The sequence below is a fragment of the Carica papaya genome, chromosome 9 (assembly GCF_054855325.1).
Source record: "Carica papaya isolate Zhongbai chromosome 9, ASM5485532v1, whole genome shotgun sequence".
NCBI lineage: Eukaryota > Viridiplantae > Streptophyta > Magnoliopsida > Brassicales > Caricaceae > Carica > Carica papaya.
Genome location: NC_142317.1, coordinates 20,725,427 through 20,797,515, shown reverse-complemented (window position 1 = coordinate 20,797,515; position 72,089 = coordinate 20,725,427). Strand labels below are relative to the sequence as shown.

At 35.4% G+C, this 72,089-nt stretch overlaps 2 protein-coding genes across 3 annotated transcripts; both read left to right on the top strand.

The window, feature by feature from the left end:
- Positions 1-24,041: 24,041 nt before the first annotated feature.
- Positions 24,042-28,675, top strand: LOC110808011 (kinetochore protein SPC25 homolog). Its single transcript, XM_022033339.2, has 7 exons — positions 24,042-24,304; positions 24,523-24,588; positions 26,175-26,321; positions 27,219-27,332; positions 27,416-27,505; positions 27,593-27,715; positions 28,357-28,675. The coding sequence occupies exons 1-7, from the start codon at positions 24,148-24,150 to the stop codon at positions 28,593-28,595; spliced, it is 936 nt and encodes a 311-aa protein (XP_021889031.1). The 5' UTR covers positions 24,042-24,147; the 3' UTR covers positions 28,596-28,675.
- A 10,651-nt stretch (positions 28,676-39,326) lies between these two features.
- LOC110808028 (kinetochore protein SPC25 homolog) lies at positions 39,327-49,820 on the top strand. 2 transcript variants are annotated; one of them, XM_022033353.2, is made up of 8 exons: positions 39,327-39,872; positions 40,086-40,151; positions 46,902-47,048; positions 47,608-47,721; positions 47,805-47,894; positions 47,982-48,104; positions 48,747-48,979; positions 49,551-49,820. In XM_022033353.2, the coding sequence occupies exons 1-8, from the start codon at positions 39,716-39,718 to the stop codon at positions 49,578-49,580; spliced, it is 960 nt and encodes a 319-aa protein (XP_021889045.2). In that variant the 5' UTR covers positions 39,327-39,715; the 3' UTR covers positions 49,581-49,820. The 2 variants fall into 2 exon arrangements, with proteins under 2 accessions (XP_021889045.2, XP_088067210.1); XM_088211084.1 differs by having other exon boundaries at positions 49,510-49,820.
- Positions 49,821-72,089: the final 22,269 nt, after the last annotated feature.

Genomic DNA, 72,089 nt, shown 5'->3' with positions numbered 1-72,089 from the left:
ATTTTGTCACTTGAAACAAATCTAACAATCCCTATTTTTTATAAATAGGGACCCTAATTTTACCATTTTCATGCCGCCGTCACATCACGTGGTTCATCTATTAGTCACATCCGCCGGTCGTCATATCTCATCATTTCACATTGACTTTCTCTCTCTTCACCAGATTTTGTCACTTAACACAAATCTAACAATCCCTATTTTCTATAAATAGGGACCCTGATTTTACCATTTTCTCACAACTTCCACTTCATTCTTCCATCTACTAAAGGGTTTTAGAGAGAGTGAGTGATTTAAAGAGAGAATGAGAGGAAAGAAAAAAGAAAAGGCGTAGGAAATATCAAGGTTTCGGTAATGAATTTAGTATTACTTTTAAACATCTTAATGAGTATTTCTAAATTAAATTAATGAAATTTTAAATTAAAAGGTTGCATGCTTAATCGTATATGCTCAAATAAAATGAATTTCGTGTTAATGCATGTTTTTATGATTGTATGTAAATCGATTATTTACATGTTTAATTAAAACGATTAAATGCTTGAGATAAACGTTGATGCATGATACGTTGTATGTAGTGAAGTAATAAAACAAGAAATGAATATAAGCATGAAAAATATGTATTAGTATCGGCATGCATGATTCATAAAATATTTCGTTAGGTTTTTTATCTTTGAGAGATTTTTGTTTCTCGCCCATTTAGTTTGAAAAGATGTGAGATGACTGTTCCCTGTGGATAACGTCATATTATCTGACGAGAGTGGTGATGTGATATGATTGTAGAGGTCATCTTTGGTAAAGTACGATAATAACTATAGTTTATATATAAGACCACTATGGTTGGGACAACCGTGGTCATAGATCATGTTATGGTTGACAAGCCGTAGATATATTGTTGGTTTAACAAGCCACAAATTGCTGTTATAACAGGAATTGAAATGGTTATTCCACATTGGTAGTCGAAAATCCGTATTGCCCTCAGTAGATGGAAGTCAGAACGACTTCAAATGAAGAATAGAACGACTTCCTCTCCTATTCTTCCCCACACTTCGATTCTTCTATTTTTCAAGAATTAGAGAGAGAGAAAGAAAGAATGATCTAGAAAAAGAATGCGAGAAAAAAAAAGAATGATATAGAAGAAATTATCAAGATTTCGGTAAGGAATCTAGTATTTCTTTAAATATCTTAAGGGGTATTTTTATATTAAAAAAAATTATTAAATATAATAATTGTGATTTTGCTTGTTTTGCATGTTTTTATGTTTATAGGTCTAATAAGCTAAAATGTTCTTGATTTCAAGCATGTTATGTGATTTATAAACACTTGATGATCTGTATGTAATAAAAATAATATAAAGTTAGTATTGTTACTTAGAAAATAAAAGAAATAAAAGAAACAAAAGAAAAAAGAAAAAGAAATGCGGAATAAAGCATGAATGGTCCGAAGTATGTGTTTGTATTGACATACATAATGCATTAAGTGTTCCTCCATCTAGTCTGGAAAGACGTAACAAGACCACTCTCTATAGATGACGGCGAACCCTCTGACGAGAGTGGTGATGCAAATATCTGTTAAAGGTCACCTTTGACTAAGTATTATCATAACTATAGAGTATCTTATAAGAGCACTGTGGTCGGTATGACCGTAGTCATAGATCGTATCATGGTTTGGCAAGTCAAAAATGTGCTTCAGCAAATTATGTTATCTGTATCTGATTTGGTCATTCTACATGGATAGTTAAAAATTTGTATCTACCATAAGAGATGGAAGTTGTAACGACTTCGCGAAATATGACATGAAAATCTGAGTATTTCATAATTTATTTGATTTTCTTTATTATCTGGTATGATGTGTGTTTGTTTTCCTTCTATTAACGTAATGTTTTCTCTAATAAATAAATTATTTTCATAATATAAGATAGCTCTACAAAGTAGCTAAATGGTAAGTATTTATGTTAGAATAATTCACTTTTAAAACCTTACGATATTATTTAAATACTGTTTTTCTTACTGAGTATATGGAACTCACTCTTTTCATGCCCCCTAGATGAGGAAAAAAATGAGGAATCACCTGCTGACTTATCTATTGAAGTTTATGAGGACCTCGTGGATCCACAAAACTTGAGTGCATGATCGTTCCCGCACTTTGATGAGTCCAATAGCATAGTGAAAGAAGTGACCATCTTTTCTATTTTGACTTTATATTTTGTAGCCACTTCTTGTAATACTTGCGCCTGGAAACTTGGCCCATGATAATTTTTCAATTAATAATAATATTCATAAATAATTTAATCTTATTTTAATTTAATTTTGTGAAATTTTTTAGAAAAATAGTATTAGAAACGAAATTTAAAACAATTATGGAAAAGGAGGCGAAACTGTGAATAAAGGATGGTGTTTTTGAAAGAAAATTTGAAAACAGGGAGTAAAATCGCAAAAAGAGAAAATATAATCACGTAGGACGACCACGTCAGCATACACGATGAATTAGGACATGCCGCGTGGCAGACATAATGACATCGGCTCCACAAAGGCAATCTGTGTGCTTGTGTGATCTGATGGTCAAGATCGCATCCCGTGCGCTTGAACAGCCTGGATGTATTTCCCCTTCAGACGCGATTTGACGAATGAGATTGACCGTGATGGACGGTCCTAATTCGCACACGCATTCGGCCTAAACAAGCAATAATTGAATGGTTCTCCTCGCTCCACGTTGGCTCTAACGGGCGGCCTGGATCAAATGGATATTAGTATTTAAACTCCTCTTTGCAGGGAACCAAAACCCTAGCTGACAGAGGAGTGGCCAAAGAAGAAGAAGAAGGGCGGTCGAGGAAGGAACCAAATGCCGAAGAAGGAGATCGGCCACAGTCGCCACCCCACCCAAGCCACCGCTGATGCTGAAACAAGTATATTTTTCTCCTTCCTGCCTGGAATTTAATCTCGAATCTCCCTATGCCCATATCGGAGCCAAAAAGCCGACAGGTGAGCCAGAAAATACGAGCAAAGCTTGGCCAAGCTGCTGCTGCCGAAACCCAAAACCCTCTCTAATGACCCCCTTCCCATTTCTCATTTCACATGATTTTTTTATCGTTGTGTTCTCCGTTCTTTTTTGGTGCAAGTTAACTAAAGAGAAACCTCGACCGCGAAGGAGAAACGGCGAAGCCACCGCACCCGTATAACCTCCCACTGGTAGGTTTCAGATTTTTGCCTCTTTTGGCCAATAGAGACCACCTAACTTTATTTTTTGTAAGTTTACATACAAAATCAGTCAAAAACTGGGCTAAATTGGTCAAAAATGGCCAGATCGAGGAGAACTGCCACTGTAGGCCATGGAGCTAGCACTGGAGCATGGCGACGCTGCTATGCAAAAAACTTTTAAAATTGGCCGAAAAACTTTTAAAACGCCTATCTTCGCCTTTTGGGATATTTTTATATACGTGACGGGTATTTTTAATTTCTGCAGAAAAAACTCAAGAAACCTGGGGACCGCCAGGAGGCGCAATAAAAGGTACAGTGTTTCAGACACCGATCTGAGGTAAAAATCCCTCACCTTTTTCCCTATTATGGTAAATCGAAGTTAAAAAAATTAATGACACTGTGTTTTGTGAAAACTAAAAAAATCTTAAAATTAATTATAGGTCATTAATGGAGCCAAAAATCGGTCAGTGTATATTTGTCCTAGTTTATGATTTATTTTTTTCTATATTGCCTAAAATGCTTACTATTATATTGTGTGTTTTAATTTACTAGTTATAATTTCTTTCTCGGTTATTTAGTTTACCTAATTGTGTTGCCTTCATTTGTTGATTTATTTGTAATAAATGATCTAATTATGTTTTTTTATTCACATATTGTCTATTTGCATGGCTTACTATTGATTTATAAATTTGAGATGTTGGTATGTAATTGTTGATTGGTAAATGATGTGGAAGATATGTATGAAAGGTTTATCGGATACCCTGGGGAATGGGGTAACTTGGATATTTTCATGCTGGTATGTAATTGATAACTTGAATATTGGGCCCACATTTAGGGGGAACTCCTATGAACCTCCAGAGATACTAGTAAATAAGTAAAAAGGTAACTTACTATCCTTGTTCATTTGGATATGAAATCAATGTTATTCTAGTTATTGTCTTTATAAATCGATTTTAGAAGCTTAAAGCAGTAAGTATAAAATAAATGGTTTTATATTAAATGAATTTATCTAAACTAATGGCTCCATTAGCTGTTTTATAATATTTACCAACTTTTGATTTTTCTTATCAGTAATTAGTGTGATATTCCTACTGCGCTAGTATACATTATCCCCTTATTTAACCATTTCACATCAAGAAGACCAAGATTCGAATCCTGAACAGCAAGAGAATTACGAGTAAAGGTGACCTCCCAGACTCTATCAAAGTTGCCAATGGAGGTTAACCCTATAAGATTTTTATTTCTTTGCTTTTAACCATTTATTCTATTACCATAAACTGCTGTAAAATGTTCCTATAGCTCTATTGGGCATCCTAATTTACTATATAAGGAATGTAAAATTCTAATTATTATTTGCTTCCACCATTATAATATATATTCTTTTCTTTAAGGTTTTGGGTCTTTCCATTTGGTATCATAATCGCGTTCCTCATAACTATTCCTTACACAAAGATTTAAAATACTAAAATACAACTCAACACTCAACCATCTCCTGTGAAATGCAGGTATAAGGATATGAAGAGAGGAAGATTCTTACTAAACTGAGCAGCCTGAGATGGGTTGCTTCGAGAGGACGTCGATCGACTTTTTGAGATGCTAGAGAGATTTATCTCTGCCCAACAGGACCGAAAAGAGAGGAATGAGCTATCTAACCCTCTCCCACTGCCACAGTATAAGCCACCCCTACAACGAGATTTAGTGCCACCCCGATACTGTTCTGCTCCTCCATCATATCATCTAGCATTGCCACAGTACAATTCGGTGCCCCTACTATATAACCAGGTGCTGCCACAGGGCCACCTAGTCCCTCCCCAGTATAATTTAATCCCTCTTCCACAGGACTCAATTCCACCCATGATGGACCCAGGCTACGTTGAGAGATACAAGAGACTAGACTCATCTATTTTTGCAGGAGCATCCTCATTTGAAGAGGTCGAGTATTAGTTAGCAGAGACAGAGAAGGTCTTCATAACTCTTGGAGTGATTCCTGAACAGAAGGTTATACTTGCCACCTACATGCTCGTGGGTGATACAGGTCGTTGGTGGCAGCTAAAGCAAGCCACCGTGCCCATTCCAGTCACTTGGGAATAGTTCTTAGTAGCCTTCAATGCAGAGTACCTCCCAGAGCATCTTTGGCATTTGAAGAAAATAGAGTTTGCACACTTGATCCAGGGTAAGATGACAGTGTCTGAATATGCCTAAAAATTTCTAGAGTTGGGTCGGTATTCTATTGAAAGTATGATGGATGAAGGCAAAAAGGCAAGAAAGTTTGAGTGGGGCCTTTATCCTGAGATTAGGCAATAGCTGTACGTATTCGAGCTCAGCACCTACTCAATAGTTCTAACCAAGACATAGTTAATAGAGAGGAATCTTCGCATTTTTCCTCCAACAGTGGAAAATTTTAGACCCCTGGTTTTATACCGCATGCCAGCACCTTCTGCATTGACTCAACAGAATAAGATATCAAGGCCTATGACTCAAGCTCCTACTCAAGCTTTATCAACAGGGCGCGGTAGGGTTTGCTAGCATTGTGGCAAGAATCATGGGGATCAACTTTGTTATCGCCTCAAAAATACCTGCTGCATATGTGGAAGTTTCCAGCACTACGCGAGAGAGTGCCTGTGAAATCAAAATCAGGCCAGACCTCCCATCCAAGGCAGACCTTACACCCTTATCAAGCAAGATGCTGAAGCCAACTCAGACGTGATATAGGGCAAGCCTAAGAAAAAAATTTACATCCAAGAGATCCATATGGTCCGAGAATTCCATATGTATTTTCTGATGAACTACCCGGATTGCCGATGGAAAAAAAGTTAAGTTTACCATAGATCTTCAGCCTGGCAGCCAATCCATTTCGGTTTCGCCTTATCATACGAGTCGTGTGGAGATAAAGAAACTGAGAAAACATATTGAAGAATTGCAGGATAGTGGATTTATCCAACACTGTATCTTCTTAGGGTGCTGGAGTCACCTTTTCAAGGAAAGAGAATGTGTCCCTGAGGTTGTGTATTAACTACAGAATATTGAACAAAGTCACAATTAAGAACAAGTACGCGCCTCCCAGGATTGATGATATTTTCGATCAATTACAGGGTGTTCAAGTTTTCTTCAAGACAGACTTACGTTCGAGTTACCATCAAGTAAAGATTAGGACAGAAGACATTCCCAATACAGCTTTTAGAACTAGGTACGGATACTATGAGTTCCTAATCATGTTATTAGGGCTAACCAATGTGATAGCCATTTTGATTGACTTGATGAATAAGGTTTTTAGGTAATTTTTGGATTAGTTCGTCATTGTGTTTATTGATGATATACTGGTCTATTCAAAAAGAAAAGAGGAACACGTTCACAACCTAACTCAAGTTTCACAGGCTCTCAGAAAAAAAGAAGTTGTATGCAAAATTAAGCAAGTGTAAGTTCTGACTTGAGCATACTACCTTTATATAGCACATAATATCAAAGGATGAGGTGTCAGTGAATCTTGATAAGGTTGAGGTAGTACTCGATTGGAAAAAATTGACATCAGTTGAGGAGATTTGTAGTTTTTTGGGAATGACAGGATATTACCACATGTTTGTGGAAGAATTTTCTCACCTAGCCACTCCCTTGACCCGATTTACAAAGAAGAACATCAAGTTTGAGTGGAACAAGGATCGTGAAAGGAGATTTACAAAACTCAAGAAGCGGTTGACTACCGCACCCGTTTTGGCTTTACCGAATGGAACAAGTGGATACATAATGTATAGTAATGCCTCATACCTGGGGTTAAGTTGTGTTCTTATGAAACATGAAAAGGTTATAGCCTATGGATCTAGGTAGTTGAAAAGTCATGAAAAGACTTACCCCACCCACAACTTATAACTTACCATCATTATCCACGCCTTGAAGACCTGGTGCCACTAATTGTATGGGGAGACTTTGGATATTTATATAGATCATAAGAGTTTAAAACATATATTAACTCAGAAGGATCTTAACATGCATTAGAAACATTTGATAGAATTCCTCAAGGACTACGATTATAAGATTTTATATCACCCGGTCAAGTGGAATGTGGCAACTGACGCGTTCAGTAGAAAAAGTGCAGGTATGTTGGCTCACTTAATAGTTTCTAAATGCAGAGTGATAGGGGTTGCACAACATATATGGATTCAGGACTTGAAAAGGGTTACATGCCTGACCTATCTAACTGTCCAACCCGAACTGATTCAAAAAATAAAGGAAGTCCAATTGACCGATTCCACCCTTGCAACTCTTAGAAATGATACAGAATAGGGAGTAAATTCAGAATTCTGAGTCTCTGCTAATGGGTTGCTCAGGTTCCAAGATAGGGAGTGTGTCCTAGATGATAGTGAACTAAATAATGACATCACGATAGAGGCTTATAGCTCAAAGTTCATCAGGCATCCCGAAAGCAGTTATATGTATCAATGTATGTGACCCCGATTTTGGTGGAACGGGCTGAAAAGAGAAATCGTTGATTTTATCTCCAAGTGCCTTGTATGTCAATAGGTTAAGGCAGAGCATAAACACCTAAGTGTGCTACTTCAACTATTACCGATCTCAGAGTCGAAATTGAAACATATCACCATAGATTTTGTAACAGGGTTGCCCAAAGCATGCTCGGAACATGATGTTATCTAAGTAATTGTTAGTCGGCGCACCAAGTCCTCTCATTTCTTGGCTATCAAAATGAATGGCCCCTTAGACAAGCTAGTAAAAATTCATATCCGAAAGATAATCAGGTTATATAGAGTTTCGGTGATAGTGGTATTCGACAGAGACCCCAAGTTCACCTATCAGTTTTAGTCCAATTATCAGCAAGCAATGGAAACAAAACTGTCGTTCAGCACAGTATTCTACCCTCAAACTGATGGACAGTCAGAACGAACAATTCACATGAAGAATATGCTCAGAGCTTATGTTTTGGACTTCGGGTGACATTGGGATGATTACCTGCCCCTAATAGAGTTTGCCTATAATAACAGTTATCAAACAAGTATCGGCATGACCCCGTATGAGACATTCTATGACCGACCCTCTAAGTCACCGATCTGTTGGGAAGAGGTGGGTGATAGAAAATTATTTGGTCCACATCTTGTAGAAGAGACCACAGCGAAAACAGTTAAAATCAGGAAGAACATCTAGATAGCTCAAAGTAGGTAGAAGAGTTATGCGGACACTTGGAAGAGAGATTTGGAATTTGAGAATGGTGATCGGCTGTTTCTTAAGGTCAACCCCTTTAAGGGTATCAGCAGGTTTAGTGAGAGAAGAAAATTAAATCTCCAGTTCATTGGACCGTTTGAGATCTTGAACAGGATTGGTACATCCGCCTACAGACTAGCACTACCTCTAAAGCTATCCATAGTCCATAACGTATTTTATGTGTTTATATTATGCAAGTACAACCTAGACCCCTCACATATCTTGTCTCACGAACCACTTTCACTTTAGGATTATATATCCTATGAGAAGGTACCGATAGGCATTTTGAACCGGAAGAGTAGAGTACTTCGCAACAGAAAGATTTCCTTTGTCAATGTCTTACGGCAGAATCACGTAAGGGAAGAGGCCACTTGGGAGTTAGAATCAGACTTTAGAGTCCAGTACCCCCAACTGTTTGGCTAGTGCGATGACGATAAATTTGAAAAACCAAATTTCTTCTTAAAGAGGACAAAGTTGTAACACCCGAACCTAAAAATTTGGTCTAAAATAATTTTTTAATTAATAATAATATATATATAAATAATTTAATTTTGTGGAATTTTTAAGAAAAATAGAATTAGAGATGAAATTGAAAATAATTCTGAAAAAATGGGAGAAACTGTGAATAAGGGAGAGTGTTTTTGAAATAAAATTTAAAAATAGGGGAAAATTAGAAAAAGATAAAATATGGACACGTGGGATGGCTATTCAACAGCCATGGTGAATTAGCACACCTCGCGTGGTAGACACGCTGACATCAGCTCCACGCAGGAGGCCACACAGGCGACCCGGTTGTCTAGGTGATCTGACGGTCAATATCGCATCTTGCGCACATGAACGGTTTGGATCTATTTCTCCTTCAGATGTGATCGAAGGATGAGATTGATCGTGATGGACGACCTTGATTTGCACATGCGGTCGGCCTAAACAAGCAATCATCGGACAATTTCTCTCGCTCCACATCAACTCGAATGGGTGGCCTTGATCAAATGGAGAGGAGTATTTAAACTCATCTTCACAGGGAACCGAAACCCTAACCGACATAGGAGTGACTGGAAAAGAAGAAGAAGGGCGGTTGGGGAAGGAACTTGATGCCGGAGAAGGAGACCAGCCACCGTCGCTATTGCAATAGAGTCACCACCGATGCTGAAAGAAGTATTTTATTCCCATCCTGCTCGAAATTTAATCCCGAATCTCCCTACGCCCATATCGGATCCAAAAGGTTGATGAGTGAATCAAAAAATACGAGTGAAGCTTGGTAAAGTAGCCATGACAAAAAGCCAAAACTATCTCTAATGACCCCCTTCCCGTTTTTCATTTTGCATGATTTTTTAACTGTTGTGTTTTTTGTCCTTTTCTGGTGCAAGTTAACCAACAAGGAACCTCGGTTGCAAAGGAGAAATGACAGAGCTGCCGCACCCGGAGACCCTCCCATCAGTAGGGTTCTGATTTTTTCCTTTTCTGGCCAACAAAGGCCCCTTAACTTGTTTTTTCACCGGTTTACATGCAAAACTGACCAAACCAGCCGAAAATGGCCAGGCAGAGGGGAACCGCCGCCATAGGTGGTGGTGATGTCGTGTCAGAATCCTAAAATTGGCTAAAACAATTTTAAAACACCTATTTTGGTCTTTTGGGGTATTTTTGGATACGTTGTAAAGGCCCAGAATTTAAAAGAAAATAAAGTCATGAATTAAATGCGGAAGCGAAACAATAGAGTTTAGGGTTTACATTCTTTACACAATAATTTAGAATGCCCAATAAAGTTATGGAAATGACCCTTCTTAAAGAACAAACAAAATTAATGAAATAAATAAAAGTCAATATGCTGAGCATTCTAGGATGACCTTCACTATCTTTTGAAGAAAATTCGGGCGGTGAACTATCCACAACTCTCTTGTTGATCATAATCGAGGTCTAACTCCTCTTGATCTGAAATAGTTAATGACATGGTGAGCTACTTTGGCCCAGTAAGAATATCATACTAGTCACCGATACAGAAACTGAGGGTTGATAAAAATCATAAAAACAGCCAATGGAGCTCTTAATTTAAGTAATTTTATTTATTATAAAGAAAATCATTTATTACATATATTTACCGTTGCGATATTTTTAAAATTGACCTATAGAGATAATAACCCAAATAACATTACAATCTCATATTCAAGTGAGTAAAAACAATAATTTTCCCTTTTTATTTGTCTACTGATATCCCTGGTGACCCATAAGGATGTCCCACTATGCGTGAACCAATATTCAACATTGTCAACTAACCGGCCATCCTCATACCTCGTCCGGTATGAGGTTGAATTGGGCTGTCTCCATATCCCGTCCGATATGAGCACCAAAAATACCAATCCTCGATACTCCGTCCGGTATGAGGCAACATTTACGGTAGGGTTCTCTATGTACCCGGTCCGTCCACCATCTCTCAGGCTATCTAGTAAGGCTACCATTCATTAATTCACATGACCAATCAATTTTTCATTTGTATATTAATTACAAATTTCACAAATCAACCGTAAATCATGCAAGGCAATCAAAATATATATATATATATATTAAGGAAACACAATTAAATCAACTAACCATTCAAGTATATCATCATGTATTTAAAGTTGTGAATTCAACAATCAGTTAAATAAGACAACAAATAAATGGCTAACCAGTTTTCGGCTCCATTGATAATTTATAATTATTCTCAAAGTTTTCTAAATTACACAAAATACCATATTACCGATTATTAAGCTTCAATTCCATAACAGGGAATAAGGTGAGCAATTTTTATCCGAATCGATGTCTGAAATACTGAACTTTCTACTGCGCCTACTGGCGGTTCTGAATTTTCTTGCAGAGATTAAAACACACTTCACATACCTAAAAATATCTTAAAAACCCATCATCGGTGTTAAAAATATTTTTCGGCCAATTTTAGAATTCTGGCACGGCGGTACCGCCGCCCCCGAGGTGGCTTCCCTCAGCCTGGCCGTTTATGGCCAATTTTGGTCAGTTTTGACTGGTTTTATACACATCCCTGCGACAAAAGACGTTAGGGCGCATCGGTTAGCCGAAAAAAGTCAAAAAATAAAAACCTACCGACGGCGGAATTTTCCGTTGCAGCGGCTCTACCGGCTCACCTTTGTGGCTGGGCATTTTTATTTGGTCAACCTCTAGAAAATAGAACGGTGAACACAATGGTAGAAAAATCGCACGAAACAGAAATTTGAAAGGGTCTCATCGGAGGCAGTTTCGAGTTTTGCCGCAGCGGCGCCACCGAGCTTTGCCCACAGTTTTTAACTCATCCGCTATTTTTTTTGCTTCAATTACCTTAATTTTTTCAGGATTCACTGATACTCCATTCCTTGATAAGATGTACCTTAGGAAGGTAGTCTGCTCGAGACAGAACCCATACTTACTCAACTTTGCATACAACTTCTTTTCTCTAAGAAACTGTAAAACCTGAGTCAGATTGTAAACGTGTTCTTCTCTGCTTTTTGAATGGATCAAGATATCATCAATAAATATAATGACAAACTAATCCAAAAATTATCTGAAAACCCTGTTCATCAAATCCATAAAATGGTTAGTGCGTTGGTTAGTCCGAATAGCATGACCAGGAACTCATAGTGTCCGTACCTGGTTCAGAAAGCTGTTTTGGGAATGTCTTCTGTCTTGATCTTTACCTGATGGTAACCTGAACGCATGTCAATTCTGGAGAAGACTTGGACACTCTGCAACTGATCAAAAAAGTCATTGATCCTGGGGAGGGGGAACTTGTTTTTGATCGCGACCCTATTCAGTCCCTTGTAGTCAATACATAACCTTAACATCCAATTTTCTTCCTTGAGAATGTGACTCTAGCACCCTAAAGGGATACACTATATCGGATGAACCGACTATCCTACAACTCATTAATCTGTTTTCTTAGTTTTCCCATCTCGACACGACTCTTGCGGTAAGGGGTAACTGAGATAAGCTGGGTGCCCGGCTGAAGATCTATGGTGAATTCAACTTCTCTGTCCACTTGCTGTCCGTGTAGTTGATATGAAAACACATCTGAGAAGTCTCGGACTACTAGAATCTCTCAAATGCAAATTTCCTTATTAGGTTTGCCTAGTTAGAGAAAACAACCGAGTTAAAGCACCTGGTAACAGGAAAATTGCCATGAAGGAATAATGTTTAAAGAATTTTATTAATTTGTAAATGACTCTTCATTAAAAGGGTTGAACACAAGTTTCTTATGAATATAATCTACGGTGGCGTGATACGCTGCTAGCTAGTTCATTCATACGATTACATCAAAGTCCTTCGTATCAATCTCTATTAGGTCCACATTCAATTTTTTATCTGTTATATCTATGATACAGACTCTATATATAATCTCTCATAGTAGTGTCCTACTCCCAAGAGTAGATACAAACAATACAGAATCAAGTCTTTTAAGTAATACATTCAAGTTTAGTGTAAAAGCATGTGGGACAAATGAATGTAAACCACCATTATACATCAAAACATGTGCAAAATGATTACAGATAGTGTACGTACCCTGTATCACATCTGGGTTGGCTTCTGCATCCTACTAAGTGAGGTTGTAAAATCTACCCTAGATGGGAGGTCTGGTCTGGTTTTGATTCCTCAAACATTTTTTCGCGTAATACTAAGCACTCCCACATATACGACAAGTATTGTTGAGGCGATAGTAGGGTCAGTCCCCATGATCCTTTCCACAGTGCTATCAAGTTCTATCGCATCCTATTATCGAAATCTGAGGAGCTTGAGTCACTGGCCTAGGTCTCTTAGTTTGCTGAACAAGTGCAGTGGGTGCTGGTCTGCGATTTGAAACCGATGGTCTGAGGTTCCCTACTGCTAGAGGAAAGATGCGAAGGTTCTTCTTCACTAGTTGTGCCTTAGCCAGAATGGCTGAGTAAGTACTAAGCTGGAACACATACAACTGTTGTCTAATCATAGGATGGAGGCCCCACTTGAACTTTCTTGCCTTTCTGCCTTAATCCATCATACTCTCAGGGGAATACCAGTCCAACTCTAAGAACTTTCGGCCATATTCTGATACAGTCATATCACCATGGACTAGGTGTGCAAACTCTATTTCCTTCAGATGTCGAAGATGCTCTGGGAGGTACTGTTTCCAAGTGACTGGAACAGGTAGGGTGGCCTATTTGAGTTGCCACCAGCGACCTGCCTCTTCCACCAGCATGTAGGTAGCGAGTATAACTCTCTGTTCAGGAACCATTCTAAGAGTCGTGAAAGTCTTCTCTGTCTCAGCTAACCAGTACTCAGCCTCTTCAAAGGAGGATGCCCCTGTAAAAGTAGATGGATTTAGTCTTTTATACCTCTCAATGTAGCCTAGGTCCATCTTGGGTGGAATTGAATCCCGTGGAAGAAAGACTGGATTATGTTGGGGAGGGACTAGATGGCCCTGTGGTGGTACTGGATGGTACGGTGGAGGCACCAGATTGTACTGTGGTGGTGACGGGTCATGCGATTAGGGCATCGGACTATACTATGGTGGTGCCAGATGATGCAGTTGGGGCACCGGACCATACTATGGTGGTGTCAGATGGAACTGTGGAGGAGTAGGGTCATACCGGGGTGGCGCAAGATCCTCCCACTGCAGGGATGGCTCAAACTGTGCCAGCGGAGGACGGTCAGGTAGCTCCCTCCTTTCCTTCTGGGCTTGCTGGGCAGCGATGAGTCTTTCCAGCATTTTAAATAGTCAGTCAACATCCTCTCGAAGCGAACCCTTATGGGCTGCTCGGTTTAGTGGGGGTCTTCCTCTTCTCATCTATTTGTACTTGCATTTCACAAGGAATGTTTGAGTGATAATTCTTTTTTTTTGTGTTTCCTAAGATTTTTGTGTAAGGAATGGTTCTGAGGAACCCAACTCTGATACCAACTATAGAAGCCCAAAACTTAAAAAAAAATAAAGTCATGAATTAAATGTGAAAGCGAAACAATAGAGTTTAGGGTTTACATTCGTTACACAATAATTTAGAATGCCCAAGAGGGCTACGAGAATGACCCTTCTAAAAGAATAAACAAAATTAAGGAAATAAATAAAAGGCAATATACTGAGCATTCTAGAATGATTTTCACTAGCTTTTGAAGAGAATCCGAGTGATGAATTATTCACAACTCTCTTGTTGATCGGGATCTGGGTCTTGATCCTCTTGATCTGAAATAGTTAATGAAAGGGTGAGTTATATTAACCTAGTAAGAATATCACACTACTCACCGATACAGAAATTGAAAGTTGGTAAAAATCATAAAAATAACTAATAGAGCTCTTGATTTAAGTAAATTTATTTATCACAAAGAAAACCATTTATTACATATATTTACCATTGTGAGATTTCCAAAATCGACTTATAGAGACAATAACCTAAATAACATTCCAATCTTATATTCAAGTGAGCAAGAACAATAACTTTTCTTTTTTATTTGTCTACTGGTATCTCTGAGGCCCCATAGGGATGTCCCATTACGTGTGAGCCAATATTCAACATTGTCAACTAACTGGTTATCCCCATGCCCCGTATGGTATGAACGCCAAAAATATCATCCCTCAATACTCCGTCCGATATACGGGTGAATTGGGTCGTCTCCATACTCCATCTGGTATGAGCGCCAAAAATACTAATCTTCGATATCTCGTCCGGTATGAAGTAATATTTACGATAGGGTTCTCTATGTACCCGATCTGTCCACCATCTTCCAAGATATCCAGTTAGGCTACCATTCATTACTTCACATGACCAATCAATTTTTCGTTTGTATATTAATTACCAATTTCATAAATCACCCATAAATCACGCAAGACGAGCAATATATATATTAAGGAAGCACAATTGAATAAATTAACCACTCAAGTATATTATCATGTATTTAAAGATGTGAATTCATCAATCAGTTAAACATGACAACAAATAAATAACTAACCAGTTTTCAACTCCATTGGTAACTTGTAATTATTCTCAAACTTTTATAAATTACACAAAATACCATATTACTGATTATTAAGCTTCAATTTTATAACAGAGAATAAGGTGAGAGATTCTTATCCGAATCTGTATCTGAAACACCGAACTTTTTATTGCGCATACTGGCAGTCCCTATGTTTCTTGAATTTTTCTGCGGAGATTAAAACACGCTTCATGTACCTAAAAATACCCCCAAAAATCTAAAATCAATGTTAAAAACCTTTTATGGCAAATTTTGGAATTTCGACACGGCAGCACCACCGTGCTCTGGCGACGGCACTGCCACCTGCGATGGCGGTTTGCCTCGGCTTAGCCGTTTTCAGACATTTTTGGCCAATTTCAGCCAGTTTTATACCCATCCCAACGAAAAAACACGTTATGAGGTTTAAGTTAGCCGAAAAAAGTCAAAAAATAAAAACTTACCAACGATAAAAATTTTCGGTGTGGCAGCTCCGCCGACTCACCTTCTTGGTTGGCCGTTTTTCTTCAGTCAACCTGTAGAAAATAGAACGGTGAACACAATGGAGAAAAAATCGCACGAAACGAAAAATAGGAAGGGGTTTATCGGAGGTAATTTTGGGATTTGCTATCAATTTTTTTCTCATTCGCCATTTTTTTTACTCTGATTTGGCCATGGGAGTACTCAAAATCAAATTTCGTGTGGATAAGAGAATTTTTGCCTTTTTTGGCGATCGGATGTGGCTCCGGCGCGGCAACAGGTGGCGGTCGACTCCCTTCTTCAGCGACTTGTTCTTCTTCTCCGACGGAAAACTGGCAGCTAGGGTTTGAGTTCGGTGTGATACGAGATATTTATATCCGTCTCGCTTAAATATGTACTGTTCATCGTGTTTGATCTCGATCGTCCGATTATATTTAAAGAGAAAATAAATCTGGACCGTTCATCGCGATTTGATCTCGACCGTCTGATCGTGTTTCAAGAGAAAACAAATCTAGATCATTCACCGCATTTAATTGCGACCATCTGATCGCGCTTAAGGAGGAAATGGATCCAAATCGTCTACGTGCACAGGAACGCTTTTGGGCTGTCCAATGTGGGCACGTGGATTACCAACGTGGCCTCCCGTGTGGTACCTAGTCAGCATGTTTTTCCACGCGGCACGCTCCGGTTTGTCGGGGTTGCTGACTGGGCGATCCTACGTGGCGTAATTTTTTTTAATTGTATTTTAACCCCTGGTTTCTAATTTTTCTTTCAAAAACACCATCTAAATCCAAATTTTCACCCATTTTTCTCAAAATTATTTTCAATTTCATCATTAATCTATTTTTTTCCTAATTTCAAATTAAATAAAAATTTATTAATTTCAAAATTATATTTTTATACATTTTTTAAAATTTAAAATTAATCCTGTGCCAAATTTCAGGCCCGAGTATTACATACGTGACGAGTATTTTTAATTTTTGTAGAAAAAATTTAGAAAATCCGATGACCGCCAGGAAGTGCAGTGAAAGGTACAGTGTTTTGAACACCAATCTAGGTAAGAATCTCTCACCATTTTTCATGTTTTGGTAAATTTAACCTAAAACAATCAATAACGTTATTTTTTGTGAAAACTAGAAATTTCTTAAATTAATTATAAGTGACTAGTGGAGCAAAAAATCAATCAGTGTATGTTTACCCTAGTTTACTGTTTATTTTCTCCTATACTACCTAAAATACTTACTATTATATTGTGTACTTTAATTTACTAGTTTTAATTACTTTCTCGGTTATTTAATTTACCTAACTGTGTTATCTTCATCTGTTGATTCGTTTGCAATAAATAACCTAATTATGTTTTCTTGATTTACGTATTGTCTATTTGTATAACTTACTGTTAATTTATAAATATAAAATGTTGGTACGTAATTGGTGATTGGTAGATAATGTGGAAGATATGTGTGAAAGGTTTATCGAATACCCTAGGGAAGGGTGTACAGACTTGATGCATAGGGAAAATCCTACCATAGGCATCACCTCAGTTGAACGGAGTTGAAAAGTCTCATACTGGAAGGGGTTGGGAGCTATAATTCACCTTCATACCAGACGGGGTATTGAGACGGTGGTATTTTTTTGTGCCCATTACTAGACGGGGTAAGGAGACGGTCAGTTTATCGATAACTTGGATATTGGGCCCATGCGTAAAGGGGATCCCTTTAGACCTCCAAAGGTACTAGTAAATAGGTAAAAAGGTAAGTTATTATCCTTGTTCATTTGGATATGAAATCAATGTTATTCGAGTTATTGTCTTCATAGGTCAATTTTAAAAACTCATAACAGTAAGTATGAAATAAATAATTTTATGTTAAATGAATTTATCTAAACTAATGGCTCCATTAGCTGTTTTATAATTTTTACCAACCTTCAGTTTTCTGTATCAGTGATTAGTGTGATATTCTTACAGGGTTAGTGTAACTCATTCCCTTATTTAACCATTTTAGATCAAGAAAATCAAGATCCGGATCCTAAACAGCAGGAGTGTTGCAAGTAAATGTGACCTCCTAGACCTCATCAAAGTTGTCAGTGGACTTTAATCTCATAGGATTTTCATTTCTTTGTTTTTAATCATTTATTCTATTACCATGAACTGCTATAAAAGGAACATTTCCATAGCGCTATTGGACATTCTAATTTACTGTGTAAGGAATGTAAAACCCTAATTATTATTTGCTTCTACTATTACAAAACATATTCTTTTTCTTAAGCTTTTGGGCCTTTATACTTATAGCCTCAGTTATATGTATGTAATTGGAACTCATATATATATTTGTAAGAGATTTATATTAATTTGTTCCGCTGCATAAGATTTTATCATACACTCATAATTCTATTTCTGTATATGACACTTATTTGCCTTAATTAGTATTTGGAATCTTATAGAATCGATCGTTGATCTACCCCTTGAAGCCTTTGAAGATCCCATGGATCCATAAACAGTTATGAATGCATGGTTGACCCGCACTCTGATAAGTCCATCTTTTGTAGACTTATAATTAATTTTGTTTATGCCTCAGTGTTGTATAGAACTCTATTATTATTTTGTAATAGATTTGTAATTATTTATTATGCTGCATACATTTTATCTCTATGCACTCATAATCTATTTCTATATCTGGCACCCTCATGCTTTAATTAACATTTAAGATGTCACATGTTACCTTAAGCCAACATAACAGATACTGAAAACAAAAGAGAGAAGTTCGAATTTGTTGATAATTCCATTCAAATTAAAAAATATTTTATCTTGAAATTATAGCTTGTGAATTTTTTTAAGCAGTTTTATAGAGTTGCCTACATATGTTTCTCTATTATTATGCGCTTAACCAACTTCCTCAAGTAGCCATCTTTGGGCAGAAAGCCTTTATTTTGTCCTTAGCCTTTGCCTGCTAGTTACAACAGTTAAAGATATTTACAAGGACTGACAGTGTTACCGATAATATAAGACTATTACTTAAATCTTTAAACATTGTTCTTCAAGGATGTAATCTCAAAAATACTACTTAGGCATCTGGGGTTGTTATGTATGTCAGTTGCGAGACAAAATCAATGTCCAATAGCTTGGCCGTACAATCAAAGAGGAGTTAGCTCAAAAATATGATATACTTTCATATTATCATTCTTTCTCTTTTTCTTGCTATTTTATGCCTAGTTGTCTTAGCTTATGCCATAATATGGTTGAGGCACCATAAAGATGAGCTAGATGACATGCCATTTTATAAGAAAAAAATGTTTTGCTTTGCATGAATAACATAGAGATAAATTGTAACAGCCCCGAAAATTTAAAAAGAAATGTATATAAAGAATATGAATGCGGAAGCGAAATAAAAGGTTCTGATTAATATCCCTTACACAATAACTTAAACGTACTAACAATATTGAAAAATAAGTTCTCTAAAGAAAATACTAGAAATGAAAGACTATAAGGAAACTAATAAACATCTAGGCATCTACTCGCCGTCTTCTTGTTGATCGGGCTGGGGAACCAAGTCCTTCTGATCTGAAATGGTTAAGTAAGGAATGAGCTACACTAACCCATTAAAGACATCACACTATATCACTGTCATAGAAGTAAAGGTTAGTAAAAAACCAAAAACAACCAGTGGAGCACAAATCTTGAATAAATTCATTTATCAATAATCAAACCATTTACCATCCACTTACCTCAGTGGGATTTATAAAAATGACCCATGGAAACAACAACATCATAGATATCATGAATTCATACATAATCTGTAATATAGCACATGTCATACTTTTATATTTCAATCATCAAACAGCAGTTGCCCCCTTTTTATCAGCCTACTAGTATCCATGGGGATCCATAGGGGTCCCCGCTACATGTGAACCATTCCCTTAACAAACTTAATTTCCGGGGCCGTCCCCATACCTTGTCTGGTATGGGCATCAAACAATAAATCTCAATATCCTATCTGGTATGAGTGTGAAATGGGTCATCCCCATACCCCGTCCGGTATAAGCGCCAAAACATTTAAAGTCTCCATACCCCGTCCGGTATAAGACAACGTTCCTGGTAGGGTCCCCTATGGACCCGGTCCGTCCACCATCTCCCAGGATATCTAGTGAGGCTGTCAACTTATCCATTTATTAATTCACACCTCTTTCCTATTTTTTTCGTAGTTTTCCGTTTCCAACATAAACATGAATACTAAAGCAATTAACGAGCATCCAACAAGGCAAGTATATCATTAGATTCACAAAATCAAACCGAAATGAAGTAAATAGTGATTTATGCATTCAAAACTATAGAATAAATAAATCAGATATCATACTACATTTAAAATGTAAAATAACTCAAACAGGAACTAACAGAGAAAAATGTTCAGTTCGGGCTCCATTAGCATTCGTCATAGATTATGCATATCTATTTAATTTATACAAATACAGTTTTATCATTTATTAGACTTTGATCCCGTGATAGGAAATAGGGTGAGGAGTTCTTACCTAATTCGACGTCGAAAACTAGATTTTCACTGCGCCTACGGGCAGTCCTTGGATTCCCTGAATTTTTCTCTGAGAACTGAAACGTGTTTACGGTACCTACACATGTCCCAAATAACTCAAAAATCAGACCCAATGCCTATTCGACCAATTTCAGAATTCCAGCACGGCGGCTCCGCCGTGCTCCGGCAACGGCGCTGCCGCTCGCGGCAGCGATCCACCTCAGGTTGGCTGTTTCCGGTTGTTTTCGGCTGAATTCAGCCAAACTTGCATTAGTTTCTGTGAAAAAACACCCTTAGGGCTCTCGGTGGGCCGAAAAAATATCGAAAACCGAAACTTACCGACGGCGGAACTCTCCGGTGCGGCGGCTCCTCTGGCTCGAGTCGCAATTTGGTGTTTTGCTCCGGTCAACCTGTAAAGGAGGGAACGGTGGTCACAATGGTGAAAAAATTACATCGAACAGGAATCAGAAAGGACCTCATCGGAGGTAAAAATTGAGAAAACCTGCGACGGCACCGCTGGGCTTCGGCGTCGTTTTCCGGCCAATTAGCTGGTATTTTTGCTCTGATTTGGCCATAGGTGGGTTCAGCATCGAATTCTGAGCCAAGGAGAGAATTTTTACCTCGTTTGGCGGCCGAAAATTGCTCAGTGCGGCGATGGGTGGCGGCCGGTGGCTCCCCGGCGGCTAGGCTGTCTTCTCCGGCGAGGGGCTCTGACGGCTAGGGTTAGGGTTTGGGTGCAGATGAGATTATTTATAACCATCCGCTTTTAATCTGAGCCGTTCATCGCGATTCAATCTGAGCCATCCGATCACTATTAAATAAGAAATGAACGGGGCCATTCATCGCGGTGCAATCTGGGCCGTTCGTGCGCGATTCAATCTAGGTCGTCCGTGCACGTGCAATCTGGGTCGTCCGTGCGCGTTTTTTATATGGGCCGTCTGTGCGCGCAGGAACGGATTTTAGTCGTTCGATCACGCGCACGCGGATCGCCCACGTGGCTCCCTTCCGCGTGGCCTCCCGCGTCAGCGTCTCTAAGACGCGGCGTGTCCTGGTTGGCCGGAGTTGCTGACCGGGCTGCTGACGTGGCACAATTTTTTTAAATTGCGCTTTAACCCCCAGTTTTTAATTTTCTTTTCAAAAATACCTCCATAACCTAAATTTTCACCCATTTTTGTCAAAATTATTTTTAATTAAATCCTTAAATAATTTTACTCCTTTTTATTATTATTACTATTATTATTTCTATTTAAATAAATTAAATTAAATTAAAACTATATATATTATTACATAATAATTCATTATTTTCATATAATAATTTCAAAAAATTAAAATAAAATAATAATAATAATAAAAGAAAAGAAAAGGGTTGGGGTGTTACATGAATTCTTTACTTTAGAACATACATATGAGATGGTATTTGGAAAGAAGAAGAAAACGAAAAATGGTGCCTGAAGTGTGGAGTGAAAAAGGGTAAAAACGTTTGATGGTATAGCTGTTGGTTTTTTTTCCGATATGTAGGCTTAATGTGGACCTTAGTATGCATATCAGACTATTAATTTAATAGATCCATTTAAAAGTGATCAAATATGATTAAACAATATTGGATCTTAATGCATAGAGTTATGTATGAACTTGTAATACTCAGACACTATTTTTTGTAATATTCTTATTTTATGATGGACGAAATAAAAATTGTAAAAGTTTATCGATATAAAAGGTGATTATGGTTTTCGAATTATAAGATTGTCATTTTATTTTTTTGAAATGCTATCACTAGAAAAAATTACCCTTTTAAGGTATCGTGTTGATTTGGAAGTACCTACCGCAAGATGCAATCAAATCTTTCGCGATGGATTCAGGTACACTTCCGTTTATCTTTTCTCGTTAATTCAGTACGAGATTGCGTATTTACATTTACAGATCTATTGATTTAAAAAATATTTTTATTCTCACAATGACATCTACGTGGGTGTTGTCATGAACGCCACATCACTAAATTTAAATATATTGTGACGTGATTTGTTTATGTCATGTGCTTCGTCAGTGAGATTAGATGCTATTAGAAAAAGTTAATTAACAAAAGGTGATGAATTTTGTCACATTTTTTAAAATTTAGAGAGAACTTTGATAAAAAATATTTTGAAAAAAAAAATCAATATATTTGTATAGTTCATGAGATGTTTTGGTATTTTAGTAGTTGTTCTACTACACTAAAGAATAAGAGAATATTTTTTTATAAAAGATATGATCATGATTTCTACAATTTATTATAAAACATAATTGTAAAAAGAATTTTTTTCATTAATGTTAAAAAAATTTGCTCGTTTATAGAACTCCTATAAGAAGATACAAAACATGTGCACCACTATTGGATAAGGTATAATTTGCATTGAATCTTGAATTGGAAACATTGGGATTAGTCATGTTGTTAATTTGGCATTGAATAGAACAAAAGTATCCATGGGTTTGTAATATAATACATAATGCACATTGCCCATAACAAGAAACACATGTTTTAATCATGTCCTGTTCCATTTATTTTTGGACTTACTTGTTTTCTAAGATAACTTAGAAAAAAAAAATCCTATTTGTTTTTATTTATACTCTCAAATCCCACCATTAACGGCCAATTATTAAAAATATCAATTATTATTGATACCTTTAAGTTGCATCATATTCTTGCATCTTAAGGTTAATTAAGTGTCTAACTTTTACTTAATTATAACAACTCTAAATTAAGGAATAAAATTAAATTGTTAAAATGTTTCTTCCAAAATTATTAAATTTGTAATTAGAAACAATTTAAATTCTTCATTTTTTCTTAAACAATTCAAATTTGAGTTATGGAATCTACCAAGTGTTATATATTAATTGCTCTTATTTAATTCAATAAGAAATAAAACTTTCAAATATTTAAATTTGAGGACAATATTATTTTTTACTTAATCAACATTAAAGAAAGCTAATTAGTTCTAAAACATATATAGTTTTTTTTTTAAAAAAAAAACTTTACTAAAAATGTTATATACTAACTAGTTAATTTATGAATTTTCCATCAGTTAACAATTTTTTTTTTTTTTTGGTAAATTTTTGAAGCACTCATAATTTCTTTTGACTAAAATTAAATTAATTTCAACATCATTTCTAAGTACATAATAAGACAAATTACATTTTGAATGATATCTAACTTATGATTTTTTATATGTATCAAATAGGGCAAATTAGACTTGAATGACACCAGAATTTTTGGTTCCTAATTTGTAATATTTTCATGATTATAAAACTTAAAAATACATATTTACAATAATTTAAAATATATAAAGATTTTGGCCAGCATTCACTTGTCAAGACTTTTTTGGGCCATTCAACTAAGTTGCTTCAAAATAAATTCTCCCAAGATTTTCATAAACAAATATTTTTTAATTTTTTAATAATTTCAGTTGGAACAAATTTGTTTAAAAATAATTTATTTTTTTTGAAATGTTATATTCTTTATTTTTTATTAAAAAATATGATTTAAAACTTTTGCCCGTAAATTTATCCTACCAAAATCTGAGTTTAAGAAAACAAATCTTTAAGAAGAAACTGCCACGTAGCCCCCAAAATCTTCTCAATTAGTGACAGCAAGTAGGTAGCACCAGATTTCTGTACTACCACGTCGGCGGATAATTTTGCTTTCACTGTCATTGACCATGGAAAAGAGAATTGGCGGGCGAAAAGCAATCACTCATTCAAATCAAAACTAAAGCAAAGCAGTCACGCTCCATCTCTCTCTACAATTGTGAGCAAGCAACATGGAGGAGAGTCTAAGGCCGAACATGGAGTCCCTGAGATTGATTTGTGACAAAGAGATCACAACACACCAACAGAAAATGGATTCTTTTACGGCGTCGTTCCGAAGGTCTCTCGAGTCGATCAAGACCCGAGCACAAGCGACTGTTCAAAATCAAGGTTCAATCTGATGTCTCTTGTAATGGAGCCAAAAATCAGATTTAATTATTTTTTGTTTTTTGTTTTCATTCTTTGTCCATCAGTCTGTGAGAAATTAGGGTTTCGGGAATGACATGGTGAAAACAAGGTTGTAACTAGGTTTGTTTACTGTCGAAATCTTAGTAGTTTTGATTAGTATGGTTAAGATCAAGAGGTTGGTTTTTTATTTGTTTTGGCAGCGAAACTAGCTAAGATGAAAGCTGAATTGAGAGAAGCGGAGGATGAATTTGTGAAGATTTTAGCTGGTAGGTTTCTGCAACTCGTTATTTAAGTTGAATTTCTTGTGATGTGACTGTGTGTTTCTCTGGTAAAAATTATGAAGGTGTTTGTTAAATTTTTTGTCCAAGCTTGAACAAGTTAGTTCAGCTGCATTGACATCATTGTCTTATTTGAACTCCTTAGTTCTGCTGTAAAATTACAGCATGCTTAAAGCCTGATAGAATAGTGTAAAAGAGCATTATGACAGCTGTAGGTATACGAATTTCTTGGGTCTGTGCTCTTTAAGAACTCTATGATATCTAAATGCTTTCTCTTGGCATCTTAGGTACATACCAACAAGAGATGCAATTGATGACTTCGAACATGTAAACTTGGTAGTCATGGGCTTAAATTTGGCTTGTTTTTGGATTTTCTTAGTGCTTCGAAGTTTCCTTTTGAGCATCATATCTCATTATTTCAAGATGTAGTATGTTGAAGTGGATTTAACAATTGTTCTGTGATTATTTTTCTGCAATATAAACTTGGTAGTCCTGGGCTTAAATTTGACTTGTATTTGGATTTTCTTTGTGCTTCATAGTTTCCCTTTGAGCACCATATCTCATTATTTCAAGATGTAGTATGTTCAAGTGGATTTAAAAATTGTTCTGTGATTATTCTGCAATATAATGTGGGATAGTATGCTTGAAGAAGTTGCCCAAAACATTCTGGAAAGCCAAATGCTAAGAAAACATGATTTTGCAATGATGCATGAGAAAGCATCTATCTTGGAAGTGTGAATGTGAATGGTTCTGGATTACTCACTAACAGTAGCGTCACATCATATATCTGTTGGTATTTCTGGCTTCTTGTGATAACTAAATTTCATTCACTGTCTGGGGGTCACGATTGAGAAAGACTTTATTCAGGAAGTCATGCTTCCAGAAATATCACATAACATGATGTATCTGTCATTTTCCTAGTTTTTTTGGATTTGCTTTTTGGTGAAAGCAGTCATGCCTCATCTTGAACAAATTAATTATTTTCCAAATGTTTGGGTCACTTGTGAAGTGTATAGGAAATGGGGAATAGTAAAATTTTGCATAGTACCTTCAGTCTATTCTATGTTAGGTAGTGGAAGGCAGACTATTTATTTTCTCTAAAGCTGATAATAGCAGTTGATCAATTGTTTTTCATTCCTTTACCTTTTTTTTTATATGAGACAAAAAGAGTCTATATATCAGCTGACCAATGTGGCATTACATGCACTTAATTGAAGAAAGTGAGGGCTAAGGACTAACTGACTCCTCATGATTTTCCTTCTCGCGATTCTATATATAAAGTTAGTTGTATTTTGTGGAGCTACTCCTCCCAATCAGTTATCTGGTTGAAGAAACAGTATAACATTTACTGTAAGCCTTTGTGTTGTTACTTGTGCAAAACTATTATAATTCAGAAAATCTGTTAGTTATATAACTTACATTGCTTGTCAGAAATGAGTGAGTCTATTTGGCATAGCATATCTTTGCCTTTTGTCAGTCCACTCTGTTATAAGTTTCACAACTTTGCTTCAAAAGCAGAGACGGATCATGCTTTTAATTATTCTAGTATTCTTTTCTTTTCTGTTTATGTATAGTGAAGACCCGTAAAGAGGCCAAGCAGATGGCAGCAAGGGACTCCCTTTCTGCAATAACAGCTAGAATAGAAGAACTTAAAAGAACTTTGCAGTTGCAGAGGGCAAGGAGGGATCACCATGCTGAAATTATATCTCAAGAATCTCTAGGTAAGCTTTTGTTGTGTCAATAAATCTTCATTGGCTTATGCAGTTTACCTTTTTCTTCACTGTAAATTCTTGTAAGATCTGAATAGATTATTTTACCCTGAAGCTTACTTAAAAAGAATAATTTATTTTTAATTTTTTTAAATTAAGAAAATACTTGTTAGTGGATGTGGCAGCAAAACTTAGTCTATTTAATTAGAGGTGATGGATGCCAATTGTGGATGGGCTCAAGGATGTGCCCCTTCAGTCATGATGCTTAAAATTTCGAATTTATTAATAAATGCTGCATCTCAGAAAAAAGAACCACTAATATGTTTTGTTATGTATTTTACTTTCATCATCCTGGCTAACACATTGCCTTTGTTTGCCAAGTCTGCTTCATTATTTTACCCTGAAGCTTACTTAAAAAGAACAATTTATTTTTAATTTTTTTAAATTAAGAAAATACTTGTTAGTGGATATGGCAGCAAAACTTAGTCTATTTAATTAGAGGTGATGGATGCCAATTGTGGATGGGCTCAAAGATGTGCCCCTTCAGTCATGATGCTTAAAATTTCGAATTTATTAATAAATGCTGCATCTCAGAAAAAAGAACCACCAATACGTTTTGTTATGTATTTTACTTTCATCATCCTGGCTAACACATTGCCTTTGTTTGTCAAGTCTGCTTCAATCTAGCTGGCATTTTCTTGAGCACATAATGCCTGTATATTCTTTAATCTTTCTTATGAGACAAATTATTGTCACCAAGTTGCTGAATTTGAAGATATAGATTTGTGATAGACTCAGCTTAATTTTGATTCTTTTTCATTGTTCTGATAAATATTTTTTTATGCTGTTCCACACTCCACCATGCATACAACTAATAATGCTGGTTTTTCTTTGGGTGACATTTCATAGCTTTGGCGGCATTAGAAGAAAAGGCAAGCCAAGACATTGAAAATAAAGCAGACGCTCAGGATTGTATTTTGTGGTACTATCGGGTTCTTGGTCTTCAGATTGAGGGAGGACATGGTAATTAAACTATTTTTGATATTTGATATTTCATTATCATTTTCTTCCGAGAGTCATTTCAGGATTGCTCTCTGTTTATGTAGGAGTCAGATTCAATTTCACTGATATTAATCCACAAAATCCAAAAGAAGAGTATTTTTTCACAGTTCGCCATGCAAATGATACCTATACCTGTAAGTATTATATTTTTGTTAGTATTAATTTTCTCCATTTTAATACACTACTATGTTCTAGTAATAGTTATATCTTCAACTTTTCAGTATTGGATTGTGCTCCCCACGTAAATGATATCAAAGAACTGATTCAAGAATTAAATGGTACCAATGGCTTATTCAGATTTGTAAGGATCATGAGAGAGAAGTTTCAGGAAGTTGCAGAACATGGTAAAAAATCTCATCACTTGCATTTGTTTACTCTTTATTCAGCATGCTTTAAAGATGCCATCCAAGCCTCGGAGGCTGTGACAATATCATTATACAGAAAACCAAAATTATCAGCTCAAAGCTAATGAAAGATAAATTGAAGGAAAGAGAACAATCTTCTCTGGTTGAATGCAAACCAATTCTTCTGGAAGTGAGTATTAAATTTCTAGGGTTTTGACTCTTTTCCGGGAACCATGAAATGTCAATAATTTGTATTTCTCTTAAGAAAAAAGACAAACGAACCAGACTTCCAGGAACTGGGTACTTTTATTGCAACAATCTCAAAGCAATTACTAATATAAAGCCCCAAAAGAAAATGATAATACTGCATTCATTTTCCATAAGAAAAGCATTCATTTCCCTGTGTCCCTTGTAGTTGACAGTTGGTATTATGGATATCTGGTTCATCTCAAAGGAGTTTGAAATTTGTTCCTTTACCTACTCAAGTAATTTCTGATAGTACCTGCCAGATAGACTGGTAGTTCGAGACATGACTGGCATGTAACAGTGTCTTGTAACTTTGTGCAGCCATGAATTTACTTATGTTAATTTACTTGTGATAAGATTTATGTTTTGTTTAACTCATATTTTATACTCATCAGGTATACAACCCCAAACAAGAACTACTCAGCAAGACGTTTCAACAATCTCTCTTTCTGCTCCAGTGTTGTCAGTTTCTTCTGACAAAAGTACATCTCCAGCTGAAAGAAGTGAGTGTCAGATTCCATGTGAACCAAATAAGCAACTTAAAATAGTCAACCGTGGAAGAGGAGCAACATCGGCAATTTTATCTCCTGGATCTATATCATCTATTGATACATACTGGAGTGATAAAACTTAACAACTTTCAAATAAATATTAATTGAAAATAGAGAGAAGGTTTATCTTTGAAAAAGAAAATATAACTTTCATTCTTTTCTACTTTAATTCTTAACAATGAAATTCTCTTATATAATTTTAAATAGTTTATAAGAATAATACATAATTAAAATAAGTAAATTCTAAAAATAACATATAAATTAATATTTTTTTATTTTTTAATAAATTAATTAAAATTATATATTTATTTTTAAATTTTAGTTAAAAATGAAAAAGAATAAAAATTAAAGTAATAATAATAATAATAAAATATCATCATTGAACATTACTCTCTTTTTTTTTAAAGGGATCCAAATCCTGTTGGATTTTAAAATTTGAGATTGAGAAATGTAGATTTTCTTATTTTTTTAGCGAACCATTTTGATGTTTTAGGTTTTTGTCATTTTTTTTAATACAAAATGTTTTTCTTGTTTCTTTATGGGTTTTTGTAACTTTCTTTTCAAGGATAATATTTTCTAATAATGGGGTCTGGTTGTTAGTATGCAAATCTTTTATTGAAAGCATAACTTCTTCAAGTTCATTATCTAACATTAATGGTTTGAAAGTTTTTAAATTTTCGACATTGACTACAGAGTATATTTCTATGTAGCTAGGTAATTTTAGTTAGCATGCGTTATTACCAATCTTTTTTAAGAATTTTAAAAAGATCATAACGAATAAGCTTCAATTTCTTGCCTTCTCCTTCTAACCTTCTCCTTCTGACCTCTCATTTCCTAAGTGTAATCATATTAGATTTCCCACTTGGAATTTGCCTTTTAGTCTATATCGATCATGTCTACTTTTTTATTTTTGTTGAGCTTTCTGCAATTATTTTTATACTTTATCATGGACCCGTCAAATGCATTCTAAGAACTTTTGAACCTTTTCGGGGCTATTCTTGTCTTGCATTTCCTTTAATGATGGCTCAAGTGTAAACTTAATATCAAATGGATTTGTGGTAAGTAGCCAAGACAAACTTCAAATAGTGACTTATTAGTGGAGTTATGAATAGCTCTGTTAAATGCAAAATGCAGATATGTTAAACTCTCATCCCAACTGTTAGGGTGTCGAGTTTTATACCCCCGTAGAAGATGTATAATAGTCCGATTGATAATTTTAGTTTGACCATCAGTTTGAGGATGAAAATCTGTACTTCTATTCAACTTTGTATCCATCATAGACCACATTGATCTCTAGAATCTTTTCAAGAAAACGACTATCACGATATGAAACAATAGAGTTTGGTAACCCAAATGTGTCCAAATATTCTTGAAGAAAAGTTTTGTTGTTTCTTCTCTCATGATGGTTTTCTTGCATGGTATAAGTACTATCATCTTGGAAAATCTATCTACTATTACATATATATAGTTATATCCTCGTTTAGTAGTTGGTAGATCTCCCATGAAATCCATAGAGATACTTTTCTATAATCTATTCAGAATTGGTAATGGTGTATAAAACCCAATCTTTTTATTTGATGGCTTTGAAGTGCTATATAGCACACACACTTTAACAAAATGTGCTACATCTTATTGTATTTGAGGCTAGTAGACATAGTGTTGAAGATTTTGTACAGTTTTATTTACTTCAAAGTGTTCTGCTACTTTTGTAGTATGTGCTTCTCGCATCCATTGTATACGATTTGTTTTTTTTAGAACACAAAATTATGATCCTTTGTAGAGTAATCCATCTCACAATGTAAACTCCGATGATTTCTCCATTTTTACTATAATCATTATATCACTAAAATTTGGATCATATTCATACATGTTGACATATTCTTCATGTATACTTGGCTGAATCTCCATTACAACAAACAAGTAAAGTGTTGTTATTGTCGACTGAGATAGCATATCGGCCAGTTTATTTTTAGCTCATTTTTTATATTTGATGACCAAGTTAAATTATTGAAAATAGGTCATCCATTTCATGTGATAAACGTGTTGTAATTTAGACTATGTTTGAAGGTATTGAAGGCAAAATTGTGCTCAATTTCATATGTGGTAATTCCGCCAAGATCTCTTCGTTAGTTGGGGGAAGAATCCGCACGAATTGGATTTTTTTAGGAACATATCGAGAGAGAATTGGATTTGATTAGATAATATGTGGCTGGTAAACAAGGATCGATTTTTTAGCAAGGTATCATAATTTCAATGAATCATTTCTTCGAATAGGAGAAGATTATGTAAGATGATCAGTATAAACTACCGTTTCTTTATCCAAAAGACACACACGTCAATGTTTTACGGCTTGGTGTGGGGCAACAACTCTTTATCATAAGTTGGGTAGTTCTTTTGAGACCCGTGAAATAATTCGGAGTAGTTAGCAATAATTCTTCCTCCTTGCATTAGAACAAAACCATCGCATATCCAGATGCATCAGCCTTAAGTTCAAAAAGGTTTTGTAGATTTGGTAGAAGTAAAACAGACGTCTCGCATATCTTCTTTTTTAGAAGCTGAAGCGTTGCCTCACATTTCTGAGTTTAGTCAAACCATCGATTTGCCTTGTTAATTCATGTAAGGAAGCGACTATCATAGAGAAATTCTGAATAAATTTTCTAACATACTGACAAGCTCCCATAAAACTTTGAACTTCAGTGACATTTGTTGGTCAGGGTCACTCTTTAATAGTCTTTACTTTTCTTGGGTCGATTTACAATTCACCATTACCCACAACAAATCCAAGGTATAAAAATGATCTCTGTCGAAATTTACACTTCTTTTTATTAAGACGGAATTCATATTTTTTTAGCAATTCAAATACCTTTCTCAAATGATCTAAGTGTTCCTCTTAAGTACGGTTGTAGATGAGAATGTCATCAAGATAAACACACTGACAAATTGATCAATGAAAGATCGCTAGACATCATTCATCAATTGCATAAATGTAGCAAAAGCATTACAAAGTTCAAATGACATGACTAGCCACTCAAACAAACCTTGTCTTGTCTTAAAAGTTATCTTCTAAGTATCTTCTTCTTGGATTCACACTTGATGGTAACCAAATTTTCAATCCAACTTTATAAAATAATAGACATGCTTTAATTAATATAGAAGATCATCTATTCTAGGAAGAGGGTATTGGTTCTTCACTGTGATTTTGTTCAAGGTGCAGTAATCAATACACATATGCCAACTACCATCTTTTTTAGAAACAAGAACCACTGGTGATCCACAAGGTGAATTGCTTGGGTTTATAACACCACTCTTAAGCAAGTCAGACACTTGCTTCTTTATTTCTCCATTCTTTACTATAGAATATTGATACATGCTTAAATTCGAAAGCAAAGAATCTGAGATGAGTTGAATCTCGCATTCCACTTTTCTGCTTTGATGATAGACCTTATTCTTCAGAAAATAGATCAAGAAATTCTCTGCACAACTTTGTTATCTCTTTTTTTTATTATTTTGAGATAGCTTAGTGATAGTCACGTGAGTTGGATTAACAATATTGATTGCTTTTGTGCATTCTTCATCTTTAGAAAATCATATAAATAGTAATACAAACTTCTCTGATGAGTTAATCATCCGTTTGGCTTGACATGTCACTAATATATGTCATCTTTTCATCAGAAAAAAGATATTTCCTTCCTTCTTTAGTAAACTGAATTCTTTGAGCTTGCCAATAATAAATATCATCTTGGTCCTATAAATAAGGACTTTCAAGTATTACCTGACATATATCAAGGGGGACTATATCACATGTCACTTCATCGATAAACTGATTGGTAACAACAAATTAAAAAATACATTGTTGATTGAATTAAAGCCCTACATTTTTGTGAATCTAACCTAACGGGTACGGTTTAGGGTGAGGGATTGTGGACAATCCTAACTTTTGCACCCATTGCTCATAGATGAGATTTCTTTAACTTCCATTATCCACCACGATAGTAATCACCTCTTGCTTTACTTGAATTTTTAGGACAAACAACTCCTCTCGTTTGTCATGCTTGGTAAGTGACTTTGAGTCCATAATTTTTTGGCATTGCCATTAGAGATAAGTTTGGATATGCTCTTTGAATCTGATTAACTACTATAGGTTCATTATCATAGGTTGTTGTTGCCATAGTTTTACCCTTTGGTTTTTTCTTTAGGTTTAACTCTGGGTGCAACTTCCAACATTTCTCTTTTGTATGACCATCAATCTTACAGTGGTCGCGATACCTTCTAAAACTTGATGTTGAAGATGAAGGCAATAAGGTTGAAGTAGCCTTCTTAAACTTTTTTTTTGTTTTGAAGAGCCTGATTTTAAGCCTTTAAAGGATTGCTCGTTACAACTATTTTTCTTTTCAATGGTCATAGCTATCGTACTTAAGCTAGACACATCGTTTGGTTTATAAAATGAGATTTCGGTACTTATATGTGGCATTAGTCCTGAGGTATATTTCATGAACGTCTTAGATGAATCCATCAAAACTCCTAATGCTACAATTAGGCATCTAAACTCAGTGGTATATTCTTGTATTGATTGGTCTCGCTTTTGGCATAGGTTGTGCCATCGCCTCCATTAATCTTCTTGGTAACCCATTGGATAAAATTCTTTTCAGATGAGATCTAGAAAGTTATCCCAAGTAATTTCTTCACCCTTGTGGGTTTGTATATGTGAATTTCACTATGCTAAGGCATGACTTGTCATTTTTAGTCTTGTCAATGAGATCTTGTCTTCACTGCTATACCTATATAAGATAAAGTAAGTCTCTAACTGATTAATCCGAGAATCTAATTTCTCAGCATCAATTGAACTATCATACGATGGAATATCGATTTTTGCCTCCACCTTAAAAGGTCTTGGCAGCCTCTCTTCTTCCTCTTCTTGAGGAGATTAATCTTTTTTTCTTTTTTCCTAAACTCGGACCGGAACTTTTAATATCCCCCTAGAGTTTTTATCAAAATCATCACGAGATTGATCCTCTATCTAAAACATAATTTTTGCCATCTATTCAGATAGACTAGCAATTTGTTTGGTCAAGTCGACTACAATAGAGTCGTGTGCCATTATAACAGACTCAAAACATGTTTTTCTTTTTGAGGATCTTCAGTGAACATTGAGAATAGAAATCGATTCTCCTATCTTCTTATAACCACTTCTAGTATTAACTATATACAGGTGAGATCATAATGCTCTGATACCAATATGATCCGTATGAGAGTGATAAAACTTTACAACTCTCAAACAGATATTAATTGAAAATAGAGAGAAAATTTATCTTTGAAGAAGATAAGATAATTTTCATTCTTTTCTACTTTAATTCTTATAATAAAATCTTCTTATATAGTTTTGAGGAGCTTATAAAAATAACACATATACTAAAATAAGTAAATCATAAAAATAACATATAAATTAATATTCTCTCATTTTTTTTAGTAAATTAATTAAAATTATTAATATATTTTTAAACTTTAGCTAAAAATAGAAAAAAGATAATAATAATAATAATAATAATAATAAAAGATCATCCTTAATCATCTTTTCGACCATCCCCTCGTTTTAAGGTATGGTCTTATGGACAACATGCTTCATAGTGACATTTGACTTTGTGCAAACGTATTGAATGGAAAACATAGCTAGTTACTATCGAAAATCTCTTTCGAACTTGGTAAAAAGTGAATCAAAATATTTATAGTATTTGTTTTACAAATATTATGAGAGTCATGTCTAGATTTAAGCATTATGTCATTTATCCATGCATCTGTATGGGATAATAAAAAAGAAAGACTAAATATGGATAATAATTAGATGATAAGTTATGCAGGTAGTTCACATGTCAGATTCGTGTTACTGTTATATTATTAATGGGTTAGGTTATGCTCTTTTAATTTGTAGAGCTCATGGCATCGTCCAAAATTGCTTCACACACGCACACACACTAATACACCCACATTTACAGATAACATGTAGATGTAAGTTCAAAATGATGCTTAATCTTAATGAAAAATGATGTATGGTGTTATACATCACCAAGTGTTTGGAAGGAACACCGTAAAATACATGCAAAAGATTTTTAAAACCCGAAACAGTTGGCAAGTTAAGAAATGAAGATGGTGTATATGTTTAATGGCGTTGTTTTTGCAGCTGGACATGTTTGATCCCACTGAGAGTTGACACAAGTAGTGCAAGAATCTAATTTATGTATATGTTTGAAAACTAAGCAAAAACTGATTGGAAGATGTAAACCTCACTTAGATGTGACATGAGAATGAAGTAACCTTGTGATCACATGTAAAGGTGATAACCCTAAGAATCTGCATTGTTAGAATTTTGTTGTATTGATCTCTTGCTTCCTTGCTCTATGTGTGCATTGTTAGAATTTATATGTGTCAATTTCTCATTTCTTGAGAACATATAACAACCACTTTCTTGCTTTGTGTTATACAATGAATATGATTGTTATAGTTATATAAATAATAATATAAATATTGTTTTATGTGAATAAAGTTATGTGAAAATAAAGAAATTTTTTATAAAAATATAAAAAAAATTATCATATTTTACTTTTTGGTGAAAGGTTTGCATGATGTATGAGATGTGAGGAAAGAATATGTAATTAAGAGTTTTTATCATGTATAATTCTAAAGTCTATAACCAACAAAAAATAAGTCATATAGAAATATAATTATGCTTATATTATATTTTTATAATTAAAATATTTAAATAAATAATTATTATATATTATTACATTAAATAAATAAATAATTCACATTATTTTTATTTTAATATATTCAGAATTATTTTTATATAATAAAATAAATAAATAATTGTTATATATGTTATTATATTTAATAAAAAATTACTTTTAAAAAATAAGGAATTTACACATATGTTAATTCTCACTAATCTTTATATATTCATTATTTATTGGTACTCAAAGTTTAAAGTTTTTATAAAAAAATAGATATAAAATAAAAATTGGATGTAGAAATTATTGGTTGGTAGATTATTCGTAGAGTGGCTAGTATTTTATAGTTATGCAATAGGAAATTGCAACTATGTTTCATTCCCTTTAAGAATGGATAAAGTAGCATCGGTTGGGAAGAATATATTACTAAATGGTTCAATTACATAAAAGAAGGGGTCTTGGAAGAGGAGGGTTTTCTTCAACAGCAAAAATCCAAGTGGTATGAGCCCCTTTAAAAGTCTTGGTGCCATGGTTATTCGAATTTTTGGGGAAGTAATTCGGTGAATTGGTGCAAGTTGACGATAGTAATATCCATATTATATAACAACAACGACATTTGACTATTAAAATTCCTTAGCGAAGACAAGTTCCATATTGCCCTGCATCTTGGTGGATAGTGGACTAGTGTGTTTGGGCCTCTATGTGTTGTCGAAGACGATAAACAATGATCTCATTCCTACGGATAGCTTCATGGAATCTCGAAAGTTTAAGTAGATAAAAAGATCATGGAGGAGGTTATGTAAAAACAGTTTTCAATTAATGCTTCAATTAATGTTAAATTTTATAGTTATCTATTTTAAGTGAAGTTGTCCACATTATGGAATTTCTTCTTGAAACCCTTGCAATTTCTTTCCTTTGCTGAGGTAGTGCACCTCAGTATTATGAGCGAATTCTAAAAAAAAAAAGAAAAGATAAGAATTGATTGTTCATTCTCAATGAAGAAAAAGAGAAGAAACTTAAAGGTTAATGCTAAAATATCAGCTTGTAAGGAGGCCTAGGTGTAAGTAAGTGTAATGCCTGTTATTTAGGATTTAGATACTTCTCTAGAGAGTGAGGATGATGTGTTGTTTGATAGAATAAAAATGAGGAAAAAGGGATGATGATTACACATAGCAAGAGGATATAAGATTATCGGACTTGGTGGCTACTGTTGACGCAGGGTAGAGCAGGATGACTCCACAAATCGAAAACACCACAATCATGAACCTACTATATTTAGTAATTCAACTTAAATACTGAAAATAAATCCTCCCTATTGGAATCACAATCGACGTATTGAATGCGTATCCAAGTAACTAGGAAATAAAAAGAAAAGAAAAACATGTCACGACTTACTTGATAAGTAGTTCCTGATTTTCCACTCAACAAAGCAGTTTGAAGCTCTTCACTTAAAGATTCTTGAAGAACTTGAAAAATTAATAGAGCTAATTAAGCAAAAAGTTCGATTTTATTTACAACCTATGCATAAACTCTTTTATATAGGTTTTCCTAGAATAATTCTAATCGAATGCAAACATTTAGAAATTAATAAAATAATTAACAGATAGAGTACTATCCTAATATTAGGATAGAATAAATAATAAAATAAAAGCCTAACCTAATCCTAGACTGTATAAAATAATTAATAATAAATTACTCTTTATCTTAATTAAATGGATAATCTTTTTTCTTCGTTTTTAGCCAATAAGATTAGCTCGTCTCATGATGGCATTATGCTTCTTTGATGGAATTAAACTCATGTGAAAAATTAAAAGAAAAAGTCCTCTCCGAGTATTAGAACTCTAGGCGCACCGTACCTCTTCGGGATGAACTTTTGGCCACTTTAATCTTCCATTTTCCACAAAAATCTTCCCATGCAGAATCCTTGTTAAATCCAATCACATGTGCTGAAATTAAAAACCAAATTTCCAACTCACCAATCCAAATCGCAAAGGAGGCAAAAAATAGGCAGTTGGGCCCTTCACGGGTGTATGTCACCAGCATGAGCAAGTTTTATGGATCTGCTTTTACACGTGCCTTCCTGGGCCTGCACAAGTAGTTTGAATTTATAGCCTTTAAGGGAAATGGACTTTGAGCTTAGTGAAGGCCTCTTTTGCTTCGATGTTATTTTGGGCTTCTCCCGTGGCCCTTTCTGCTGGATGCACAGGCTGCCCTTTGGACGCATGCCTCCCTACTTGTGCATCCAAATCAGGTTGGGCTTCCTTGTGAACATAGGCCTCAATTTGAGCGTTCAGATTGGACTACTAGCACGCATGAGTGCCAACAAAGACGGCCTGCCTGCCTTGTGCCTGCCTGTATAGACCTAATCATACGTGTATGGGCCTCTTGCGCATTGTCTTCAAGTCGTGGTCCTTGGTGGTCGAAAGGCCATAGAGTTGGGCCTTCTTTAGCCTTTTGGATCATTCAAAAAGCCCAAGTTATGTCTTCTTCTTCAGCTTTTTGGGCGGGTTGGGTTGGAGGCCTATATGATCGACCTTGCTTGATGGCTTCAAGGATCCACTTCATACGATTCAAACATCTTCGGACCCAATCTTTGCAACTAGATGAGCAAGATTTTGCTTTCTAGATACGGGCTCGCTGTTGAGGCCTTGACTTCTTCTGAATTTTGGGCTGCATGCACAGGTCAAGCGAGTTGCCATGTGGGATCGTGCGTGACACGTGCGGGCATGACCAATTTCTTACGACTTGGCTTTGCATTTCAGATTGATTTCAAGCCTTCTTAATATCACATCAACTGCTGAAGAAAGAAAGAGATTTAAAGAATAAAGTTTTAAAAGGAAACAGATAAACCCTAATTTAAAAGAGAAATAAGACATGAACTTAAATTCTAATTGGGTAAAATTTGTAAAAAGCTTACTAAAAAATAAAATAGAAATTCAAATGAGTTTATTAAGAAAAGAAATTGAAATTAGATATTTTTGACTAAATGTAAGTATTATATTATTTAAATTAGATATTATTGACTAAATACTCTTATTTAATTCAATAAAAAAATAAAACTTTAAATATTAAAATTTGAGGAAACTATTATATTTTACTCCGTCAAAATTAAGGAGAGTTAATTAATGCTAAAACATATGTAATTTTTTCTTAAAAAAAACAATTTTATTAAAAAATTTATGAATTTTTAATTAATTAAAAATTTTTAAAGCACTCGTAAATTTTTTCTTACTAAAACTAAGTTAACTTAAACATAATTTCTAAGTACATATTTTGAATTATATCTGACTTATAATTTTTTTTAGATGTATCAAATAGGGCAAATCAGAAATTTTCGTTCTTAATTTATAATATTTTTATGATAATAAAACTTAAATACATGTTACAAAAATAATAACTAGAGATGATAACTGCATATTAAAGTAGCAAACACAAGCTTTTGTTTTTTATTTTAAAATTCTAGTCAAGACAACCCTAGTTCCTTTGATTAGAAATACCTTCAGCCTAAGAAAATAAAATGCGATCAGATCTGGTTCAATATGTCATCGTTTAGGTTTTGTTTGGATAAATTTCAGTGATGGTTAATTAATGTATAGTAATGACAGTAATTAAGTGACAATAACACAGTATTGTGATGACAAATTTTTTTTTATATTTAAATGATGTTATATTAATATATGTTAATAACATATTTTTATTTAGATAATAAGATTATATATTTGTATTTTTAATTAAATTATTAATTTACTTGTATATATTATATATAATAGTAAATAATATAAAAATAATATATAAAGAAAAAAAAAATTTATTTATCAATATAATTATATTTATATTTAAATAAATAATTATTATATACAATTAAATTAAAATTTTATATTTAATAAAATAAATAATAATTATTTATATTATTATATTAATTTAATAAATATTTAATTATTAAAAAATATATAAAATTAATTAAATTAAATAAAACTACAAAAAAATAAATAAAATATCCATCAAATATTACTAATTTAATAATTTAAAAATTTATTTTAAAATTTATAAATTAAATACCATTTATTATAATTCTATCATTTATCATAATAAAAAACAAATGGTTGCATTCAAGACCGGCTTAAAACGACGTCCAGCAGGGAGAAGATATGGCAGAGCGCTGCAGTCGTGAGAGAGGCTTGCGTTCATCGTGACGGTTCGAGCCTGAGATTGAAGTGCAAACGAGGAAGGTGTTCCACTTCGGACCAAGGAAGAGGAAAGAATCAGAGAGCAGCGGGGATTCAGTTTGTACTCTGGATATCAGAGGGTTTTAAAAGGAGAGGAGGCCGCGAGAGACGGCAGAGGAGCCTCCTCTTTTTCTTTGAGGGGGAGCTTCGGTTTTGAGGATTCGGAAGGGAGCGATTTGGAGAAAGGGAGGCCGAAGAGAGAGAGGGGACTTTGAGTTTTGAGGGAGCAAGAAATCACTCTCTACAATTGTCAGCAACATGGAGGAGAGTCTAAGGCCGAACATGGAGTCTCCAAGATTCATTTTTGACAAGGAGATCACGAATTACCAGCAGAAAATGGATTCTTTTACGGCGTCGTTCCGGAGGTCTCTCGACTCAATCAAGGACCGAGCACGAGCGACTGTTCGAAATCAAGGTTCAATCGGATGTCTCTTTTGATGGAACCAAAATCAGATTTAAATTATTTACCCTATTTTTCTTTGTTCATCTATCAGTTTGTGAGAAATTAGGGTTTCGGGAATGACATGGTGACAACAGGGTTGTAACTAGGTCTTTTACTGTGAAAATCTTAATAGTTTTCATTAGTATGGATAAGGTCACGATGTTGGTTTTTGATTTGCTTTCGCAGCAAAACTAGCCAAGATGAAAGCTGAGTTGAGAGAAGCGGAGGATGAATTTGTGAAGGTTTTAGCTGGTAGGTTTCTGCCACTCGTTTTTTAAGTTGAATTTCTTGTGATGTGACTGCGTTTCTCTGGTAAAAATTATGATGTTGTTTGTTAAATTTTTTGGTCAAGCGTGAACAAGTTAGTTCAGCTGCATTGAACTCGTTAGTTCTGCTGTAATTTATGCAATTACAGCATGCTCAAAGCCTGATAGAATAGTTTTAAAGAGCATTATGACAACTGTAGGTACACGAATTTCTTGGATCTGTGCTCTTTAAGAACTCTATGATATCTAAATACTTGCTCATGACATCTTAGGTACATACCAATAAGAGAAGCAATTGATGACTTGGAACATGTAAACTTGGTAGTCATGGGCTTAAATTTGACTTGTTTTTGGATTTTCTCAGTTCATCATAGTTTCCTTTTGAGCACCGTATCTCATTATTTCAAGATGTACTATGTTGAAGTGGATTTAACAATTGTTCTGTGATTATTTTTCTGCAATGTAAACTTGGTAGTCCTGGGCTTAAATTTGACTTGTATTTGGATTTTCTTTGTGCTTCATAGTTTCTCTTTGAGCACCATATCTCATTATTTCAAGATGTAGCGTGTTGAAGTGGATTTAACAATTGTTCCGTGACTATTTTTCTGCAATATAATGTAAGATAATATGCTCGAAGAAGTTGCCCAAAACATTCTGGAAAGCAAAATGCTGAGAAGACATGATTTTGCAATGATGCATGAGAAAGCATCTATCTTGGAAGTGTGAATGTGAATGGTTCTGGATTAGTCACCAACAGTAGCATCATATCATATAGCTGTTGGTATTTCTGGCTTCTTGTGGTAATTAAATTTCATTTGCTGTCTGGTGGTCACGAGTGAGAAAGGCTTTATTCAGGAAGTCATGCTTCGAGGAATATCACATAACATGATGTATCTGTTATTTTCTTTGTTTTTATGAGATTTGCTTTTTGGTGAAAGCAGTCATGCCTCATCTGGAACAAACTAAATATTTTCCAAATGTTTGTGGCACTTGTGAAGTGTATAGGAAATGGGGAATAGTAAAATTTTGCATAGTATCTTCAGTCTATTCTATGTTAGGTAGTGGAAGACGCATTTTAACCAACGTTTTCTCTCTCTTCTCTCTATCTTTTCGGGCCCTAAGTCAGTAATAGTTTTCGTGGTTGATTTTCGGTGATGGCCATGCTGGCCGAAATGCTAATGGGACTGAGATGTTTTCTAGTGGTGGAAAATAAATCCTTCGACGTGGTAAGTGAAGGGAGCGGGGGTGAGAGTGTACAAGAATGGTAGGGGTTATCGTAAATCATTATTTTTCCAGAAGGAAGATCTGGAGTGGTTGCTTCAGAGCCTTAGGGCGTTTGGGTGGGAGAAAAGTGAAGGTGTATGGGAGAGATGTCACCAAAGCAGCTGGAGGACGCTTTGGATGTCTCTAGGAGGTAACAAGTGCGGTAAATTTTTTATGTTCTCGGAAGACAAGGAGGAGTCGAGAAGGTATTTAAATAAAATCATTCTTCTGGAGGGTGATAAGGCAGATGGCTGAGGGTAGTTTATGGAAATAGTCCATGTGGTGGCGAATATTGAGTTGGTTCCTCTGATTTAGCTAAAATGAAAGGAAGGAAACTTGGGCTTGATGTGTGTATAGGGGCTCCGGTAGTATGGGTGATAAGATGTCCGGATTGTACGGCGGACTGGGGAGTTCGGCTGGAAAGGAGGAGGCGACCTTTGCGGAGGTGATGAGTAAGAAGGAGATGAATGGTAATCGGGTGGGGCAAGTAGTGTTTCTGCCCATCTATTCGACCCACTTATAATGGGTTGAGAAAGATTCAAAGCAAGAAATTTTCGTGGGCTGAAAAAGGAAAGTGGGTAGATCAACCGGGGCCCAGTCAAAGGAAGCGGGTTTGGAAATTCTGGCGACCCAAATCGACTCAACTCAACAAGCTCAAATTTATAATAAAGGAAAAGGAGAAGGGGGCAGAGCGGGGTGACGAAAGTTTTAAGTCGACTAAGGAGAGGATGGCTAGGGTTCTAGAAAGTGAACGGATGGAAGCCTCGATAGGGCTGTTGGGGGATGAGAAAGATGTCGAAGCTGATATGGACGAAGGTACGTATGTAGATTTTGTTATCTTTGAGGAGAGTTTCGACATTGGAGAGGCGGGTGATGTGGATGGGTTCACTCGTATGGACAAAGCTTTATCTATTTCTTTGATGAATGTTTCGCATGATGGTGTGAAGACCGTTCCGGGGTATGAGGATGATGATGTGCTGGATGTAACTCCCATCCGATTTGAAAGCCCACCATGTTTGGTCGAGGAAGTGGAGGAGAAATTAAAGGAGCAGTATTCTGCGTGGGTAAAAAAAAAAACTTCATGAAGTTGAGTAAATTTTTTGGCACGTCTTTTGATGAGTTTGAACACAGGGTGCTTAGTTTGTTGGAGGAAATTGAAACTAGACACACGATGGCAGAGGGGGAGAGAAAAAATGAAAAGAAGAAGGGAAAGAAAACAAGGGAGGGGGGAAGCAGAGAGTTGAAATGACTGGAGTGGTCACTTAAGGAGGAAGAAAAAAAATGCAGAAGGGGGAAGGGGAGTTAGTCAATTAAGTTTAACTTATGATTGGAAAAACAATATCATGGAATGTGAGGGGAGTGAATGATAAGGAAAAAGAGAGGAATTATTAAGGGGTGTTTGAGTAGATGGAAGCCGAGGATTGTCTGTTGCAAGAAACTAAAATGGATGAGATTAATAGTGGGGTAATCAGTAGTCTGTGGGGTGCCAAGAAGGTGGGCTGGAAGTTTTTACCAGCTGTTGGGGCGGCCGGGGGAATTCTGGTGCTGTGGGAAAATGAAAAATACAATTGTAAAGAGTATGTGGTTGGCCGGGTTTCTCTGTCTGTGTTATTGGAAAATTGTAGTAGTGGCGAACAAAGAGGAAAAAGAGAAGTTATGGGATGAATTATTACGCTGTAAAAGAAGATGGGGGGAGAGATGGGTGGTTGGGGAGGATGTCAATATGATTTTGCACATGAGGGAAAGAACGGGGACAAGTACGAGTCCTGGAGAGATTGAAGAGTTTAGAGATGATCAATAAACTTGATTTGGTGGATTTGCCACTTGGAGGTGGGAAGTGGATGTGCTCAAACTCTAGGGATATACCTTCTCGGTTGAGAATTGACCATTTTTTAATATCTAACAGTTTATTGTTATAGCTTGCAGGATTAAGGCAGAAGGTTTTGTGCAGGCCTACTTTGGACTACTTCCCAATATGCCTTATCCCTGATGGCATTATTTGGAGACCATGTCCTTTTAGGCTTGATAATAAATGGTTGAAGGTGGAGGGTTTTAGGAGCATGGTTGGTAGGGTGTGGGGGTAGAATAGTGTGAGGGGTATGGCGAGTTTCATCTTTGGTGCGAAATTAAAAGTTTTGGAGGAAATTAAAAAATGGGCTAGCGAGGAGGAAGGGAAGATAGAAAGGAGAGTTAGTGATAATTTCAAGGAGTTAACGAAGTTAGATAGTAAAGATGCTGTGGAGGGGTTAGACGAAGAGGATCGGGCTAGGAGGGAGGCTATTAAGGGTGAAATTGCAACCTTTATGAATATGGAAGCGATTTCATGGAGACAGAAAGCTAGAGAGAAGTGGCTGAAGGAAAGAGATAGGAATACAAAATATTTCCATAGTTTAGCTAATTTCAGAAGAAAAAATAATTATGTGGAAGAACTTATCATGAATGGTGTGTCGGTTAAGGGAAACAAAGCTATGAGGGAGGGAGGGAGCTAAATCCTATTCCAGAAGCTGTTCAATGAGGAGGAGGATGTTAGACCAAGTCTTGAGGGGTTAGACTTTAAGCAGTTAAGGGAAGAGAGTAGAATGGGGTTGGAGGTTCCTTTCACTGATGAGGAGATTAGGGGCTGTCTTGAGGAGTGTAATGGGGAGAAAGCACGGGGACCTAATGGTTTTAATTTAACATTTTATAAAGTGTTTTGGGAGGTGATAAAGGAGGTGGTGGCTGTTTTTAATGATTTCCACAGAACGGGTTCTTTTGTTCATTCAATCAATTCAACATTTTTGGTTATTATCCCTAAGGTGGTATAAAAACATTAAAGATTTCAGACCTATTAATCTTGTTGGCAACATTTATAAGCTCATATCTAAAGTGTTAGCGAGAAGTATGTCTAAGGTGCTTGGGGAGGTCATTGGGGAAAATCAGAATGCTCTTGTGGAGGACAGACAAATCTTAGACGCTGTGATGATGGCTAATGAGATTGTTGATGAGTTACTTGGTCAGAAAAAATGGGGTGTTATTTGTAAAATTGATATGGAAAAGACTTACGACCATGTTAATTGGGGGTTTGTGAATTACATGTTGGGTAGATTGGGGTTTGGGAGCAAATGAAGAAAATGGGTTACGAGTTGCATTTTTACCACTTCTTTGGCCGTTTTGGTTAACGGTGGGCCTTCAAAATTCTTTAAGGCGTCAAGAGGGCTTCAATAGGGAGATCCTTTATCACCTTTACTTTTTATTACGGTTATGCAAGCTTTTAGTAAAATGATGGTTAGGGTAGGGGAGTTGAGAGTATTGAATAGTGTTGAGGTGGGGAGTGGGGTTTCAAGGGTGAAGATGTCGCATCTTTTCTTTGCGGATGATGCATTGATTTTCTGTGAACCGTGTATTCAGGCTTTGCTTCATTTGAGATGTATTCTCCTTTGTTTTCAGATGGTGTTTGGACTTAAGATTAATATGGGAAAAACGAATTAATTAGAATTGGTGGTGGGGGAGACGCGAGGAGGCTGGCTACTGTTTTGGGGTGTAAAGTTTCGTCTCTTCCGATTAAATACTTGGGTTTACTACTTGGTGCCGGTTATATAAACGTCATGACTTGGGATCCTATTGTGGAGTTGTTTGAGAGGAGGTTGGCGGGTTGGAAAAGAAACTATTTGTCAAAAGGTGGTAGACTCACTTTAATCAAAAGTGCCTTTGCTAATCTACCAATTTATTACCTCTCCATATTAACCATTCCGGCAAGTATTGCTATAAAACTTGAAAAGATCCAGTGTAGGTTTCTATGGGGTGACGATGAGGGAGATAGAAAATATCATCTTGTTAGATGGGAGGAGGTTAAGAAAAGTGTGGGGGAGGGGGGTTTGGGATTAAGATCCATTATAGATATGAACAATGCTCTTCATGGGAAGTGGTTATGAAGATTCCTCACTGAGAAGGATAGGTTGTGGAGAAGGGTGATTGAGGTGAGATGGGGGGGTTGGGAGAAGGAGAGGGGTAGGAGGGAGAGGTTCAAACCACATGTTAAGAGTCTTTGGAGAAGGATGAGGGACGGCAGAAAAAAATTTATGAGCTGTGTGGGTGGAAGGTGGGGAAGGGGGAGGAGGTTAGCTTTTGGCAGGATGAGTGGGTCGGTGATTTCAAATTAAATGATAGATTTCCTAGAATTTTTGCAATTGCAAGTGATAAGGAGGCGAAGGTGGAGAAGTTTTTTGGTGGAGGGGATGGTGATAAAAAATGGTGTGTTAAAGTTTTGAGGAATCTGCATGATTGGGAGATTGAGGAATACAAGAACCTTCTGCTCTGTTTAGACAAAATTAAACTGACTAGAAAAAATGATGAGAGAATTTGGAAGTTGGATATTAATAGGGGTTTTCGGTTAAGTCGTTTTTCTACAGTTTGTGCAAAAGAGTTGGTGATCGGAACATGAATGCACCTTTCAAGCTAATTTGGAAAGCTAAGGCGCCCCCTAGAATGGCATTTTTTACTTGGAGGCGGTGAGAGATAGCATTTTGACTATTGACATGTTAAAAAGGAAAGGAAACATTATGGTGAATAGATGCTACTTTTGTAAAGCTGAAGAGGAATCTTGTTATCATTTATTGTTGGGCTGTCCAGTAATTAACAGCATTTGGGCAATGGTTTTTGGGCTGCTGAATTTGTTTTGGGTTAGAGCTGGTAATGTAAGTGGGGAACTTTAGGTTTGGGCGGAATATTGTAAAAATAATAGGTATAGATTTCTTATACTCCTTACCATTTTTTGGATTGTGTGGAAGGAAGAAATGCGAGGGCATTGAAACTAATATTGTAAACATTAGAGATAGATGGTTTCATACTTTTGGATCTATCTTATTAGGTCGTGATGTGCATGATGGGAAGACATTGGATTAGTTATGGACCATTTGATAGATATGTAACTATTTTGTATACGGGTGGTACCCGGTACTTTGTGAATAAAATTTCTTTCTTTTATTTTAAAAAAAATGTTAGGTAGTGGAAGACAGACTATTTATTTCCTCTAAAGCTGATAATAGCAGTTGATCAATTGTTTATCATTCCTTTACTTTCTTTCCTATGAAACAAAACGAGTCTATATGTCGGCTGGCCGTTGTGGCATCACATGCATTTAATTGAAGAAAGTGAGGGCTAAGAACTAACTGACTCCTCATGATCTTCATTCTCGCAATTCTATATATAAAGTTAGTTGTATTTTGTGGATCTCACAATCAGTTATCTGGTTGAAGACACGGTATAACATTTACTGTAAGCCTTTGCGTTGGTAACTTGTGCAAAACTATTATAATTCAGAAAATCTGTTATATAACTTACATTACTTGTCAGAAATGAGGAGTCCATTTAACATAGCATATCTTTGCTTTTTGTCAATCCACTCTGTTACAAGTTTCACAACTTCACTTTGGAAGCACAGACGGATCATGCTTTTATTTATTCTAGTATTGTTTTCTTTTCTGTTTATGTATAGTGAAGACCCGTAAAGAGGCCAAGCAGATGGCAGCAAGGGACTCCCTTTCTGCAATAACAGCTAGAATAGAAGAACTTAAAAGAACTTTGCAGTTGCAGAGGGCAAGTAGGGATCGCCATGCTGAAATTATGTCTCAAGAATCTCTTGGTAACCTTTTGTTGTGTCAATAAATCTTCATTGGCTTATGCAGCTTAACGTTTTCTTCACTGAAAATTCTATTAAGATTTGAATATTTATATTACCTTGAAGCCTACTTTAAAAGAACAATTTTTTTAAATTTTTTTTTAAGTTAAGAAAAATATTTGTTTGTGCATCTGTCAGCAAAAATTAGTTTATTTAATTAGAGGTGATGGATGCCAATTGTGGATGGGCTCAAGGATGTGCCCCTTCAGTCGCGATGCTTAAAATTTTGAATTTATTCATAAATGCTGCATTTCTGAAAAAGAACCACTAATACAATTTGTTATGTATTTTACTTCCATCATCCTGGCTAACACATTGCCTCTGTTTGTCAAGTCTTCTTCAATCTAGCTAGCGTTCTTTTGAGCATGTAATGTCTGTATATTCTTTAATCTTTCTTATGAGAAAGACTCAGCTTAATTTTGATTCTTTTTCATTGTTCTGATAAATATTTTTTTATGCTGTTCCACACTCCACCATGCATACAACTAATAATGCTGGTTTTTCTTTGGGTGACATTTCATAGCTTTGGCGGCATTAGAAGAAAAGGCAAGCCAAGACATTGAAAATAAAGCAGACGCTCAGGATTGTATTTTGTGGTACAATCGGGTTCTTGGTCTTCAGATTGAGGGAGGACATGGTAATTAAACTATTTTTGATATTTGATATTTCATTATCATTTTCTTCCGAGAGTCATTTCAGGATTGCTCTCTGTTTATGTAGGAGTCAGATTCAATTTCACTGATATTAATCCCCAAAATCCAAAAGAAGAGTATTTTTTCACAGTTCGCCATGCAAATGATACCTATACCTGTAAGTATTATATTTTTGTTAGTATTAATTTTCTCCATTTTAATACAGTACTATGTTCTAGTAATAGTTATATCTTCAACTTTTCAGTATTGGATTGTGCTCCCCACGTAAATGATATCAAAGAACTGATTCAAGAATTAAATGGTACCAATGGCTTATTCAGATTTGTAAGGATCATGAGAGAGAAGTTTCAGGAAGTTGCAGAACATGGTAAAAAATCTCATCACTTGCATTTGTTTACTCTTTATTCAGCATGCTTTAAAGATGCCATCCAAGCCTCGGAGGCTGTGACAATATCATTATACAGAAAACCAAAATTATCAGCTCAAAGCTAATGAAAGATAAATTGAAGGAAAGAGAACAATCTTCTCTGGTTGAATGCAAACCAATTCCTCTGGAAGTGAGTATTAAATTTCTAGGGTTTTGACTCTTTTCCGGGAACCATGAAATGTCAATAATTTGTATTTCTCTTAAGAAAAAAGACAAACGAACCAGACTTCCAGGAACTGGGTACTTTTATTGCAACAATCTCAAAGCAATTACTAATATAAAGCCCCAAAAGAAAATGATAATACTGCATTCATTTTCCATAAGAAAAGCATTCATTTCCCTGTGTCCCTTGTAGTTGACAGTTGGTATTATGGATATCTGGTTCATCTCAAAGGAGTTTGAAATTTGTTCCTTTACCTACCCAAGTAATTTCTGATAGTACCTGCCAGATAGACTTGGTAGTTCGAGACATGACTGGCATGTAACAGTGTCTTGTAACTTTGTGCAGCCATGAATTTACTTATGTTAATTTACTTGTGATAAGATTTATGTTTTGTTTAACTCATATTTTATACTCATCAGGTATACAACCCCAAACAAGAACTACTCAGCAAGACGTTTCAACAATCTCTCTTTCTGCTCCAGTGTTGTCAGTTTCTTCTGACAAAAGTACATCTCCAGCTGAAAGAAGTGAGTGTCAGATTCCATGTGAACCAAATAAGCAACTTAAGATAGTCAACCGTGGAAGAGGAGCAACATCGGCAATTTTATCTCCTGGATCTATATCATCTCTTCAACAATCCCCTCGTTTTAAGGTATGGTCTTATTGACAACATGCTTCATAGTGGCATTTAACTTTGTGCAAATGTACTGAATGGAAAGCATAGCTAGTTACTATTGAAAGTCTCTTTAGAACTTGGTAAAAAGTGAATCAAAATGTTTGTAGTATTTGTTTTACAAATATTTTGAGAGTCATGTCTAGATTTAAGCATTATGTCATCTATCCATGCATCTATATGGGATAATAAAATAGAAAAACTGAGTATGGATAGAATTGGATGATAAGTTGTGCAGGTAGTTCACATGTCAGATCCGTGTTCCTGTTATATTACTAATGGGTTAGGTTATGCTCTTTTAATTTGTAGAGCTCATGGCTTCGTCCAAAATTGCTTCACACATGCACACACGCACTAATGCACCCACATTTGCAGATAACATGTAGATGTAAGTTCAAAATGATGCTTAATCTTGATAAAAAATGATGTATGGTGTTATGCATCACCGAAGGAACACCGTAAAATACATGCTAAAGATTTTTAAAACCTGAAACATGTGGCGGGTTAAGAAATGAAGATGTGTATATGTTTGATGGCGATGTTTCTGCAGCTGGACATATTTGATCCCACTAAGAGTTGACACAGGTGGTGCAAGAATCTGAGTTGTGTATATGTTTGGAAACTAAGCAAAAACTGATTGGAAGATGTAAACCCCACTTAGATGTGACATGAGAATGAAGTAACATTGGATGACATGTAAAGGTGATAACCCCAAGATTCTGCGTTGTTGAACGTTAGTGCTTTTGGTTGTATTGATCTCTTCCTTCCTTGCTGTGTGCAGGCGATGAATATTTATATATTGATCTATTACTTTCTTGCACTCAGTTGATGAATATTTATGTGCATAATTTTTAAAGTTCTTGAAAATGGCTGTTCATTTCTTGAATTTACATGTGTAAATTTGTTATTTTTTGAATCAATTTTGTATTGATAACATATAACAACTACATTCTTGCTGTGGTATGCAATGAATATGATTGTTATAGTTATATAAATAATAATATATTCTTTTATGTGAATAAGATTATTTGAAAATAAAGAAATTTCTGATAAAAATATAAAAAAGTTATCATATTTTAGTTTTTGGTGATTTGCACAATGAATGAATTGTGAGGAAAGAATATGTAATTAAGAGTTTTTATCATGTATAATTTGAGTTTGTAACCAACTAAAAATAAGTCATATAGAAATATTATGATGCTTATATTTTATTTTTATAATTAAAATATTAAAATAGATAATTATTATATATTATCATATTAAATTATTACATTAAATAAATAAATAATTTGCGTTATTTTTATTATAATATATTCAGTTATTTTTATACTATAAAGATAAATAGATAATTATTATATATAATATTATATTTAACATAAAATTACTTTTAAAAAATAAGCAATTTATACTTGTGTTAATTCTCACTAATTCTTATATACATATATATATATATGTATTAATATATTGATTATTTATTGATATTCAAAGTACAAATTTTTCATTATAAAAAAGATGATGTAAAATAGAAATTTTTAGAGAAGAATTTGGATGTGGAAATTATTGGTTGTCCTACTATTGTTTCCTTTCCTCCAAAAATGTGTGTAGTAGTGTCGGTAGAGAATATTTTTTGCTAAATTGTTTAATTATTGTAAATTTTCTAAGCTTAAAACTCAAGAATTTTGCATAAAATCTGTAGGAAAGTAGGATTGAAGCTTACCTGAAGATGGAAATGTCGAGAGAACAAAACCCTAGCTGAGCTCCTTTATTTTTGAATGAAGAAGGAGACTTGCATTAACATCTTTTTGCTATTTATACCACTCTTGAAACCCTAAAGGAAAATGATGTCGTTTATGTAATTATATGTATATATACACATGTGACACATTGTAACAACCCAAATTTTCAAAAGTAAATATGAGTTGTTATCTTTTATTCATTTATCAAAATAAGTAATAACATTTATTTATTTATGTCATAATTATCATTTTCTCAATTAATTTTAACATAATTCAATTATGATATACTATAAAATATTATAGCATTTCTAGAACATTTAAAACTTAAGTAGAGAGATAACATCTTAAAATTTGAAAGATCAAATTTACAAAAACAATGTTTTTTTCTTCCTTTATTCCCTTTACACAAGATTTTACAGTCTCGATGGTCCTTTGGCTTGGTCTTGCTTTCTCTGTTCCAAAATTAAAAAAAATAAGTGAGTCATCAGATGCTCAGTAAAAATAATTTAAAATTTTAATCCAAAAATCAAAGATAATATACTAATTCAACTCATTATCTTTACTCTAAACTTATTAAGCCCTTCACAACAATATGATTCAATACTCATACTACAACTTCGTTGATCTACTAATAAACTATTTTCATTTCTCGTATACTTCAGTTCATTTAAGAGATATCCATAATTGCATAACTTACATTTCCATGATCACTTTTGATTCATTCTCAATCTCATAAAAACAATATCATAATCACATTAGTTTCACATATTTACGTATAAAATATATTTTCTTATACACATATTCACATAACAATAAATTCTCATCATTCATCAACACAACCAACACATATGTACATAAATTCATCATTGTATCATATAATAATATCATTCAATTACAAATCATAAGCGGAAATGATAACTTACACTATCAACATGGACCTAATCATAATTATACATTCACAAGTCATATTTACAATCATAATTACAGTGATAGTTACAGTCATAATTATTGTCATAGTTACAAAACAATACGATGGTCCATGAGATAGAGTTCGTAATATTTCTTCACTGATCCTGGACTGCTCATCTATTCACATTCTCTAATAAGAAAATCTTTACTATTATCCTCGAATACTCTCATTATAATTTCCTTCATACTATATATTTGACATTTCTACTTAATTATCTTTATTTTACTTCTGTGTGAGTCATATTTCTTTATTTTCAAAAGTCTAATTTATTAATTTACAAATTATCGAGCTCATCACTCCAAAATTATTTTAATTTCAAAGATCTCTAGAGAAATTTGATTCTCATGCTAGTTTCCAAAATCTCATGAAATATTTTTATCGTCTTGCAAACCAAGCTATTTTAATAATTTTTCATAATGCTACTTTATATTAATCTTAAACATTCACACTCATTCTATTATCACGTAAACATTTTATGTGTTCTATCATATTTATTTTTGAACTATAACATTTATCATTAATCATTAATATAACTATCGTGAAGTATATTTACCCCTTCTATGTCTTAACAAATCTTTATTTGATTGATTAATTCATCTTCTGGGCTATTAGCCCATTATCCCAAACTTAATTCTCTTAGCCCATTAATTTATTCATCTCACAAGTGGGTGTACATTTTGTTTTGTTAACTCTTGGACCAAAAGCCCAATAAATTGCCCTTACCTAGCCCCATTTAATCTTGATTGATATCCCATTCATATGGAGAAGAAGCCCAATAAGACTTGGCCCAAATAGACTGAGGTTTCCATTATTGTTATTATTATTATTTTCTAATATCTAAATTTCCTCATATTGACCCAAGACCCATCCCATCTTAGCCCAAGTTTTATTTCCTTTTTATTAAACTGACGCACCTTTCTAACCTAATTTGTATAAATTGGCCCACCAGAGTTTTAGATCATTATTCTGGCATTTCCTATGGGCTTGGCCCACCAGGGGTATTAACTTATATATATATTAATCATTTAATTTTTCTCTTCTAATTTGACCCATCAAAAGTTTTTGCTCCCTTTTAAAATCTTTATTATGGGTTTGACCAAGTAATATTTAAACCTTGCCTTTGCTCTTTTTTTTTTTAATTAAGACTAATTAAGACCATCAGAGTTTATTGGGCTTGAGCTCGATTACTGGGAGCTTGGATCTCAGCCCTATTATTTACCTGACTCGACCCACTAATCCAACTAGAGCCTTTATATTATTGTGTGTATATGTATATTATTTTATTTCAACCCTTATAGTTTAGTTCATCAAGAACCATAATCCCTCATCTAGCATTTTCTCTTACGGGCTGACCCACCCATGTATTCTATTTTTTTTTATCTCATATGGTTCAAACTACCGAAGGTATCGAGTCCAGGCCCTACGGACTCATCAACCTGACCCATGGGTCATGCCCTTCGGTCATCTTCTTCCTCCCGCTCTTAAAGTATTCTAAAAACTAAATCACCCTCCATCACATTTGATCACCTTGAGTTAAATGAACACTCACTTGTTTTATGTAATAATATCACAAGAATATACATCTTGATAACAAACTCATAGTACATACACAACAAGGAAATTGAAATCGCTACATTAACTCAGATCTAGGAATTTTAGAGTAATAAACTATTCTTACTTTTCTTGGATCCAAAATAGATGAAGCTCGTGGTATGGATGATCTTTCTTTCACTTGTTGCTGCACAAAATGAACAACAATTTCATGTTACCTCGGTATTTGCCTTAGAACACTAAGGTATCTACAGGTTCAGAAATAAAAATGGGAAATAAATCATCAAAACAGAAAGACCTACCTCTGGATCGATGGTGGTGTACCGCCTGGGTGAGCTCACATGGCTATTCCTCTTACTCTCTCTCTTCTTTACCTGATGGCTCTCCCTCTCTATCTCCTATGATTTTTGCTAATTAATTTTTTTAAAAATCTTTTTCCTATTTATAGCCAAACATATCTAATTTGGATAGTCGAAATCTACAGAGTAAATCCTCATTGTTGATTTAAACTTTAATTCCTGACTGTTCGATTTGTCATGCTTTCCAAGTGGCAAAATCCTGACCATCGAATCATGCACGACTCCCTTTAATGTGCTTTGTATCTATGTCTTCTATCGATTGGTTCTTTAGAACACCTCAATTGCTAAGGTGTTGTATTTCTCAAGAATTCCAGTTTTACCCCACCTCTATTAAAATCTTGATGTAGAACCCGAGGATCAAAGATTACATCCAGAACTCCACACATATATATATATTTTACATAGATAATTTAGAACTCTAAATAAATCATTCCTACCAAACCCATAATTAACGTGTAATTAAGAACTTGGGTGATTGAGATGAAAAAAGCAAGAATGAATAAATACTACAAGATAGCTTGATAAGTTAAGTAAATTCTTGACGCAAAAAGAAGAATAAGAATTCTCACTTGTCAAAGTTCTACTAAATGTAATGAAATTCATTCAATAATCGAAGTATGTCATATTACATTAAATATGAGATATTTATATGCTAAAACACCTAACTTCTGCCAAAGGATCATAATTAGATGACTTAAGAAAATATAAACATAATTTAAATGGCCTAGAGAAACATGATATTAAATGATCTAAAAGAACATGGTATTAAATGACCTAGAAAAATATAGCATTAAACGACTTAGGAAAACATAGTATTAAATAACGTCGGAAAACATGAACATAATTTAATTATATAAAAAATGACCAAAATGATCATAGACATTCATTTTAAATTCTACTCACACATTTGAACGAAATTAATGATATTCTTTGGCTTCTTTGATTCTTTAAGTAACTCACATGTGCTAAGTTCTTGTTGTATCCATTTTTGTACGAAGTCTTAAAATGTATGTTTTAGCTTCTTACCTTGAAATCTTGTGATTGGACAAGTTAACATTGTAATATCTTCTTCATACTTCTCTTTAATGCCTTTTGAAACCATGTTCGTATCAAATCTTTTCATTCAAACATTTTAAAAATTTTACATTATCCAATGTTATCTAGTAAATTTTTGATTAAGTCTCTATGGATCTTTTTCCTTGATTTGTTAAAGTTTCCAAAACTTCTAATTTATTTTAATCAATTTATCCATCACTTTTATTAAACCTTAAAGCAATCACACATGCAAAATTTAGGTAATTACACACACTGTTGCAGATTAGTGTAGAAATTATAATTTATTTTATTTATTAGTTTAAATGCAAATAGAATTTGTCTTTTAATTAGATTTAGCCCATGTCTATTTTTTAAATATCATGTAATCAATGAGGGTTTATCTTTTAGAAGATTTAATTTGTGTTTATCTTTTAGATTGTGGTATATTATTCTTAAAAGCCTATTTAAAGACATTTTAAGTTGTTAATTTTAGACTTAGTGAAGTCAATAGAAATTTAAGTTTTCTTTATTAAAAAAAATCCCAACGAGTGGTATCAGAACCTTTCTTGATCATAAGTCTGTGAGAAAAAAAATATAGAGAGAAAATAAGTGAGTTCCTTACACTAAATATGGCCTCAAATACTTTTCTATTGGCTTCACCTCTCATTTTCGCAAGAAAAAAATATCAATTATGAGTTGTAAAAATGCAAATATATCTATAATAATTTGATTTATGGGATGTGATTGAAAATGATGGTGAACTCCCACCATTGCCATCTCATCCAACTGCAGCTCAAATAAAACATCATAATAAAGAAAAATACAAGTACAAAGCAAAAACTTGCTTGTATTTTTTAGTTTCTAAAAATTTTTTCACTAGTATCATGACTTGTGAAACTCTAAAAGAGATATGAGATTTACTTAAAACTGAGTATTTAGACAATGACCAAACTAAATTGATATAAGTTTTGAATTTTAAGAGAGAATTTGAGATTCAAAATATGAAGGAATCAAAGAGTATGTTAACAAACTCATGAAAACTATTAACAAAATCAGATTGTTTGGTGAAGAGTTTTCCAATAATAGAGTTGTAAAAAAAATTCTTGTGAGTTTGCTGAAAATGTTTAAGTTAAATATTTTAAGATTTTAAAGATTTTAAGGGTCTCTCAAAAATTACAGTTGTAGAATTAATTAATATTTTGTAAGCTGTGGAGTAAAGAAGAGCAACGAGAGTTAAAAGAACAATTGAGGAAGTCTTCATTTCTAAGATGTCAAGTAAGTCTTCATCAACATCACAAAAGGAAAAAATTTCCAGCATGCAAAGTATGCAAGAAAAACAATATTGATGAAAAGGATTGTTAGCATAAAGATAAATCATGATATTTTTATTGTAAAAGATTTGGACATATACAAAAAATTGCAAGTTGAAGAATGAGCAAACAAATATTGCTGAAGAACAAGAATATCTGTTTTGAATATTGGAGAGAAGTACTCTAAGGAATTTCGATGAGAAGTGTATCAATAATCAGAGGCTAGTTAGAAGTGCATGAACAATTGAAGAGAAATGCATCAAAATATGAAACAAGATATATTGGAAAGAGGTGCTCCAATAAGAAAAATTTGGTGATTATAATTTTCACACACACATGCACGTTTCCGCTTTGCTAGTCACCCATTTTCTGTGCTTTCTCTATGCCTTATTCCTCTAGAGTAGTGTTCACCCTTTGACACCACCATGTAAGATGGAGAGTATAGATCTTTTGCTCCCATCTTGGACAAATGTTGTTTCATTGAGTTAGTAGACAATGTTTTGGTGACGACATCAGTCGCTTGATAAACACTCTTCATATGCTTAGTTTTCAGGCCACCACCTTGTATTTTCTCTTTAATCAGGTGACAATCCAATTCAATATGTTTTACTCTTTCATGATAAATAGGATTGGCTACAATGTGCAGTGCAGTCTTGTTTTCACAATACAAGATAACAATCTTATCATAGTTTACCTTTAAGTTTATTATTAATATTTTATCCAAATAATTTCATAGCTTGTAGTAGCCATGGCTCTGTATTTGGCCTTAACAGATTATCTTGATATGATAGATTGCTTCTTGGATTTCTATGAAATTAGCGAATCATCTAGAAGCATACAATACCTGTTATTGATTTTTTAGTATCCGAAAAACTTCCCCAATCATTACCACAATAGGCTTTGATTTTTAGCTAAAATTTTGAGGAATAAAATAGATATTGTGAAATAGTGCCTCTCACATACCTCAACGCTTTATAAGCTGCCTGTATCTACTTATCCCTTGGCCTTTCTATGAAATGACTAAGTTACTACACTGAATAGGCAAATTTGGCCTTGTAAGTATCAAATACATCAACGTTTACACTAGCCTCCTAAAAATCAAAAGGTTAGGTAGCAGTTCACCTTCATCTCTTGAAAATTTTAAAATTTGATCTAATGGCATCTTTGAGGGTTTGATCCTATCATTCCAACCTATGTTAAAAGATCAATGGCATACCTTCTTTGGCACATATAAATCCCTTCTTTGGATCTTACTACTTATATACTTAGGAAGTATTTGTTCCTAGGTCCTTGACTATGAATTGATCATCAAAGATTGATATCAATTTCTTTATTGTCTTCAAATCATTTCCTGTCACAATCACATCATCAAATAAATCAATATAGCTGTAAAACTCTTTTTAGATTTTTTAACACATAAATTGTAGTAAGCTTTTGATTTTTTAAAAACTTGATGTAGAATAAAAGACGAGAACTTTGCATACTATTGTCTAGAAGCCTACTTTAACCCACATATGTTTTTCTCCAATTTGTATACTTTTGAGTTACTCCTAATTTGGTATTCTAGGGGAAGTTCTATGTAGGCTTCTTCATCTAAGTTTCCATAAAAAAAACATTATTCACATTAAATTGTCTTAAATACCATTCATTCGCAGTAACTAATGAGAGAATCAATCTTATTATGGTGATTTTTGCAACTGGTGAAAACATCTCATTATAATCAATCTCTCTCTGTGTGTGTATCCTTTGACAACAAGTTTGGCCTTGTACCTTTCAACTATTCCATTTGCATTGTATTTGATCTTATAAAGCCACTTGCATCCCACGATTTTCTTATTAGGTGGCAAGTGAATGACTATCTAGGTCCGATTCCCTTATAGAGCCTCTATTTCATTCTTCATTGCATTCACCCATTTGACATCTTTGTAGGCCTCTTAGTAGCTCTTTGGTTCTTGTTTAATATCCACAACAAATACAAAATTTTTGTATCTTGCATTTAATCTTTTATAGCTCATACAAGAACACAAAGGAACTGCCTTACCTTTGAATTTTTGTTTTCTGCTGTCTAGTTTCTACTTACATTCCATCATTTCCCCATATTTATAACCCTTCAGCCAAACAGGTGGTCTCCTTTCTTTGCTTGATCTTCTTGTCCTAATAAGTGGGTCTACCTTTTTGACAGTGAAGTTTTTTTCTTGATTAATCTTATTTCTTTCTATTTTAGAAGCATTTACTATTTCTTCTTATTTTTTTCCTCTTCACTAGCTGTATTATTGGTCTCCCTCATTTTAATTTGTCTCAATAACTAGGCAGGTTATATACCGTGTTCTTTTCTAATCTCGGTATTATTTGGTACCTTTCCCCTATAATTATTTCATCATTCTTTTTTGTTCTGTAAGACATTATCTATTCATGAAAAATAACATTTCTTGATGCAAAAGTCTTACCATTTTCAATGTCTAACAACTTGTATCCCTTAGTTCTTAGTGGGTAACCAATGAACACACACTTTCTTACTTTCTAGTCAAACTTTTGATGGTTGTTTGCCAAAGTGGAGGCAAATGTAAGACAACCAAACACCTTCATGTGTGTGTATGTAGGCTTCCTTATGTACAACTTCTCAAATGAAGTCTTATTCTATATTGCTGAAGAAGGGACCCTATTCATAATATATATAGTCGTTAGTATGAAATCACTTTAAAATTTTAGTTATAGACCACTTTAAAATTTTAAAGTCCTAGCAATGTTAATATTGATGTGGCTTGGAGTTTTGTGATGTTTATCTATATTCTGAGGGATGATTTATGTTTATCATAGTGAATATTTTATGTATATTTTGGGGATATTATGTATTTATCTTGAGGAATATTTGATGTATATCATAAAGAGGTTTTTGTTTGAGAAAAGCTCTGCTAGTCTCTCTATAAATATGTTTGCTAACCTATTGGTGATGTAATCTCATATTTATTATAGTGAAAAAGTTTTTTATCGGTCTTACCCGTGGACATAGGCACATTACCCAACCACGTAAAAACTTTGTGATTTTTTTCTATTTTTATTTTAGTGTAATTGTGCATAATTTAGGGATTTATTTTCCAACAAGTGGTTTCAGAGCTCGGGTTTGAGCTGGGTTAGAGAGAGAAAGCCATATCAGTTAGTGAGAGAAAATAAAAAAAAGATCAATTTTTTGGCCTAATATGGTTTGAAGAAAACAAACCGCACAGTGATGGCGATTGAGGTGAAGTTGCTGCGGTAAGAGAGAAGAAGTCAGATCTATTAACATAAGATGTGCAACGTCTAGCGACAGAAGAAAACCAAATAAAGTTATAGGTGTACATCAACGAGGGAAAAAACTATATTTGCCATGGAGGTCGTGGAAGGAGCCCAATCTTTGTGCGAACCACTTTTCGGTGAGATCTGTGTACATGCAAGGCTAGAAAGCCAGAGAAATGAGCTAGGAATAGTTGGAGAAGACGAACTGACGTGGTGGAAGTTGGATCGCACAAGGCCTCATTTGTAGCATTTTAGTAGTTTTTTTTAGTGCATTTAATTTGATTCGTGCCTGATCTGAGCATGCAGTATTTTTTGTGGTGTTTTCAATAATTTCTAGTGGTAGCGAGGGGTGGCTAACAATAGTGTATGAAGTTTCAGTGATAGCTCGTGTGACAGTGTGTGGAGGTGCGTGAGACTCTAGTGGTTACGCGCTGTGGTGTTTTCTGTGCGGTGGTTCCTCATTATGAGTGCTTTTTTATTTTCTAACAGTATTATTTCTCTCGATTCATTTATTTTTGATGCATAATATGGGGATTCAAGATGACATCCATAAAGTATAAGATATAGAGGTTTGATGGTGGGATAAATTTTAAAATGTAGAATTAGAATGGGATCATCCCTAGTTTTACAAGGTTTATGGGGAGCAATTGAAAAAAGATATCCTGAGGGTATGAGAGAGTTTAAAATGACAAATTTGCAAGATAGATCTTATATGCGATTTTTATGAGTGTGAATGACAATGTTTTGTAGGAAATAGCTAGAGAAATTTTGGCTTCAGCTACGTGAAAAAAATAAAAGAGTTATACTCTATAAACTCGTTGACGAACTACCTTTATCTAAAACAATATTGTACAATATAAGAATAAGTGAAGGTACACCCATTAAACAGTATCTTAATGAGTTTAATTTTATAATTATGGACCTGAATAACATAAATATTAAGATTTAAAATGAGGATCATAAATTGATTATATTATGTTTATGACCATCTTCTTATGAAATTTTATTGATACTTTATTATATGGAAAAACTAGTATTGCACTAGATGATATTAGCAATGCAATAAAATCAAAAGAATTAAAAAAGAACTTTTCAAAGTATAGAACAGAAGGGAATGTTTGGTAAACAGGAGAAGAGCATAAAAAATCAAGAGGTAAAAAGGGAAACTGTTCTAAGTGTGGGGAGCATAGTCACTTTAGGAGAGATTATCTTAAACTGAAGAGAGAAAAAAAGTAGGAGAGCTTTGTTAATATAGTCAACATGGATAATTCTGACGATAATGATAATAGTGTTGAGGTAATTCTATTTATGTACTTGGATCATAGAAAGAATTCATGACTTATTGATTCTGGTGCTATATTCCACCTGTGTCCACATAGGGATTGATTTGCTACTTATAAGTAGATGACTGGTATTGTGTATACGGGAGATGATAGTTCATTATTTGTAGTTGGGATTGGTAATATCAGATTAAAAATATTTGATGGTATCATCAGAACTATTGAATGTTGACCTGTCCTTTAGATGAAGAGGAATATGATTTCTCTTTCTATATTGGCGTCTCAGGGTTATAAATATTATATAGAGAATGATACTATCAAAGTGTGTAAAGACTTTAAAGTACTCACAAAAGATAATTTGGACTCTAGATTGTATGTTTTTTAAAGAAATATAGTTTCAGTAGAAGCTATGTAGCATCAAAGAGCAGTAATCAGAATCAGTTTTAGCATGTACCTTTGGGTCATATGAGTGACAAGGGGTTATCTATTTTGAGTAGACAGAGTTTATTAAATGGGTATAAAAAAAGAGCTATGGATTTCTGTGAATACTGTGTGTTTGGTAAGCAGACAAGCGTGAAGTTCAATAAAAAGGTGGTGCATAAGATTGTTCGTATAGAGTTCTCTCCAAGAGTGGTGCTAAATATTTCATGATATTGATTAATGATTACTCTAGGAAGAAATGCATGTATTTTCTAAAATCCAAGAAAGATGCATTTTTAACATTTTTCAGATTGGAGTTCATGATTAAAAAACAGACATAGAAGAAATTCAAGTGTCTTAGGACTGAAAGTGAGTTGGAATTTTCTAATAATAAGTTTGATGATTTTTACAATACAAAGGAATAGTGGGACACCACATTTATTTTGGGACACCACAACAGAATGGTATTGTAGAATGCATGAATAAGATGCTCTATGATAGAGCACGAAACATGTTATCTCATTTTAGGTTTGGGATATGAATTTTGGGTTGAGGTTATGAACACTGCTAGTTTCTTAGTTAATAGATCTCCATCCACAGCTATTGAGGGTAAAACTCTTTTTGAAGTATGGTTTGAGTCATCTACTGATTACTTTCAATTGAGAGTATTTGGTTGTCTTGCTTATACTCATGTTAAAGATGGTAAGGTTGAGCCAAGGGAAAAGAAATTCATATTTCTAGGGTATGCATACAGAGTGAAATGCTATAGGTTGTGATGTAGTGATCTCAAGTCTTTAGGGTTGATTATTAGTAGAGATGTAGTATTTAATGAGTCTGCTTCACTAGACAGTTAAAAAAAGAAGGTAATAGCAGAATAAGATCACAATGTCAAAGAACAAACAAAGTTAGAAGTTCAATATAATGGTTAAGGGACTAAAGTGCAAGATCTTAATAAAGAAAGTGATGGTGCATTTGATCACAACAAATATATAGTATTGTGATAGATAGGGAGAGAAGATAGATTAGACGACCACAGAGGTATGAGAAACTGGTTGCATATGACTTGTTAGTTGTAAGAACAATTGATTTGCAGGAACTTGGGAGTTTAGATGCAGATAAGATGATTGGTGTTGTGCGTGGAGAACTTGATGGTTGATGTCACTTTGTTCAGAGATTAGATAACAAGTTTAGGCACGATTTAGTGATGTAGAACTTAAGATCAATCAACATGATTAAAAACTCACATAATTATATTTAAAGCACCAAAGAAATTTAATCATATAAAAATCTACCATACTTAATCCTCTATTAAGAATGATAAGAACTAAGATCACTTAGAAACAGATGATTAAAAAAAGAATGAAAGTAACAAAATAATTACCTTGATAAGTAGATCCACTCCTTATTCAACAAGAAGGATGAAGACAACTCTCTTGAGTAAGACTCACAATATTATTGATTTTAATTTTGAATCGTTACAATGAAGACTTGAGGATCATATGAATAAAAAAGATAATAAAAATCTCCTAATTTAAAATTAAAATTACATAAAAAATTAATTAAAATTAAAGTCTAAATTCTTAACTAGGATAGATATGGTCTTCCATCTTTATTAGAAGAGATTATGAGTGATTTAGAAAATTAATTAAAATTACTAATGAAATTAATTAAAATTAAAGTTTAAATTCCTAACTAGGATAAATATGGTCTTTTCCCTTTGTTAGAAGAGGCTATGAATGATTTAGGAGGAAGATTTATGGTGATTTAGGTTAGCTATGAAGGCTTCATTGATAGTTGCCCACAATTTCCTCTTTTTCCTTTTCTTGGTTGATTGCTTATTTTTCTTGCCCTTTTAATCATGTGCTTGAAGCAAGTTAATGAGACCATTATGCCATTAAGTTAATCGATTGAGTAGCTTCTTCCTTTAGGTTTCTTTAGTGGATCCAAACCTATCTTCTTCGTTAATCCAAGCTTGGATGAAGAGTTGGAGAGCTTGTTGTAATATTTTGGTCCGACTCCTTGTTATAGGCGCACTTAATATGATGATGTCTCTTCTAAGTGGCCCAAAGTGATCCATGCTCACATCACTTAGATTTGGTTGGAGTATGTGATACTCAATAGCGCCCTAATAGGGGTATGTGGCACGATGATGAGACAAGACGGTTAGTTACTTTGATGATAGAGGGAATTCAAACCAAAAAGAAGATTTATTTATGTGGCTTGAATTTTGGTAATATTTATCTATATTCTGGGAGGATAGTTTATGTTTATCCTAGTGGATATTTTATGTATATCTTAAGAATATTTTATATTTATTTTGGAGAATATTTAATGTATATCCTAAAGAGTTTTTATTTGAGAAAAACTTTACTAGTTTCTCTATAAATAAGTTTGTTAACTTATTGGTGATCTACGCTCACATTGATCATAGTGGAAAATTTTCTTATCGATCTTACCCATGGATGTAGACACACTGCCGAATTACATAAAAATATTGTGGTCGTTTCTTTCTGCTTTTACTTTGGTGTGATTGTGCATAGTTCAAGGATTTATTTCTCCAATAGTTAAGAATCTATTGGTGCTTCACCCCAACTCTTCCATTTTGTTGAAGCATTTCTACATAGCTTTTCTGGTGCACTATTCCTTTCTTTGAGTAAAAATCCTACATAAGAAATTCCTTACCATTATCACGTCTTACTACTTTAATCTTGATGTTAAAGTGTGTATCTAGCAATGCATGCAAATCTTACAGTGATGGACCCGCTTCAGATTTATTCTTGTGTAAGAAAACTCATGTACACCTGCTGTAATCATCAACAATAGATAAAAAATATCTAAATCCATCATATGAGATCTCATTATAAAGTCCCTAACTATCACAGTGTATAAGATCAAAATAATACTTACATTTATATTCACTAACACCGAATGACAATCTGTTCATTTTACCTAGAGGACATACATCACATATTTCATGCTTTGTACACTTGGATATTTTTAAAACAGAACTTATTTTGGGTAATATTGAATGCCCCAACCGAAAGTGCAATAATTCAAAATTTATTCTTGATTCACCATCTTGGGTTTTATTAACTGTAAAAGTATGTTGTCCTTTACAAAAGTCATCCCTCTTTTGCAGCAAAAATGCACAATCCACGTTTCAGCCGACCCACTATAATTATCATCCATTTCTGAAGACCCTATATTACACGTATCTCTAACGAGAAAATTAGACAACACTGTGAATCCTTGGACAATCTTCTGGCTGACAACAAATTAAAACTAAATGCATAGACACATAATACATTATTGAGGAGCAGGTTCTCTTAAATCCTTATAGTTCATATGGATATGGACACATTCTAGACTTTTTCACTATTAGTTAATTTAACTATAAAGGTAAAATTGACTGTGTTATCTCTATATATATCAATTGTGCAGGCAATGTGGTCCACGCAGTTGTGTCAATCACCTAGGGAGCATTTTTATTCCCTCTGACACCACTATATATATATACTGAAATGAGAATACATACTAGAAAAATCATGTAACTTGGTGTTTGTGTTGAGTGAAGCTCAAATATGCACCATGTTGGTAGTGTAGTGTTATGTTATAACAAGGACATAAGCTGACATATTACTCTTAGGTTATTACATAACAATTTCCTACATCATTGCTTTCATTTTCTTCTTCCGTAGACACTTGATTTACCACAACTCCCTTGCCCTTCCCACGAGCCTTGCTATTCTTGGGATATCTATGCAATTTATAACATGTATCTATATTGTGCCCAGATTTGCCACAGTGTGTGCAATTGGGATTGGTTCTAATGACCTTCTAACATTTTTTTAATGAGTGACCTGTGGGTTTTCAATGTGTTTATATTAAAATCCTTGATGCTAAATGACATTGCCTTTTTGGGGCTTAGGTCAGCAGAGATCTCTCAACTCTTTTCTTCCTGTTGCACTATCGAGTATATCTCATTCAAATTTGGGAAGGGCTTCATCATTAGGACTTGAGCTTTAATATTTTTGTAGTTCTAATCCAACCCTATTAAGAATTTTATTGACTAATCCCTCTCTTCATGTTTAATAAGAGATCTTAGACCACCATAAGTATAATTAGGGACTGCCTTATAATTAAGCAACTCATCAAATAATTCTTTGAGCTTGGAGAAATAGATGCTGACACTGTCATTCTCTTGTACCAGATTGGCTATAGATTATTTTACTTCATAAATCCTAAGAGCATTGTGCTAGGCAAACCATTAATCAAGCTCACTCCATAGGTGATATATTGTCTCAGCATACAAGGTGCTTTTTTTAATGTCGACCAAGACCACATTTTATATCCAAGTTATTATGATATCATCAAAATGCCGCTAGTGCTCTATAAAAGAGCTGCTAGGATCTGTAGGTTCTCTAATAGTTCTATCAATAAAACTTAACTTGTTTTTGATCCTAAGGGCTCGCTTAATTGACCTAGCCCATGAATGATAATTGCTGGAATCCAATAATTGAGTGACTAATAGAGCTCTTAAGTTCTCATTAGCTCATATATAGAAGGGACTATTAGGGTTCGAAGGGTCCAATACCCATTCATTCACAAATTTGTCAATTGGGTTGCGTTTGACTATGAGTTTTTGGTTTTCATGTCTTACTCTGATACCATATAAATTTTATAAGCCTAAAACTCAAAAATCTTGCAACAAATCTAAAGGAAAACATAATTAAAACTTAGCTGAAGATGGAAATATCGAAAGAATAAAACTCTAGTTGAGCTTCTCTATTTTTGAATGAAAAAGGAAAATATATTAACATCTCTTTGTTATTTATACCACTCCTGAAACCCTAAAGTAAAACAATGTCGTTTATCTAATTACATATATATATATACACACACACACTGTAACGGCCCCAGAATTTTAAAATGAAATATGTGTATTAAAAATGTCAAATGCGGAAGCGTAATAAAAATTTTGATTAACATCCCTTACACTAAAACCAAAAACGTGCTCAAAGTATAAAAGAACAAACTAACTAAAAGAGAAACTCGAAAATAAAAACTATAAATATAACTACGGAGTCTTTAGGCATCCCCTTCGTCGTCTTCCTGCGGAACGAACTCGGAAAAAATGTCTTCCTGATATGAAATAGTTAAATAAGGAATGAGCTACATCAGCCTAGTAAGGACATCACACTATCTCACCGCCACGGAGGTAAAGATGGGTAGAAAACACAAAAAGACCAATGGAGCATAATTTATAATAAACTCGTTTATTTGCATAAAAACCTTTACTGTCCACTTACCTCGGTGAAGTTCATAAAACAACATACGAAAGTAATAACATTATCATCATCATGAAATCATATGAACTGTATAACATAATACTTACCACGCCTTTGCATTTCAATCATTACATAACATATTTTCTTCATTTACCAACCTACTAGTATCCATGGGGATCCATAGGGGTCCCGCTACCTGTGAACTCTTAACATTTGTAATCAGATTCCAGGGCCATCACCATACCCCGTCCGGTATGGGCGCCAAAACCATAAACCTCAATACCGCGTCCGGTATGAGGGTGAAACGGGCTTTCCCCATACCCCGTTCGGTATGAGAGACCACAATTCTGGTAGGTTCCCTACGGACCCGGTCCGTCCACCATCTCCCAAGATATCTAGTCAGGCTGACCACATTATCCAATTATCAATTTACGTAACCTTTTATTCCCTTTTTCCTCAGTCACCATCATCAAATCACACACAAACAAGTAAACCAGTAATTTATGCCAAATAAGACAGCACACAACATCGGTTTCTCAGTCATTCCACCCATTATCAATAAAACAGTGATATATGCACACGAAACTATGAAATGAGAACATCAGACATCGTACTGCATTTAAAACTATAAAATAGAACAAACAACAACTGACCGACAAATACACCAGACTCGGGCTCCATTAGCGACCTTAAACAATTTCACACATCTATTGATTCATAAACACCGTTTTATCATTTATTGAACTTTAATACCGTGATAGGAAATAGGGTGAGGGGTCCTTACTTGTTTTGGGGTCTGAATACGGCTCTACAGTGCGCCTACAGGCTGTCCCTAATTTTCCCTGAATTTTTCCCGGGGAACTGAAACGCACTACTGGTACTGGTGGCGGTGCTCTCGGGTGCGGTGGCTCTCCGGCGTGAATCGTGTTTTGGTGATTTGGCTCCGATCAACCTCGATCGGTGGTCGAAAATTTTCCCGGTGCGGCGGCGGGTGGCGGCGGCCGGCTTATCCGGCGAGCACTGGCGGCTAGGGTTTCTTTGGTCAGGTGTGGGTGGGGGTATTTATACCCTTCGCCTTTTAATCTTGACCGTCCATCAAGATTGAATCTGGGCCGTTCGATCGCGATTTAATTGGGATTAAATCTGGACCGTTCATCGCGATGCAATCTGAGCCGTCCGTGCCTGATTGAATTTGGTCCATCCATGCGCGTGAATCTGGGCCGTCCGTGCGCGTGAATCTGGGCCGTCCGTACGCACGATTGATCTGGGCCGTCCGTGCGTGCGGGAACGGATCTGGACCGTCCGATCGCGCGCACGCGGATCGCCCCCGTGGCCCGTCCCCTAGCCAACGTGTCCTTGCCACGTGGCGCGTCCTGGTTGGCCGGGGCTGCTGACGTGGAGCTGACGTGACACAACTTTTCTAAATTACGTTTTGACCTCCAGTTTCCGATTTTCTTTTCAAAAATACCCACAGAATCCAAATTTTCACCCCTTTTTCCCAAAATCAATTTCAATTAAATCCAAATAATATTTTTGCCCAATTTTATCATTATTATTATTTTTATTTTTATTAAATTAAATTAAATTAAATTAAATAAATCAATTAAAATTTCAATAATTACAAAATAAACTAAATAAAACAAATTAAAAATTAATGGGTGTTACAACTCTCCTCCCCTTAAAGAAATTTGGTCCCCCAAATTTGCCTCTTACTCTTGGTAGAACAAATGGGGATACTAGGCTCTAAATTCAGATTCCAGCTCCCAAGTAGCCTCCCTAGGCGTGTGGTTCTGCCACACGACCTTTACAAATGATATTTTCCGGTTGCGGAGTATTCTATTCTTTCGGTCCGTAATACCGACCGGTACTTCTTCATAAGACAAGTCCTCTTGGAGTGGAAGCAGTTCATGAGCCAAGACATGAGAAGGGTCCGGGTTGTACTTACGTAGCATAGATACGTGAAACATGTTGTGGACTCTGGAGAGCTCGGGAGGCAGTGCTAGTCTGTAGGCAGCGGTACCAATCCTGTCTAAGATTTCAAAGGGTCCAATATATCGAGGGTTTAATTTTTTCCTCCTGCCGAACCTACTAATTCCCTTGAAAGGAGTGACCTTAAGAAACACACGGTCGCCTTTCTCAAACGCTAGGTCTCTCCTTCGGATATCTGCATAACTCTTCTGCCTATTCTGAGCTGTCTGAATGTTCTTCTTGATTTTAACTATCTTGGACGTGGTCTCCTCTACCAACTCCGGACCGAACAATCTTCTATCGCCCACTTCCTCCCAACAAATCGGTGACTTGCACGGGCGCCCATATAGCGGCTCATATGGGGCCATGCCGATACTTGCCTGGTAGCTGTTGTTGTAGGCAAACTCTATCAGGGGTAGATGGTCGTCCCAATGGCCCCCGGAGTCAAGGACACAAACTCGGAACATATCCTCAAGCGTACGAATTGTCCTCTCTGATTGTCCATCAGTCTGGGGATGGAAGGCAGTACTAAGAGACAGCTTTGTTCCCATAGCTTGCTGGAAGCTACTCCAAAACCGAGAGGTGAACCTGGGATCCCTGTCGGACACTACTGTTACTGGAACCCCATGCAATCTGACTATCTCCCGAATATACATCCTTGCCAACTTGTCCAATGAATCGGTCATCCTGATGGCTAGGAAGTGGGAAGACTTGGTAAGTCGGTCAACGATTACCCATATGGCATCGTGTCCTGAACGCGTCTGGGGTAGCCCCGATACGAAGTCCACGGTGATATGTTCCCATTTTCACTCCGGGATCGGTAAAGGCTGAAGTAACCCACCTGGGCACTGATGCTCTGCCTTGACCTACTGACATACCAAACATTTAGATACAAAGTCGGCTATGTCTTTCTTCATCCCATGCCACCAAAACCGGGGTCGCATGCTTTGGTACATTTTGGTGCTTCCTGGATGCATGGCAAACTTCGAGCCATGGGACTCTGTCATGATGTCCCTTTTTAACTCACTGTCATCTGGGATACACACCCTGTCTTGGAAACGAAGTAGTCCATCGGCAGATATTCAGAATTCTGAGCTCCCTATCTGTTCTGCATCCTTCTTGCGGGCTACCAGGACGGGGTCAACTGTCTGGGCTTCCCTTATTCTCTGAATTAACTCGGGCTGGACTGTCAGGCGGCCCAAACATGTGACTCTCTTCAGATCATGAAGTCGAACCTGTTATGTGGCCCCAATTGATCTGCATTCTGAAACCATCAAATGGGTTAAGATACCTGCACTTTTCCTGTTGAGGGCATCTGCTACCACGTTACCCTTACCCGGATGGTATAAGATGTCACAATCATAGTCCTTAAGGAGTTCCATCCACCTTCTCTGACGCATATTGAGATCCTTCTGAGTGAATATGTGTTTCAAACTCTTGTGATCGGTATAGATCTGAAAGGTCTCTCCGTACAAATAATGGCGTCAGGTTTTCAAGGCATGAATGATTGCGGCAAGTTCCAAGTCATGGGTGGGATAGTTCTTCTCATGATTCTTTAACTGTCTGCACCCGTATGCTATAACCTTTCCATGCTGCATCAGGACACAACCCAGGCTTAGATAGGAGGCATCACTATAAACTGTATATCCTCCCGATCCACTCGGTAAGGCTAGCACGGGTGCAGTGGTCAGCTGCTTCTTTAATTCTGAAAAACTTCTTTCGCAGTCTTCATTCCACTCGAACTTGGCATTCTTCTTTGTGAGTCCGGTTAGAGGAGCTGCTAGACTGGAGAATCCTTTAACAAACCTGCGGTAATAACCTGCCATTCCCAAGAAGCTACGGATTTCCTTAACTGATGTCAGTTTCTTCCAACCAAGTACCGCTTCAACCTTTTAAGGATTCACTGATACCCCTTCTTTCGATATGATGTGTCCTAGGAAGGCAGTCTGCTCAAGCTAGAATCCACATTTACTCAACTTCGCATATAGCCTCTTGTTTCTAAGGACCTGCAAAACTTGGGCCAGATGGTGAGCATGCTCTTCTCTGCTTTTTGAGTAGACTAAGATATCATCGATGAACATGATGACAAACTGATCCAAGAACTCTCTGAAAATCCTGTTCATCAGATCCATAAAGATTGCCGGGGCATTGGTTAGCCCGAATTGCATGACCAGGAACTCATAGTGTCCGTACCTGGTTCGGAAGGCTGTCGTGGGGATGTCTTCTATTCTTATCTTCACCTGGTGGTAACCTGATCGTAGATCTATTTTAGAGAAGACTTGTGCACCCTGCAGCTGATCAAAGAGGTCATCAATCTGGGGAATGGGATACTTGTTTTTGATCGTGACCTTGTTCAATCCTCTGTAATCAATGCACAGTCTCAACGTTCCATCTTCCTTCCTTGCAAAAGTGACTCTAACATCCCAAGGGGACACACTGTGTCTAATAAAACCGCTGTCTTGTAATTCAGTGATCTGTTTCCTCAGCTCTTCCATCTCAATGCGGCTCATGCGGTAAGGAGCAACCGAAATGGGCTGGGTACCTGGCTGTAGGTCTATAGTGAACTCGACTTCTCTGTCCACTGGCAGACTGGGCAGTTCGTCCGGAAACACATATGGAAAGTCTCGGACTACAGGAATCTCTTGAGTACAAATTTCCCTCTTGGGTTTGCCTAGTCAGAGAAAACAACAAGATTAAGGCAATAGAAGTTAAGAAAACTTGCTATCAAGGAATACGTGCTGAATAATTTTATTAATTTGTAATTGGCTCCTCGTTAGGAGGATTAAATACAACTTTCTTGTTGAAGCAATCTATGGTGGCGTGATACGCCGCTAGCCAATCCATTCCCAAGATTACATCAAAATTCCCCGTGTCTAACCCTATCAGGTCTACACTCAGCTTCCTATTTGCTATCTCCACGGCACAAGCCCTATAGATAGCCTCCCCTAGTAGTGTTTCACCCTCGGTAGTAGACACAAACAACAGTGATTCAAGTTTATTAGGTGATACATTAATTTTAGAAACAAAAGCATGTGAAACAAAAGAGTGCGATGCACCAGTATCAAATAAAACATGAGCCATATGGTCACAGATACTATACATACACTGTACCACATCCGGGTCGGCGTCAGTATCCTGCTGGGTAAGGTTGTATGCTCTGCCCTAGATAGGAGGCCTCCCTTGATTCTGGTTCCTCGGGCACTCTCTAACATAATGCTGGGCACTGCCACAAATGCGACAAGTGTTGTTGAGGCGGTAGCAGGGTCAGTCCCAGTGATCTCTGCCACAGTGTTGACAGATCTTCCCACGTGCTGCCCCTGGAGCCTGAGGATGGGCCTGGATGGCTGGTCTGGGCCTCTTGTTTGGTTGGGTAGGCACCGTGGGTGCTGGCCTACGGAACGGAGCTGAGGGTCGGGAACTCCCTCCTGGCTGAGGACGGGTGCTGAAGCTTCTTTCCACGATCTGTGCCTTGGCTAGGACTGCTGAATATGTCTTGAGCTCCAGTATTACCAAGTGTAGCCTGATCTTTGGGCGGAGACCCGACTGGAATCTCCTGACCTTTCGGCTCTCATCCATCAATGTCTCTGGGGAGTATCGGCCCAGCTCGAGGAACTTACAAGCATACTCTAATACTGTCATGTTTTCCTGAACTAGTTGAACAAACTCCGTTTCCTTTAGGTGTTGGATGTGCTCAGGGAGATACTCCGCACGGAAAGCCGTTAGGAACTGCTCCCAAGTGACTGGTGTAGGCAGGGTGGCCTGCTTGAGCTCCCACCAACGTCCTGCTTTCCCTACCAGCATGAAGGAAGCAAGGGCAGTTCTCTGCTCAGGGACTACCCCCAAGATCCTGAAATCTCTCTCAGTCTCCGCTAGCCAGTACTCGACCTCTTCGAAAGAGG

Bases quoted from the DNA above. Each gene is read 5' to 3' on its own strand.
- LOC110808011 (XM_022033339.2), top strand. From the start codon at position 24,148: ATGGAGGAGAGTCTAAGGCCGAACATGGAGTCCCTGAGATTGATTTGT. The intron at 24,589-26,174 runs GTAGGTTTCTGC...GTTTATGTATAG, and splicing joins ATTTGTGAAGATTTTAGCTG to TGAAGACCCGTAAAGAGGCC. The intron at 27,506-27,592 runs GTAAGTATTATA...TCAACTTTTCAG, and splicing joins TGCAAATGATACCTATACCT to TATTGGATTGTGCTCCCCAC.
- LOC110808028 (XM_022033353.2), top strand. From the start codon at position 39,716: ATGGAGGAGAGTCTAAGGCCGAACATGGAGTCTCCAAGATTCATTTTT. The intron at 47,722-47,804 runs GTAATTAAACTA...CTGTTTATGTAG, and splicing joins TCAGATTGAGGGAGGACATG to GAGTCAGATTCAATTTCACT. The intron at 48,980-49,550 runs GTATGGTCTTAT...ATGTTTCTGCAG, and splicing joins AACAATCCCCTCGTTTTAAG to CTGGACATATTTGATCCCAC.